The sequence below is a fragment of the Capsicum annuum genome, chromosome 8, assembly GCF_002878395.1.
Source record: "Capsicum annuum cultivar UCD-10X-F1 chromosome 8, UCD10Xv1.1, whole genome shotgun sequence".
Lineage (NCBI taxonomy): Eukaryota > Viridiplantae > Streptophyta > Magnoliopsida > Solanales > Solanaceae > Capsicum > Capsicum annuum.
The window spans coordinates 161,918,678-161,986,018 of record NC_061118.1 but is presented as its reverse complement, the minus strand read 5'-3'; the positions used below and the strand labels follow the sequence as shown (position 1 = coordinate 161,986,018).

The window sequence follows — 67,341 nt, the reverse complement described above, 5'->3', positions numbered from 1 at the left end:
TATAATACATCTAGACAAGTTTGTGAAGATTTAGTAAGCGCGTTAAATTGGGAAATACAAGGTTGTGAGAGAGATTTAGAAAATAATATTTCAGGAATAAAGTGGCTTAAAGAACGGATTAAGAGAAAATCTTATCAATTAGGATAATAAATGCCAATAAGATATATTGAGTGTATTAGAGAAATACAACGTCAATATTATAGAGAATTTGCTTATAAACATCAGCTTGTAAAAATTCGGAAACAATTTGTAGAAAGATTAGAATTGTTAAATAAAGAAATAAGAAACCTAGAAATAGATATTTTAAAATTTTAAAGAAACAGACGAAATAATTACCATAACATCTAACTATTATAAAAAAGCATTAATTAGCGAACAATCTAGGCTGATAGAAAATATACAAGAAGTAGAATTGGATATAACCTATACAAATAATAGATTGAAATATCAAACTAAGCTAAGCAAAAAATACCTTAACTTAAACCACTTAGGATAACAAGATAGCTTCGTTAAAACACCTCGATTACCTAGATCTTAGATTTCAACCAGAAAAGAAATATAGAGTATTAAAAGATAACTCAACCATAAGGTGTAATTTCAACCAGGGTGAACATATTTTATATTCAGAAGATAAACAATATAATACAATAATAGACTTTTTGATAAATTCAAGCGAAAAAATTCAGGAAAAGGATAATAAGAATTTTAGAAGAAATAGAAGTTACTCAGAATAAACATAAAAAGACACTAGATAAGATAGAACAAAATTTAGACTATTTAAAGTCACAAGAAGTAGAAATAGATAGAAAAATCCAGTATTTAAATCACAAGTTTAATTTAGAAAAAATACCCACAAAATTAGAAATTGAAAAACTAATAAAAACCATAATAGAAAGACCTAAAGAATTGGAAGTAAAACAACTCAACTAATATCTAAGCTTGTAGAACAAGTAGAAAATATAACAACAGAGATCAAAGATTTGCAAGAAATAACAAAAAGATTAGAAAAAATATCACTTTCATGAGTGAAGAAGATATAAATTATAGTAAAGCACTAGAAAAATCAAGAAATTATCATAGCGAACCAGAAGGATTATCTAAGTATATACCTTCAAGTCAAACAGATAAAATTTTACCAAAACAAAATAATACCATAATAGAGTTATTATTAGACTTACACAAAAAGATAGACATCTTAATTAAAGGCAAAGAAACTCAAAAACCCCTCCAGGAAGAACCAGAATTACCCAAACTACATAAGAAAATAGACATTTTAATAAAAAATAAAAAAGTCCAGCCAAAAAATAACTTTGAAATAGACGAACTTATTAACCAATTAAAACGAATTGAATTAACTCCTAAACAAGAACGAAAAAATATAATAAGAAACCCACAAAAATGGACTTTCTATCAAATAGACGGAGAACCATCGAAAATAATGAAAGACAAGGAGAAGAAAGACAAAGAATAAGTTTTTCGAAAAATAGAATAGGAAATAATAATATATTATCTAGAATATGCAGAAGACAACCTAATATGGAGCAGAACCAAGAACTTAACGAAATAATAAATGTAGACAAAGATTTACAAATCTTCCAACAACATCAACTAAAATTATTAAATCCTAAAACACTATATAACGCCGGATATTTTTCTACAGACAATCAGTTATATAGACATTATAGAGAAGAACAAATATCGGCTATAGGAGAAGACTTTAAAATACTAGATTTAGTAAATGCTAATTCCTTAAGACATCTAAAAAATAATAGAATGATATTGATGCATATGAGTTTAATTGTTATAGGAATAAAAGGTCTAACTAGAAAAAATCTAGGATCCAAAGTATTAATAACAAATATATGATGATCGATGGTCACACATTAAGAAGTCAATAATAGGATTAACTGAAGTAGATATGACAAATAATAGAGGAATATTCTATATAAGTCCAGACTTCCTAATGAACTTAAAAGAATTTGAAAAAAACATTAAAATAGGAATCCAAACTAAAGGATACGAAGAAATGAATAGTGGAAATAATTTATTAATGTGCATAGGTTTTATTGGAAAATTAACTTTAAGTAGTAATACAAAATTTAAACTAAAAGTAAATGATGTAGTTGAAATAATGGGAAATAAAGGCATAAGTTTAATAAAACCAATAAAAATAGACTCCGAAATATATGCAGGTGTAGAATGGAATTTAAACAAATTTACTAAACCAAAAAGTTTTACACCAGATTCTCATCTATTATATACTACAAGTAAAGGAGAAACTTCGGTCAGGTTTACGGATTATAATTACACTACTAAAAGAAATTTAGACGATAATGAAACAGAGAGTAATATCGAAACAGAAAGCGAGTTTATCAATATAGAAGTCCTACAAGAAGGATATGAAGTAGACATGGCCATAGAAAAGGCTGAAAACTTAGCAGAAGAATATAAATATATAACTTTTAAATGTAAAGGATGTCAAAAAGACGAAATGAAAATAAAAGAATGTATAGAACATTTTAAAAACTGCTTAGAGAGAAGTGATAATTTAGGATATAGAAATAACAAATCAGTTCTTGAAAGAAAAGATGAAGACACAATCTCTATATTAAGTTCTACCATCAGTTATAAAGAACTAGCAGAATTAGAACCAACTAGCTCCTCAAGTGCTAGCCCATTCCAACAAACAAACCCTAATCCTCAACCAATAGATTATAGTACAGGCAATGTACCTAGAAGACCAGCAATTAGGATAAACCCAGATACAGAGCTTAGAGGAGATAATATAAAACCAGCAGGTAAAAGAATGCCAATAGAAGAACCAATTAAACTACAAGAAGGAGGAAGCAAAGGTAAAATTCTGAATATAGCAGCACATGATCCCCAAATGTGGGATACAGTGATAGACTTATGGAAAGGAATAGTAGCTGCAGATTACTTAAGACATTATACAGAAACAGATACGGAAACAATGTATAAATATTTAGAAACCTTCTTAGAAGAATCTGCAAAAGCTACATGGGAAAGTTTTAAGACAAACTGCCCATATGATTTCCAGGTTTTATTAAGTATGGGACCAAATCCCTATAATTTCACAAACAAAATGCATATGTTATTAACTGGAAAAGATCCAAATAGTGGATTATTAGCAGTACAAAAGGAAGCATTAATCAAACTAGAACAATTAAGTATTTCGCATTGGGTATATATAAAAAAATTCCTACAAGACTATTTTTATTATTGCACCGTCAGCGGAAATACTTTTAATGAAGAATTAGGCAAAAAATTATTCAATAAATTACCTGGAGCCTTAGGAAGAGAAATAGAAGATAGATGGTATAAAAGAGATGGGGTAGTAGCCAACCCAAATTTAAAATGGACAATAGGACATAGAACACAACATATAATGGATATATTAACAGAAAAATGTACAAACATACAAATACAAAAACAATTAAAAAGAAATGAAATGAATTTCTGTAAATCTGTTATCTATACAACCCAGAATTACGATCAGAAACAATACAGAAAATATAAGAAGAAACATAATCAAAAACCATATAGTCGTAAACAATACTTCTTAAGAAAATCAAAAGCTAAAAAACCATGGTTAAATAGAGATAGACATGTTAGGAAATATAGAAATGATAGAAATTATAAAAACAAATTAGAATGCTATACTTGTGGAAGCATCGACCATTTAGCTAATGTATGTCCTAAAAGAAATAATAATAGAACTAGAAATTTTCAACTAATAGAAGATTTCCAAGAAACTTTACTAAACGTAGACGAATACATGTCAGATACAGAAAGTATATACTCAATAATAAGTATTGATATAAATGATAAAGATAATCCAAAATCTGATTCTTCAGATTCAGAAGAGGATAACTTAGTTAATGAGCTAGGACAAGAGATAGAGGATTTAGACTTAAACAACCTAGTAATCAATAATTTAATGAATATTACTCAAGAATGTATACATGAATTCCAAAGAAATAAAGGTCTAGACAGTAATAGATGTCGTATCTGTAATTGGTATCCAAGTAAAGACAATAGAGCTAAATGCAAAAAATGTTACTTAGAAGCATGTATAAATTGTATAGAAAACACCTTAAAAATACAAGTGGAACCCGAAGTAAATAACGGACAAAAATATACGAATAATCAAATCCTAAATCTAAGGGTGTCTGCTTTAGAAACCAGAGTAAATGATTTAGAACAAAGATTAACTATCCTAGAAAAAGGAAAAATCAAAATCGCCATAGAAGAAACAGATACACAAGAGGCGGTACATTTAGAAAAACTAGAAGCAGAACTAATGAATTTAGAAGAAAATGACACTAGTCTAATATGCAACGAAGATAAAGAATTCTCTACTATAAAAATTTTAGTAAAAATTAAAATAAAAGATGTAGAAATAGAAACTCTAGCATTAGTAGATCCCGGATGTACTAGCTGTTTAATCAATAAAGAAATAGTACCGGAACATTTACTAAAAGTACTCGAAAGACCTATAACAGCCACTCAAATGGATGGATCACAAAATATCTATAATTATTACATAGAAAAAGCACAACTAAGTTTTTTAAATACATGCAATAAATTCTATAACCCAGTTTACAATGTTAATAAAATATTAGCAAGAGATTTAAATATAGGATCAGATTTTGTTATCGGACTAAGATTTTGTATACAGAATAAAGGAGGATATCTCTTAACAAGAGATGGAATAATGCTCTTTAAAAATTTAACTTATACACCAGTACAAACGGTAACATTGCCAACAGTATATAGAACACTAAACACAAATAAAACAAGATTGCTTCCAGAACCATGTTGCGACAATTGCCAAAACAATCAATGCAAAAATAGCAACCTGTCAAAAGAAAACAAAAATATAAAAGAAAATCTAGAAGAAGTTAAAAATTATACTCTATTTAATGCAGAAGGACAAGAATGCTTAACAGATATAGAAAAAGACTATACCCTAATAAGTATAGAAACTCAGTTTTATAATTTTAGAAAAGGAATGGATAAAATAGGAATAATAAATAGTCCAAAAGATTTAGAAAATATAATATCTATATTAGATAGAATGGAAATAATAGGAGAAAGACCGTTAGTCCATTGGGACACTAACGGGATAATGTGTAAATTAGATATAATTAATTCGGAATACACTATAAAAACAGCACCTATAGAAGCAAATAATGAAGATACTAAAGAGTTTGATATACAAATAAAGGAACTTTTACAATTAGAAGTAATAAGAAGATCTACCTCTAGACACAGATCGGCTGCATTTATGGTAAGAAATTATAGTGAACAAATAAGAGGTAAAGCTCGTATGGTAATTAACTATAAAAGATTAAATGATAACACCCGAACAGATGCATATAAACTACCATATAAAAGTGAGTTAATTAATAGAATTCAAAATAAAAAGATATATAGTAAATTTGACTGTAAGTCAGGTTACTGGCAAGTCAAAATGCACCCAGACAGTATAGAATGGACAGCATTCACATGTCCAGGTGGACATTTTGAATGGTTAGTTATGTCATTTGGGTTAAAGACAGCTCCACCCATTTTTCAACGAAAGATGGATAACATATTTGGAGAATATAAACATTTCATATTAGTATATGTAGATGATATTTTGGTATTCAGTCAAAATATGCAAGAACACTTAGGACACTTACAATAATTTTCAGATTATTTGTTAGACATGGAATAATAATAAGTAAAAAGAAAATGGAATTATGTAAGACTTATATTAATTTTTTAGGAATAACTTTAGGAAATGGAAAAGTAAAACTCCAACCACACATTGCAAAGAAGGTATTAGAAATGCCAGATAAATTAGAAAAGACAAAAGATTTACAAAAATTTCTAGGATTAGTAAATTATGCAAGAAATTTTATTCAAGACTTAGGAAAAATAGTAGGACCATTATACGCAAAAACAGGTAGTAAAGAGCAGAAAAATTTCAATATAGAAACATCAAATTAATCCCAAAAATAAAAGAAAAAATTAAAAATATTCCAGATCTAAAAATTCCATTAGAATCAGATTATTTAATCATTCAAACAGATGGAAGTAATTTAGGATGGGGAGCTATCTTAAAAGCACGACCTAATAAATACAGTAATAAAAATGAAGAATAAATATGTGGATATCAAAGTGGGGCATATAAAGAAAAAGGAAACATAAGTGCTATAGACCTAGAAATATTAGCTATAATATACGGGTTAAATAGTTTCAAATTATATATTCTAAATAAAGAAGAAATTTTAGTTAGAACAAATTGTGAAGCTATAGTTAAATTTCATCAAAAAATAAATGATAAAACTAGTAGTAGAAGAAGATGGCTAAATTTTACAGACACCATATCCGTTTACAAGAATATAGTATTTGAACATATAAAAGGTAAAGAAAACGAATTAGCAGACCAGTTAAGTAGACTACAACTGGGAATAAATAAATAAGTTTAATCTCACTCATTTGTTTTCAGCATGAGACCAACAGGACAACCTCCTGCAGACAAAGGCAAAGGTGTAGCTTCGTCTTCAGAGTCGTATCAACAGACAATGTTAGGTAATTTAAATTTTAGACCATTAGAATCTTTAGAGACAATGGAAAGAATTCACTTCGGATCATTTAATTTAATTGCTTACCCTGAGAGTAATATATCTTTTAGAGTAAGACGAGATTACATTTTAGATAGACCCCAAAGATGTTTAGTAGATAACCTTTGGATCTCTTATAATAAACAAAACCGTAATCATTTATGGCATCCATGAACTCTTTATGTCATTGCATGGCAGAAAAGAGTAGGCCTAGGTTTAAATACTATGTAGTCATTCATGGAAAAACTAACGGAATTTTCCAAACATGGTTAGAAGTGTTAGATTCAATACAAGGTTTTAAAGCCCATCTTTTTAAAGGTTTTAATGATTTTACCGAAGCCACAAATCATGCTAGAGGATATCTAGGACCAAACTACTATATATCTCCTTCACTCATACAAAATTCAGATCAAATACCTCAGTATAATTTGCAAAAGGAGACTGAAAAGATTATTTTCTACAACCATTGTTTTTCAATGACGGAGAATTTCAAGAAACTAAATGCCCAGAAAGAATCACTCCTCGTGAAAAAATGCTAGATTAATAAAGCAGATACAATTATTAGAAGCAAGACTCAACTAGCAGGCAAATGTAAGCAAGACGGATGCAAAAACACAGACTCAGACTCAGAGTTCTCCATCTCCTCAAAAAATGGATGAGAAGAGTGTGCATTTCCCACTAAATGCTCAGAAATCCACTGTACCGGATGTTGGTACAGCTAGTCCGGTTCAAACGGTGACCGGTAAAGACAAATCAAACCCGTTAATGGCTGTCACTTTGCCAAAAAGTGAAGATGAAGGGTGTTCTTCATCAAAAAATAAGTTAACAAGATCAGGAAATAAGATTTTAAAGAAGACTTTAATATCTAAAAGAAAAAATGAAACAATAGAGACTATAATTAAACAGACTTTAGAGAGATTTTTCAGTAACCAGACACAAGATAAACATATGAATGGACAGCCAGACGGACAGCCCACTAATTTAGACAGAACTGTCCCAGAGATAAATAATACAGATAATAATTCAGCAAGATCAGACAAAGAAGATAGTATTGCACACTTCCAGGATGCTCAGGATCCATATGAAGACGATTACTCAGGAATGAGTTTCGACTCAAGTGCCCTGCACAACTTGGATACATAAGACAATATATAATTTGTATTATTAGCTGGTGTAGTCAGGTGGAGATGCCCACTTTATGTCTTGTAATAATCAGGGTTGTCAGAGTGCTTCCTTTATCACTACTTTCCAAAAGAAAGAAAAACTGTTGAAACACGCGTCAAAATAAGTCTTCAAGAAGAATTAATAATGCATGTGACGATGGGGCCCAAAAGAGTACCCGGCTTGCATTATTAAAGATTCTTTCTTATCTCTTATCATTAAGTGTCGGCCACATGTGTTTAGACCACGTAGTGATCCTTAGAACCACTACTTTATTTAGTTTTTGCCTATAAAAGGCGTACATTTCTTAGAAGGAAGGCAGAGTGAAATCAACCAACTTAAAAACCTACTTGAAATGTTTAAACCCTTCCTCCCAAAAAACTTATCCAAGCCAGTCTTTCTTGTATAAACTTTGTATCATTGTGATTTAAATAAAAGCTCCAAGTTTTCTATTCGATCTTAAGGGAGTTCCCGAAAGGGAAACCTCTCTCCTAGTTACTTCATGTAAGTTCTTATTTACATATTTTCCCCACAAAAATATTTATACTTATGTTCTTATATCCATATTTAAAATTATTCTACATATTTTTTGTAAATCATGTAAATTAAATTATCTATAAAATTCTTACCCTTAGTATATGGTTAGCCTTTTAATTTCTTAATAACAACGATGGATTAACCTGTAAATTCCTAGGAATTCTGGCCTTGATAGTCCAATATGTCTGCAAAATAGACAAAGGACGAGTGTTAGCTGCCAGACAAAAATTTTTCGGGGTGTGATTAAAGAAGTACGATGTTAAGAACATAGATTAAGAGGAAGAGATGAACAGGGTAAAGTAAAAAAAAAAAACTCTGGGGAAAATATAAACTATAAGAATGATAAACACGAAGAAACAGTATATATATATATATATTATAACTTGTTAATCAGTAATAGTTAATTATGAATCATTAATTGTTAATTATTAATATTAGAGGAGAAAAGCCCTCTCCTTTAACCAAATGTTATATCTACAAAATGGCAAGTGGCATTGTTAAAACAAAATAAATTAATTAGGTTAATTGCAACAATTTTTCTCAAGCATAAAAACCATACTGCAATTATAAAACAGATAAAAACATGATTTTATTTGGAGAAAGGGGTTAAAACACCCCTTGAACTATTTAAATAAGTTAAACTTATTCTTAAAATGCTCTTACAGTTACATTTTAAGCTCCCCAACTATTCAAATAGATTAAAAATGCCCTCTATTCTAATGATTGTTTCAAAACAAGAAAAAATAAATTAATTTTGCCCTTGAATTATTTGCAATAATATAATTTTGTCATTCATTTAAAGTTCACAAGTGCTCTTAGTTTTAAAGATTTAAATAAAAAAGTTGTTTCGACTAATATTGATGTTTCAACTAAATATTTGTTCTATTGATTCTTTTCAAAACTAATAATACTAGTCCTCAATTGAAAGTTCATTTGTGTAATTTTTACTAAAATTAATATAAGTAATAAAGTGTATCAAGGTATAATTAAATTTGATTTCTTTTATCATACTATCATTTTTAAAGTTAGTAAAAGAAGATACATGATATCATGATTAGAAATAATAACTCTACCTAACGTGCAAGAAATCAGAAGGAAAAAAAAAAATATCTGTCATCTTTTTTATTTGTAAAAAATGAAAAACGTTTATACAACTTATTTTCTTATTATGTTATTATTCTCATATTCAACTCCTCCCCACACAATTCCAAGTCTCCAATAAGAAAAAATTTAAAAGTAGAAGCTCAAAATTATCCCATTCGAATAATGGTGGAGAAAATGATCAAACGCACCTCAATCTATTATCAAATTCTCAACTACACATTTATACTTCACTGAAGGTCTATTACCTAGGGGTGTTCATGGTTTGATTTTTAACCAAACCGAATCGCAATCTAAACCAAATCGATTAAAAAAACCGATATTTGGTTAAATTTGGTTTGGTTTGGTTTTGAATTTTAAAAAACTGATACTAATTTGGTTTGGTTTGGTTTGGTTTTACTCTAAAATAACCGACAAAATAACCAAACCGAACCGATATATATATATATATATATATATATATATATATATATTATAATTATCTATGTATTATTCATAAATACAATATAAATATTTGTTACACTTTATATTTTAATCATTATTTAACTTTAGTCGTAACACATTAAGTCATTTCTTCATCTAGTTAATAGTACTTTATGAGATTCTAAGTGAATTTCGCACTTTGAATGACAAATGATACTAATTGTGAAAATAATATCTTGTTATATATTGAAATTTATAGCTGAGATTCATTTGACTATAGACAATCATTAATTTTAACTTTTTTTTTAACCTTGTTGAGTAAGAAGTCTATGTGTTCACCTTTTGTGTTCACCTTTTAGGGGTTTATCATATCATTTTGTTAAATGTAGTTTTAAAATATTTTTTTAGAAGTGTTCATATCTTTGTCGAATATAACACTCAGTTGACATCTTAGTTTCACGATTGAGATACAACACTCGGTTAACATCTCATATGTTAGATTGGATTTATTTTTAATTTTCAACTTTTATCATTAGTTAAAGTTATAAACCGAACCAAACCGAACTAAACCGACAAGAACCAAACCGACGGTTATTTTTTTGTTTGGTTTGGTTTGGTTTTAGAAATTTAAAAACCGACTAAGTTAGTTTGATTATGATTTTGACCAATAACCGACCCAAATTGATCCATGAACACCCCTACTATTACCCCATTGAATTATTTTAAAATGAAATATGTACGCCCTCAAAAGTCATACTCAGATCTGTATTAGATGGTGAATTGCACGCGTCTCGCCACATAATACTACTTTTTTTAAGAAAAAAATACTTTTTTTAATTATGCTATTATTTTTTTTTCTATTTCCCTTTCCTCCCTTTTTTTCCTTTACCCCTTGGATTAAAATAGGTTGAAACGAAAATCAATTTTAAGAAGATGGTAATGGAACTCAAAGATTTGTTGTGGGAGTTAGATGAACTAGGAAAGCGAACAAGAGAAAGAGGAAATAGGGGCAGCTCATCGTCGGAGTTGGATGAACCAGAGTGGTGTTTCTCTGCTAAGGGCGAAGCAAAACATCAATTTCGGAGTAATAATTGAGGGAAAAATTGACATTGGGGATGATTAAATTGAAGGAATAAGGAAAAATTATGAGAGTTTAGTTGGGGTTTATAAGGAGTAGGTATGATATTTGGGATAAAGTCATGAAAACTAGAGATATAAAATGAGTTTTTGAAAATTATAAATTGTACATTGATGAAGAAGAGAGAAGTCTCAAAAAATTAAGAACAATTCTTGATGATTGTTTGGTGATTTAAATGTTGGTTTATATAGTGTCAATAATTGTGGGTAATGGTGAACCAAATCGTGAAGAAATATTAGAAGATAGGAGAGGAGATGGGGCTGCTATGATGGCAGTTGTTCAGATGTGGCGGTAGAGATGTATATGTAGGTTGATTGTCTAGTAATGAAAAAAAGAGGGAGAAAAAAAAGCAGAGAGAAGAAAATTAAAGATAAATATTAAATATAATATATATTTAATAAAAAGTCAAAAATATTATAAAAATTATTTTTTTAATAGTATTTTTGACTTTCACACTCCTAGTGAACTCACTCTCCGTGTCATGTCAGCATTTAGGGGTGTATTACTTCCATTTTAAAATATGTTCGGAGGGTAATAGATCCCGTGAAATGTAGATGTGTAGTTAGGAATCTGATAATAGATTGGCGAGTTATTTGATCATTTTCTCAAAGGGTAAAATTGAACCCAAATTCATTTCTAAGGGTAACACTTCCAATACAAAAACTAAGGGCGGAGGGATTCCGAACATTATTCCACCACAACCCAATGTTGGTGCGCATTTTTATTAGTTGCTGGTTGATAATTTTGTTTCACATTCCCCTTGCACTTGCACCCGGCACCAGGAAGTCCTATACATACTATATAAGAATTAATTTCACTTCCGTCAAAATTCCACTACATACGTAGAGACTCCATCAGGATATCCAAACGTATATGGAGTTGCAGGATATCAAAATTGAAAAGGTGGAGGAAGAAGAACTGAATAGAGTTGTTTACTTGACATGGAGTGACCTGTGGGTGTCTGTTTCCACTAGTAAAAATAGCAGCAAAAACATACTTGAAGGTGTTACCGGCTATGCTTGTCCAAGTGAGCTATTGGTTGTAAAATGGGTCCTTCTGGCTCTGGCAAATCTACACTTCTCGACCCATTAGCTGGTAGATATGTTCATCAATCCCAACATTTATATATATATATATATATATATGTCTCTTTGTCAAATCATGCATGAATATTATTACAAACACTCTATATGACTCGATGGGAACTTCTGATCAGGGAGACTGGATTTCAGCACTAGGCAGACTGGGGATATTCTAATCAATGGTCACAAACAGAAACTTTCTTATGGAACTTCTATAAGGAAATCTTCTCTAATCCAAGTTGAAGTTCATGAGATAATTATAAAAGAAACGTGGATTTGCAAAAATATATATTGCCCCCCAAAGAAAACATGTCCAAACATTACTCAAATTCTTCCTTCATTGGATTGATATTTACCTTGTTATAAGGCCTTTGAAGCCTTTGTAAAGTTTCAATAAGGGGTAGATAACTTTTTGGAACTTGCCTCCGTTTCAATTTGTTCGTCTTACCTCCATTTTTAGGCCGTTACAAAAAGAATGTCTCTTTCTTTCTTTGGCAACATTTTAATTTCTACTTTCTGGATATTTAAGACCAAAAAAGTTAAGGCATATTGGTATGCAATACGTATATTTAGTTTAACACCACAAGGTTCGTCAAAAAGTCTTCTTTACTTTCTTAACATGTCAAGTCAAAATCAGGCAAACAAACTGAAAAAAGGGAGTAATTAACAAGTTATTGCTTGCAAGTTGCAACACATGCTAATTTTCTCCAGCCTACAAAATTCAGGCCTATGTAACTCAAGATGAAACTCTAATAGCAACATTAACTGTCAAAGAAGCCGTTTACTACTCTGCACAACTGCAACTCGCAGATTCCATGACAAAATCAGAGAAAATACAAATAGCAGAGCAAACTATAAAGGACATGGGGTTGCAAAATGCAATGAACACTAGAATTGGAGGATTTGGTAATAAAGGAATTAGCGGAGGAGAAAAGAGGAGACTTAGTGTTTGCATGGAGATTCTAACGCGGCCAAAACTTCTTTTCCTGGATGAACCAACCAGTGGCCTCGACAGTGCTGCATCTTATTATGTGATGAGCGGACAGGGCAGAACCATTATTGCATCTATTCATCAGCCTAGTGCTGATGTTTTCAATCTCTTTCACAGTTTGTACATCTTGTCTTCAGGTAGAACAGTATATTTTGGACCTGCTAGTGCAGCAATTGAGGTATTCATTATTGGACTATTAACTTGCCAATATAATACATGTGATAATTTGATTAGTTTCTATAACCGTTTAAGCAATGAATAGTTGTCTAAGTAATGGACTTATAATGCTTAGTATATGTAAAATCTTCATTAGTTTTCTCTTCTTTTTTTTTTTAACCCTTCTATTTGGTGTTGTAGTTTTTTGGGACAAATGGTTTCCCTTGCCCACTTCATCAGAATCCGTCTGATCACTTTCTTAAAACAATAAATAAGGATTTTGATGAGGTAAGTGAACAGTTAGTATCTCATACACTTCCCCTTTTCTTTTTCTTGGAGAGACCAAAGTTTGCATTTTTACTGAATGTAGTTTTGCCGTACAATTAATAGGATATCGAACATGGTTCACCTGGAAGAAAGTCGACAGAAGAGGTGGTAGACTTTCTCATAAATTCATATAAATCATCCAAGGAATACCATAAAGTTCAGAACCAGGTTGCAGAAATATGCCAACAGGTAAGGAAAAACTGCCAGAAAAAAGGAAAGGAAGGAAGAGGGGTTGTTTGCAGGCATCGACGAAGCTAGAATTTAGAATTTATGACTTCTGGATTCTAGAAAAGACAGCTTATGGATTGTGAATAAATATTAAGTGAAGTTCATTATTACACTATTTGCTTTAGGTCTTGGCACTATCTACTATAATGTCGACTTAAGCTATCGTTCAATTGAGGTATAAACAATAGGGATAAGAAATTTTAGTACTACTAAACGAACACAATATTTGATCATGACATGTACAAGTTTGAATACTAACATTTCAGGAAAGAGGTCTAATGGTGGCTTTCGTTGTTTCATTCATGACAGTTGGTGGATTTCCTTCATTTGTGGAGGACATGAAGGTATATATCCTCAGTTCATCATCACAATGCAACAAACTATTTCTCAGTTTTAATTTATCTATTCTGATCACGACTGATAAATTTAATTTCATAAAAAATGCAGGTATTTCAAAGAGAAAACATGAACGGACACTATGGTTGTGGTGCTTTTGTGATTGCCAACACTCTTTCCTCCATGCCCTACTTGCTACTGATTTCACTGGTTCCGGTTTCCATTGCCTATTTCCTCACTGGATTTCAAAGCGGATTCGAGCATTTCGTCTACTTTGCTCTGGTCCTCTTCATCGGTATGATGATAGTCGAGAGCCTAATGACTAATGTTGCAGCGATCGTTCCCAATTTCCTCATGGGCATTGTGGTAGGCGCAGGAATACAAGGACTAATGATATTAGGTGGCGGTTTTTTCCAAATACCTAACGAGTTGCCTAATATTATTTGGAAGTATCCATTATACTACGTTTCGTTCCACAGGTACGCTTACCAAGGCATGTTTAAGAACGAATTTGAAGGACTGCTATTTACTGATAACGTCGATGGAAACACTCATACAATCAGCGGAGAGGACGTGCTGAGAGAGAGATGGCAAGTAGAAATGGCCTACTCAAAGTGGATGGATCTTACTATTCTGGTAGGTACATTAATTTTGTACCGTCTGGTTTTCCTGTTGATTGTCAAGACGAATGAAAAATTTGTGAACGCAAGAAAAACATCCACATAAGTTTTATCAAACATGGCTAAGTCCCTACCTGCGTTGCCTTTCCATCGATTCAATGTTAATATTTGCACCAACAATGGTTGAATTAATTACTAGTTATTTCTCCGTGATCCGATCATCGTCTGTTCCGTCATTTACCACTTTGTACTGTATTGTATTTTAATTTGTTGTTTACATCTTATGGATTCTAATATATAGTTCATTTCTTGCAATATAAATGAAATAAATAATTTTCAAACTTTTTTAGTCCTGCGTTTGAAATCTAAGAAACTCATTTAACGCCCTTTTATAACTAGCTAAAATTTCAGTCGTTGGTTTAAAATTCCTTTTTGTCTCACAAAAATATAAACTTGAATCCACTCTTTTGGGAGATCATAACACGTGTTTAGCTCACACAACTAGCTAGTGTCAATTTTATAGGATATATAATACGTAAAGTTTTTTGGCCTTGAAAAGATATCTAAACAAAAATATTAATAAAACATTTATGTTTATTATGGGTCCAACGAATTGCTCGGAAGGTAAACACTCCTCACTTTCAAGAAGATTACGAATTCAAATTATCAACAAAAGGAGTGGCAAGGCCGGCTCAAGCCTAAAGCAACTAAAGTCGTTGCTTTAGGCCTAAAATTTTTTGAGGCACCTAAATTTTCTAATATGTGTATATATCTTTGTTTATAAATAAAGGGAAAAGACTCAAATATACCATTGAACTATCAGAAATAGTTTATTTGTGTCATCCGTTAAAAGTTCAGCTCATTCAAGTCATCACTGTTACAAAACCGGTCCATCCATGCTATTACTTTTTGACTTAGTTTTTTAAAAACAACTTTGTCGCGTGGCCTCTTAATAGAGGTTCATGTCATTAAATTGGACCCACTAAAAATTTGATCCATTAAAAAGAATCCATCCACACTCAACCTATCACCTTAAGCCACTTTAATATTACTCTTAGGGCTGGACATTCGGTTTGTTCAGTCTGATAGTTTAATATCGGTTTGGTTTTTCAATTTTTGGATTGACAAAAATGATAACCGTAACCAAATCGAAATAAATTCGGTTAGGTTCGATTTCTATAAATTCGGTTCGGTTATTTCGGATTTTTACTTTGGTTTTGAAGATTGAAGTAGTGAACCTCTCTTTGTTATGATTAGGGTTGCTTATCGGTTGGATAATTATGCTTAGCAGTTCGGCTTATTGATTTTCGGTTTTTAAATATACTAATCCGCTAGTCACCCAATAAGATAATGGTTGGTTCGGTATCGGATTAACAATTAACGGACGATTATCGGATGGTGTAACGGATAAATTTAAGAGATAATGAAATATCGAGCGATTATTGGTAGTTCCTCAGTTTCTTCACCAACTAAGTTGTTTGTATACTATGATTGATCTATTTATCAATCTTTTAGGCTTCTTGAGTTTTGTTCGTGTAGTTATTTAATAGGTTAACACATCGAATCAAATAAGAATTTTCTTCTAGACCTAAAACGTATGTAGAAATATTTTTAACTACTAGGATTGACAGAAAAAAAAAATAATATTATCTGAATTTTTATATTTTGTATCAAACTTTGTGAAGGACATATTTGAGTTGTTTCATTTTTATTGCGGTTCTTTGTGTTGTCGAGAATAATTTATGTTTTGGTTTAAGAATTAATTTCAGATTTTCTTTACATTTTAGGGAGTCTGACTACACTTTATGGTTAGATGTCACAAGAAATGACATGTTATTTTCTAAACTAAGAAGTGAATAGAATAATAAATGGAGTTTTATATGTTGGATTGACAAAAGATACTTATATATCTAGGGGTAAAAATATAATTATAATAACTATTAATGGGTTAACGGTTTACCCGATAAGAAAATTGAGTAATCCATCCCCGCACCAATAAGCCATTAATTATAAAAAAAATTTATGCGTTCTCCAACCATTAATCCAATAACTCATTACCAATTAGCTAATAAATTAATTTTGCGGTTGGATTAACTGTTACGATTCGGTTTTAAACAGCCCTAGTTATGATTGGACATTTAAAATTAATGATTTTAAAAAAAATAAATTCAAACCTATTTTTCATTTCCAAATACAAATAACTCAACATGGACGAGACTAAATGATATAACCATAAGTTTAACATAATATATAACTTCATTATGCATAAGTTTGCATAAACAGTCGGAACTCGAAAGAGTGGTCGCTGCCGGAAAGACCACAATCGGTACTGCGGGCTGCAGCCCACAATGGTCGTCTGGCCGCCAGCTCTGGTGTTATTGTACAGACGACAATCTTGCCGATAGTCTATGGTTCGATCGATTGTTCGACTATTATTGGACTGATGTATGCTGTTAGTTATATGTGATGTGCTATTACTTAATTAGTTATTAGGGTTGCAATTATATATTTATAGTATATTATTATATATATAATATATATATTATTAATTATTTATAGAATTTTGGTTAATCGGTTTATCTAAATTATTTTTTTTCAAAAATCGAAAACCAAACCGTTTAATCGAATTTCAAAAATTGATAATCGAAACCGATTCGAAAAATCAAAAAATCAAACCGAAATTTTAAATCGAAACCGATTCGAAAAATCAAAAAACCAAATCGAAATTAAAATTTTGGTTTGATTTTTTAATTTTTTCGGTTTAAACCAAAATATGCCCAACCCTAATTATTCTTCCAATGGATCTAAGTCCACATATTTCTGCAAAAAATTTCAGATATACACATAAATAGTGTTGCGTGAGTACCAAACACACTCAAAACTTCACAAGTTGAACCCAAATAAAGGGTACCAAACAATACTCATAAAACTTTTTTTACTCAGAGAGCCAAGAGTGAAGGCTACTTTGCAACTCTGCAACACCTTCTGAAAACCAAAGCGCAATTTTCTTCTTCACGTTCTCAATAGAATCACTTTCATGAATAATGTTCCTACACAATTACGAATGTCCTCAAACTCATGGTTACCAGACTGATGATAAATAATAGCAATACATAAGAGCGGAATCGAAAAGGATCCACATTTTTTACAAGATAACATGCAGATCGAAGAACTTAAAATGGAATATAACATTTTCCTAGATAAATTATGGACTAGTCCAACTTGTGGAACAACAAGATAACAGTTGAGGCTATCAAATAGAACTATTTCTTTGACAACTTGGACAACTTATAACGAGATGTTTGTCCCGCATATCACAAGGAAGATTGAGATAAAAGAAAACATGAACTTGGAGAAAAAGAACAAAGAGTTAATAATACAAATGAAATTTGGTAAGTCCACCTACAATCAATGTTCTACAATTTTGAGTTCATTTTACATTCTCTTTGAATTTGTGTTCCTTTTAAAGCCTCTGTAATCACTGAACAAGCAATCAATGTCATTGAAAGTATACCACAACAACATAAAATGGGATATGAAGAGGTAGAGTTTATGCAGACACAATTTATTCAACAACCCATTGAAGAAAGGCTTTGCAGACAAGTTCGCGTAGTGCTTTTCAGCGAAAGCACGATCCACATTGATGAGCGCGTGGTGATATTAAATGGGTGTGGGATGGATATTTAATAGATCGGGTATTAAATGGGTCTCATATTTTTTATTTTAATTAATATTGATTTATTTTATTTAATGACGTGGGACCTCTAATAAGAGGTCACGTAGCAAAGTTGTTTTTAAAAAACCACAGTTAAAAAGTAATGGCATGAATAGGCCGATTTTGTAACGGCGATGACATGAATGAACCAAACTTTTAACGGATGCATAAATGAGCCATTTCTGATCGCTCAGTGACATATTTATTTTCCCATAAATAAATGATGTTTCTAATTTGACAAAATCCATTAAAATAAATTATTCTTAAAAATAAAAGTATTTTTACTAACTTACTTCCAATTAATTATATGTCTTGAAGAAAAAAGTAATTCTTTTATGGTATAGAGTTTTATGTACCCCACCATATCATTTTACTTGGTGTCTTTCTAAATATATTTGTTTCACATTAATTGTTCATTTCACAAATCATGAGCGTTTAACTACTTCTTTTTCTATATTACCATCGGTATTAAATAACTGAAGGAAATAGTAATCATTAGATTTCGAGTTTCAAGACATCATTAATAAGTTAATTTTGTAAAATAAACTTCAAATTAATATTTTTTTATTTGGTGTGCCAAGTCAAAAGAAGCAAAGTAAAATGAAACGAAGGGAATATTAAAACAAGATTGATTTTGAAAGACTACACAAATTCTTTCCTTAATCTCCAAAACACACCAATTCACTATTTATCTCAATTTGTGTAGTTTAGAATTTTCAAAAAGCTAAAGAATTTATGTTTAAACACATTGTTAAAGTTAAAAAGATTGAATCTTAAAAAAAAAAAAAAAAAAAAAAATCATATAAATTGAAATAGAGGGAGAAACTAGAAAAATAGACTCCAAGTGATATTATATATAAAATACTAGGCCCCTCATTAAAGTTTTGCTTTAGGTCATCATAATATTTATGGAGGCTCCCCCAATGAGGAGTTAATTAAAACATTTTAAAAAATTACATTTTGAAGGACGAAAGGAAAATAAAAACGTCAAGGAATAATTACAGGGTCCGGGTAGAGCATTTGTAAGAAGTTCGAAGTGAAAGTGTCGGTTTTGCAGGCAAATACCCTAATTAAATTGCCGGGTATCGGTGAAGGGACATTTTCAACCATGCTCATATTAAATTAGAACTTAAAATTTTATGTTTTAGGAGAAAAGGAAATTTGTGTGTGTTCTTGTTCTTCATTGAACCAGTGGAGAAATATCTTTATAAATAGGGATTCTTCTAATTTGAAAATTCAATTTTGTTTTCTAATCAATATTGAGAGAGTTCAGGCGGACCTAAATTTAGACATTGAAATTTTGTGGACTATGTTCAATTTTGGTTAGAATTCTTGAGGGCTACTTTACTCTAAATCTAGCTTGATGGCTACTCAATTTAAATCCTAAATTATGGGGTCAAATATCCTTTAAAGAGACATCTCCAGTATCCCACAAATGCATGAGATGTCTGAAACATGGATCGTTACCCATATTAAAGATTGAGATCTATCATGAAATCAAAGTTCTTCGAGAAAAATGTTTCAAATTTATCCTTTAATTTTTACTATGAATCATAACTACCCTCATGAAAATAAGAAGCGGGAATATAATATCTATGTAGCATTTTGGATTCAAAATAACACTTGATTTATATAAATTATAGCATGTACTCTTTTAAAAAATGAAAATTCAAATAACACTATTATTCATGTTTAATAAATAAATATAACTCATACAACTAGCTAGTGTCAATTATGTGAGGTAAGAATATATATATATATATTTGCTCTTAAAAAAGAATGCTTAGATAATAAAATGATTAATAAAAGATTTCTGTTTATTTTCAACATTTTGAAAGACGAAAGAACAATAAAAATACTAAGGAATAATTGCAGAGCATGATTTATTTATATAAGAAGTTAGAACGATGAAAGTGTCGGTTGTGCAGGCAAACAATTAAATTGGCTGTACCATAGAGAGCACATTTTCACAAAAAGAAAAAAAGAGTTTAAAATGAAGTTTCCTACCTACTTTGTAACAAATTGGGCAATGTGCCTGACTAGCTACGAAATTGGAGAACTCGGAACTAAAATGAGCAACAAAATAAAAAAAATAATCAAAATAGGTCATTTATTTAAAAAGTTATCAAAATAGGTTAAATGTAATAATTTATTATATTTTTCAATTTTTTTTAACGATCAACTAACGGAGTTGACTTTTCAAAAAACGTAAGAAATTATTACGTTTTACATATAATAATTTCTTACATTTTTCACTTCTTTCTTAACGGTCAACTAACGGAGTTGACTTTTAAAAAAATGTAAAAAATTATTACGTTTTATAAATAAATATGTAAAACGTAATAATTTCTTATATTTTACACAAAATCCAAAATAAAAAAATAATGATTTATTTGATTAGTGTTTTGATTATGATATTACGGAGACTCACATGCATAAATATGTTTCTTATTATAATTAATGAAGTAAAAAATCACAATTTAATTTAGAGGTATACAAAAATCATACCGATAATAATATTATTGATTATTTATCGTTATTTTTTAATGATTTTATTAAAAAATTATGTTATTTATTTGATTTTAATTTTTTTATTGGTAAACCGAGAATCTAATAAGATTATACTAAATAATTATTTTACACCCTATATATATATATATATCAGTATTTTTTTTTGTTGTAGTTAAGATTCGGTTGCAACTATAAATTGATAACCAGTATAACTATATATAGCGTCAGAAAAATAAATAAAACATAACTATATACTCTCGCCGTACCAATTTACCCGTTCCAAATGTCTTAATTTAATTTTCTATTTACTTATCTTTTTTTATTAATCAAAACGAGATAATAAATTTTTTTATGTTTTACCTTTTGTATTAATTATTATTTTTAAATTAAAATATAAATACCATTTAATAGGGGCACTATGATAAATTAATTATATTATTAATTATTTTTCTTAATTGATGTATCATCTTAATTTGGAATAAATAATTTGAGAAGGAGAACGTATAAAGTATCAGGATATAAAAAAGAAAATGGGGGAGAGGGACCACATTGCTGTAAATTGGAAAAAGTGGGGGTGGTGCAAAAAGGACACAACGTAAGTTTTTGGATAAATTTTTGGAAAAAGCTTCTTTTTTTTTATAAGCAATGTAATAAATCACTGTTTTTTATATCGATTTTCGTGTATAACGTAATAATTTCTTACGTTTTATATATTTTTCCAATAAAACGTAAGAAATTATTGCATTTTATAAATAAATATGTAAAACGTAATAATTTCTTACATTTTTTAAAAAATCAATTCCGTTAGTTGACCATTAAAAAAAAAAGTGAAAAATGTAATAAATTATTACGATTAGCCTATTTTAGTAACTTTTTAAATAGGTGACCTATTTTGGTTACTTCTTTTATTTTGTGGCTCATTTTGGTTCCGAGTTCGAAATTGGAACTATATCATGGGCTACTTTTATATATATATATATATATATATGTATATGTATATCAAAAAGTATAAATAACATAAGCACCAATCCTTTTGGAAGTAATTACACTCTCTCTCATTTTTTTAATTAATTTACTCTCTCTCCCTATTAATATACATAACATAACCGACATATACATAGCATTCTGTGTATATGTTGGGATTTTTGTAATATGTTTATGGAGTTGAGATTTTTTGTAATATTGAAAACATAAGTTGTGTATTTGTGTAATTTTTAGTAACAAAAATACAATAGACATAATTAATGAGTACTCTATATCAATTTAAACCTTTTCTCCTCCTAAGTCCTACATATACGCATATATTATAAAGATATAGAGACAGATTAAGTAAAAGCCTATATGTCAACTTGTTTTTCTTTCCATTTTCTTCTCAACTTCACGTACCTCTCCTTGAAGTTATAACGTGCATTACCTAACGTATTTATAATAGTGCAGCAAACAACAAAAATATAGGAGTGTATATGTGAGTAGGTAACCACAAAAAAGAAAATAGTGAAACAAGGATATATGCATAAAAATACGGTCAAATAACACAAATTCATCTCATACCTAAAACATAATACATATATATTGTATATATAATCAATAGAGGGAAATATAGAAATACAAAGAATATATGTGAAACTATAAATTAAAATAGATCCCATATCGAAAATATCTACTAACCACTTTGTTATATGATTTTTCAGCGCTAAGCTTATATTAGCACCCCATCAATGATTGTGACGACGGCCTTCTGTAATAGCAGATAAAGAAGTACGGGAAATGTTGATTTAGATGGAAGGCATTTATTACAATATACACAAAAAATAGTTATATTTGGTAAGTATTTGAGAATATAATAACAAATACTACATAATATTGCCTAAAATAAATCAGTTGCACCATGTGCAATTCTCAATCAAAGATGGGCCTTCCCCTTTAATGGTCCAATCTGAATACGATAGCTTTTCTTCAAGCAAAAATCACATAAATATAAACTCTTAAAGAGTAAATATTATAAAATCTATCACTAATTTTTTTTATTTATAAAATTTATCAACTATTTAGTTTCTTTTTATTTATTTTAAAAAATTAATCCAAAAATCCTTACTCTTCTTCCTTGTTTCTCTCCCTCTTTCTCTATCATAATTTATGGCTTTTTAAATTTTTTCCATCGATGGAAAGAGAAATTGTCAAAATTAGTGGTGTACGTTCGTAAAAGGAAAAGCTCCAACGATCTTGTTTCCTCTATAATGTACTATAACATCTTGGAAAATTTTTGCAGTATTTTTTTTTCCCTTTTTTTTGGTTAAAATGTTGATAGTTTTCATTGATCATTTATGATTTTGAATTTTTTTTTTTTTGAGCGAAGATCTGTTTGTTCATCAGTCAGTATGATTTTTAATTTTGGGATTTTAGATATGGTGAAGGAAGCCGGTATGGCGGTGGCAGCGGTGGATATGATTTTCGGTGGAGTTTTTTTTTTTTTTTTTTATAATATTTGTTCTTGCTGTCTTCTGGTAATTGTCCATGACAATGGCGGAGGAAGGATATCAATGATTTTTATGGTGCATGAATTGTATAGAAATTGATGAATCTATAATTTTATGATGCATGAATTGTATAAAAGTTAGTGTATGTGTATCAATAATTTTATACTGTCTTGAAATACTTAGAAATTGATGTATGGATAATTTTATGTTGTTTGAATTATATAGAGATTGGTGTATCAATAATTTTATGGTATGTGAAATAGTTTGAAATTGGTATATCAATAATAATAATTTTATGGTGTCTGAAATATATAGAAATTGGTTATCAATAATAATAATTTTTTAGTGTTTGAAATATATGGAAATTGGTTTATCAATAATTTTATGGTGTCTAAAATGTATAAAAATAGGTGTATTAATAATTTTATGGTATCTGAAATATATAGAAATTGATGTAAAGATGGATAACTATATATTTTTCCCACATCTTTCTTCAAAAGAAATCCTAAAAATTCAATCTCTACATATGGGTAACTATATATTCTTCTTGTGATAATTAAGAACACACGAAGAAATAAAAAATAAATAAAAACGAGGTACATAATTAATAATAAGAAGAAAAAATAGAAAAGATAAAAATATAAATAAATCCAATATAAAATAGAAGGGAAAGAATAGGAAGAAGAAATTGTTGAATGAAAAGTAACAGTTCAAATTTCATGTGTTTTCATGTATGCTAATTTTATAGTAATGATTTTAAAAATTTTCCCAAAATAATTTTGTTATGGAGATTGGTATGAAATTGAAAAATACATTAGGAGAAATTATAGGAAAAATATTTTAAACTATTTTTTTTCTTCTTTTTATCTTATTTGATAAGTTTTGTCAATTTTTTAATGGTATATTTTGAAAAAATGAAACTAGTGATATATTTTGTAATATTTACTCTTAAATTGTATATTTATATGATTTGCCGAGCTTCAGTTTGTGAGATGATGATGGAATGGGGCCCATTATCATTGCCCAAGAACAACATCCAACTAATTGCCCTGTTAATTATGAGAAAAGAAATGTATCCCCTCCTATCTAACCAAACATGGGGACGTTTCCATTAATAATCCAATCCTACCATTTTACTTGTCATGATTATTGTAATATTTGGTCCAACATACTAGATCATTTTAGAAAATTAAATGGAAACATGCTTTTAAAAAATTGAAAGTGATTTTTTTGGCCACGTCTCTAAAGTTTAAATGGAATTTTCATCGTTTGTTTCTGGTTAGGTCTTGCAATCAAATATTAAGTGGGAGAGAACTCCCTTGTCATATAATAATAGTAATAAAGCTTAAGTCTATGAAAAGGAACGCCTTGCCTAATATTTGTTGAAAATAACAAGTGGCCAGGGAGTATAATATCTCAGCAAATTCCAGCTTATCTATCCCCTTAACATTTTGATTTGGAAAATGTCAAAACGACCTTTCATTAATATGAATTATAATAAACTTTTTCCCTTAAAAGGAATATCTAAACAAAAATTGTTTATGAAAGGTTTCTATTTATCTGTTCAACATTTCGAAAGACGAAAGAAGAATAAAATATAAAAGGAATAATTGGAGTATAGTTTATTTTATGTAGGTAAGAGGTCAGAATTTTATTATTATTATATTTTTATTATATAAAAAAGTGATTTGAAGGACAATTAAGGGTATATTTATCATATCACATCTAAATGATATAATTATTAGTCAATGGTCATATTAATAAAAAGTTCATTAGCCATTTTTTCTAAGTTATGTGCCTATATTTTTTAAGTGGATCCATTATATGTGTGGCTAACAATATTTTTACTCACAAATCTCAATTTATTTAACTACATTATTCATGAAGTAATATTTTAAATAAATTTAAATTTATAATCTGAATCTCCAATCACGAAATATTAGATTGCTTATACAGAACTAAAATTATTTTTTATTTTTACGTGGTAAATGTTGAGAATTTGTCTTCATATATTTATTTTCTTATATTTTAAATTTTTTAAGTGAAAATTCTTGTACCGTTAAAATGTTTAATACTCCAAACTTTTAATATTTTAAGTTTTTACCTAAAAAATAGCATCACGCATGAACTTGATTGGTTAAAATTTAAAGTTGTTAACTTATTTAATTTTTTTTTTTTGTTCATTATTAAATATTTTTACAAAAAGGATCACTAAATCAGTCTATAAATACTTTATTATAAAAGAAAAAGAAATACACACGTAATATTCATATAATTTTTGTATTCACATGAATTATAGATGTAATCACAATTGATATGCATGTCACCTTGTAAAACAGATATTTAAAAGATAATTTCTTAAGAAAAGATTGAAGTACATTTTAAATGATCAGTGTAAAGAACTTTTATTATATTATACAAATATATTTATATGTAAGTTTTCATAAAAATTGAAATTTGTACTTAAAAATGAGATATATAATACTCCACATTGATTCCTCTTTATTTGCTTCATTTGAGTTGTACTTATATTTCTAAATATTTGCTTCTTTAATCTTTCAAGAATAGTTTGAACAAAAATCTTCCTATTATGTCCTTATTCAATAAATGTAATCATTATTGATTTGAAAAGAGATATAAAATTTAATTAGTGGTATATTACTGAAATTTCTTTTAATTTTATAGGAACAAGAGATTTCAAAGAGACCAAATAAAAAGAAATAAAGAGAGTACGATATAATAGAGAAATTAACCTGTGCGTGTAAAATAACTTTAAACTAACACTAAATAACATATATTTTTTTATAGAAATTTCCAATCACCAATAAAGTATTTTTAATAATTTTATATTATTTTATTATGAAAATGAATGTATGATATATTTGTATGAATAAGCACAATCTCTTATCTTCTTAATAAAAGTACACTATTTACTTTTATTTATATAGTATATTAGGTAAAAGAGTCATATTTTAAGAAAATATTGCTCGTAAAATTTTATAAAAAATATTAATATATTGACACTTGTAATTTTAATTTATTCTCTTGTATAATTTTTAAATAAATTTTAAAAATTTAAATATTAAAATTAATTACTTAATTCAAGAAAGTGTGTTTATTAAAATAAGCATTGTAACATATTATATTTTAATTTTTAAAAAATAAAATAAAAATATAAGCAGTGAAGCATATTATATTATAAAATTAAAAAAATAACTTTTAAAAGTGTTATTTCTATTATTATTTTCTATCATATTTATATAAAAATATTAATTTAATTTTTGTACTAAATTAATAAAATATATCTAAAACTATAATATTGTAGGCATAAAATGAATCCTTCGTTATCTAGTAGAATTAATAAGTGAAGGTGTCGGTTGTGCAGGCAAACAAATAAATTGGCGGTACCATCCAAAGAACATTTTCACCCACAAAAAAGGGCATAGACTAAAGTTTCCTAATCTGTTAGTTCTGGCACATTACCGACCAATAATTAATTCAGCCATCATTCACTTACTTTCTCCATTTTAAAATAATTGATATGTTTATTATATTTTTATTTTAAAATAGTTAACGTGATTATTAAAATAATTTTATCTTAAAATAATTGACATATTTAAAAGATCAAGAGTAATTGATTATTTTTTCAAATATATCTTTATTAATTTATTTTCATATTAATTAAATAAAACTCATGTAATTAAAATTAAATTGATAATAAAGTCATATTTATCAATTTATATTCATTATTAAATTTTTTAAAAAATTTATAAAATTTATATATATCAATTATTTTGAAACGGAAAAAATTACATATATACACAAACTAAAGTTACCTTATTACATTAAATACCAATTTGGTAAATACTAATTTGATAAAGTATTTACACAAATTTCAAACTAATTACATAAATTCCTTTTTTTGTTACTTTCTCTCTCATAAACCTTATATATCTAAAACACTATATTTTTTTCGTATTTTGCTCCCCATCTGCTCCTATTACACCCGATTTTTTCTCCACATTTAAAAACTCTTTTTTCACGACAAAATTCTAGTAATCTACTTGGAGGTTATCAATTTGTAAGTTTTGAAGTTTAAATTGATTTTATTGATTTTTTTTTTTTAACTTTATCAATTTAGGATTTGTTTCGTTTATTCTCTGAATGCATGTTCGTTTCTATGAAATTACTGTATTTTGCAAGTATATTCAACTTTCGTAGTTTGATTTTTTCGTTTTTCTTCATCTACTACAAGTTAGATTTTTTATTTTCTTGGTTTGTACTTGCTTTTGCTTAATTGATATAGTGTAAAATTGGTTATGGATTCTCGTCCTAACTTTAATTTTGGACTTAGTCAGTTAGATTCTCAAAAACAAGATATTCTCGTTGGTACATTTGATTGCGAAGAACCCAATTTCGCAGAGAATCGTTCAAAGCATCGAAATGAACCGGCAACAATGCAGAAATTGAAGAAAGCGGCTAGTTCTAGATCGAAGAAGTCAGGTTCTAAAGCGGCAAGTAAGAAGAAGTTTGATGATTCCGGTCGATCACGTCTTCCGAAGATATTGATTATGAATTTATGTATAAGTTGACATATGTATAATAAGACATTATACATTAGATATTTCATCCCATTAATGTATAATGTAAGTATTCTGAAATATATTTCTATAGGTTATACATTGACAGTTATGAAAAAACAAAAAGTTATAAAGTATTAATTTTATATAAGGTGACATTATACATTACAACAGTTTGCTTTTTAAAATGTGTAAGCTACCCTCATACATGTATACATATTGCTTAATTAGGTTTGATATTAATTTTGAGATGTGTAAGTTACCCTCATACATGTGTAGTTGTTGTTTATTTAGGGTTTGATATAAATTGTTAGATGCATAAATAACTATCATATATTTGTATTTATTGTTTGAATATGGTCCTGATTTAAATTTTTAGATGTATAAGTTATCCTCATACAAGTTTAACTATTATTTTTAGATTGCAATGAGCAAAGTACATGAAAACTTGCTTCAAATTATCAACTTTCAAATATTGATGAGAATGGAAAGGAGTTGTGTTTGGATTATGATGCTTATTATTCTTCATCTAAAGTTTTGGTTAGGAAATGTGTTGGCTTAGACGAAAAAAGTATTGATAATTCTCAAACTCAATGGTTCAAGTTTGTGTCAACCAATATTTAGTAGAGTTCAAGAGATTTTTTCGATAGGAGCCCATATGTAGAATTGCATTGAGTATGCTGTTATATTGACATGAATAGAGTTGCAACTTATTATATTTTTTTACATGATTTTTAAATATATAATGTTAGTAATATTGAGTTGATCTTATCTGTTTAATTGCCTCTCGAGAAGCAAAAATATCACTTAACTTGAAGCCGATTAAGTAAATAATAGGTCGCAATTTGAAGCGATTTACATGATATACAAATATAGATTATATTCTTATCTATTACTATTCCATACCAATCTACTATCTGTTAACTAGGACTCTAAAAGAGAACGTGTATCTTGTGAACCAAGCCATACTACAAATTTAACAGGTTATAGTAAATCATCTATTTTATTTTTCAACCAACTTTACATATTATGAAAAATTGTGGATAATTTATCTTTTAAGTGACCTGATTGGATACAAATTAAGAGATGGTGTACATTTGATCCAAAACATACTACAAACTTTTCACGCTATAGTAAATTACCTACATTTTGTTTAAACTAGTTTTGACTTATTGTGATAAATTAAGTATAGTCTTTTACATAACCTGATAGGATACAAATTCTTTTAAGCTATTACCACTTATAATTCGAACAGAATTCTCCTCAATAGATCAGATAAGGATTATTTTTTTGAGATAAATTTTATTTTGTCCGATCACATCAACATTAACTACTGCTATAAATATACGAGATCAATCAATTCTTTGCGTTCAACATAATCAATTTTATTTCATAAGTGTAATCGCTATTTCTGATAGACCCTCGGCTTATGTTCTTTGATACTCTTCGGATAAAACATTGTGAAATTAGGCACAATATTTAATATTCTTTGCTCTTTTGCAACTTTTTTTCATTGTTTACCATTATCAACAAGTTCTAGATAGATAGCAGATGATGCAACTGGTGAAAGAGTAAAATTAGTTTGTGGCAATTGGCCTGCCCATATAGAGACCATGTTACTAGAAGACCTAGATCTGCAGTCCATTAGCCATATTACTAGGCATATTTCTGATTCATTCATAGAAGACGTCTTCAAGACCACTTGCAATCTTTGTTACAACAATTCAGTATTTAGCTTTATATAATTAGTTTCATTAATTAAAAAATTTATGTTGTTTACACTTAATCTTTCAACCCCTGCTAGTTTTCACCCTTGGAACAACATTCGGCCTCACTAGCTAGGAACCAGGGCCGGCTGACAAAGTTGAAATAGGCTGTTGCCTAAGGCCCTTAATTGTGGGGGCCCATTCTCTTGGTCGTTCAGTTTTAAAAAGAAAAAAAATATAGAGTTTTAAAAAATAAAATATATTTTTAAATTTTATGATTTTGAATTAAAGTTAAGTCAAATATATTATCTTTTTTAATCTTATGATCTTAAATATTAAAAATTAAAATTAAAATATTAATAAATTATTTTGAAACTGAATAAGTATTATTTTATAAAGAGAGCTTTTAAATATTAAAGGGAAGAAATCTTTTCAATGGGAGATAAGTGCGGTAGACTGTAGACTAGCTTAAAAACAGAACTAGACTTCTTTTCAAAAAGTGTTAAAAGGAAATCACATGAATATATAGAATATACTACTCTAATCAGATACTCAATCAAATAAAAAGAATTGATTTTTTTCTAAAAATATTTAAATTAATTGTAGAATAATTTTAACAATTCATATAGTAGTCGTCTCAGAAAGAAGTTTTTCAAAATATAAAATAATAAAATATTATTTAAAATTAATAATATCTCAAGAAAGATTTAATAAATTATCTATATTATCAATTGAAAAAAATATTATAAAAAATTTATTAACAATTTTACATCTCAAAAGTCAAATAGATTTCAAATAAAAACATATATAATTTTTTTTTTATTGAGTTCAAGCCTCTCATTTCACTTTGGATTTAGGTGACACATGTGCTTCAACCGCCATGCTAGGAAATTGGAGCTATATCGTGGTCTATTTTTACACACACATAATAAAATAGAAATAATTATTGAGTACAATATATTGCCTCCATCTCATTTTGTTATCATTTTTTGATTGAATACAAAATTTAAAAAATAAATAATAATTTTGTAAAGTTTATAATATTATTTCTTTTAAAGTTATTTTAATATTTATTTTTAAATTATTTTGTCTTATTAAATGGAAATTCAGTAAAAATAAAATAAAAATAATGTCATTAAATAATTATCAAATAATAAAAGATGACGACAGAACAGAGGGGATATCAATTTTGAGTTTAACTAGTATTCATCACTAGTGGAAACGATTCTTTATGCGGGCAAGTACTTTAAAGCCTATTATAGGAAAGTTTCAATTATTCTAACTTTTTAATCTTAAAATAATAAATAAAGAAAATTATTGTAGAAGGCAATTTTGAACTCTACATTCACTCTATCTTTTTTTTTTTTCATAGCACTATGACTTTGTTGTTAAAATCACAAAGAGTTATTGTGTTTTTTTATTGATCGTGAATTTTTATTTTATTGTTATTTAACACTATCTAATTTGGATCAATTAGTAGCATCAGCCTTTAAAGCAATCACCAAAATAAACATAAGCAATATATCACTATTCTATAATATAGTAGTTTTAATGTCTCAATTTTTATAAGACTTTCCACCTTTTGAGATTCAAATGTTTTAATATTGACCGTACAATTGGGACTATAAAAGTTATAAGGGAAAAGACTCAAATATGCAACCGAACTATCAGAAATGATTCATTTATGTCATCAGTTAAAAGTTGAGCTCATTTATGTCATCGCCGTTACAAAATCAGCTCATCCATGCCATTACTTTTTAACGGTGGTTTTCAAAAATAACTTTGCCATGTGGCCTTTTATTAGAGGTCCACGTTAGTAATTAAAATAAGCAAAAAGGCTCAAATATGTCATTGAACTATCAAAAATGACTCATTTATGCCATCAGTTAAAAGTTCGGCTTATTCATGCCATCACCGTTATAAAATCAACCCACCCATGTCATTACTTTTTAATGATGGATTTTTAAAAATAACTTTGCCACGTGGTCTTTTATTATAAGTTCATGCCATTAATTAAAAGAAATCAATATTAATTTCAAAATATTTGAAATTAGTTAGTATCGAGATTATTTATTCCAACATATATATCATAATGATGGGAAAAGTTATCACATATACTTGGCGGGATAATTGGAATAGCAGGCTTTTTTAAGCCGTTATTTGAAAATAATTTTTCAACAATGTATGCTCCACTAATTCGTGATGGGAGAAGTTATCCCATATACATGGAGGGATAGTTGGGATAACAGACTTCTTTTAAGCCGTTATTTAGAAATGATTTTTCAATAATAAATGCTCCCCTAATTCGTGATGGGAGAATATTGAAGAAGCTCTATTGATACGCCTATTTCTTTTTCTTGTTTGCCCTAATTGTTCATTGACTTATTTTCTTTCAACTTGGGAGTATATATTAGAGTCACTGGAATTAAAAAGTAGGATAGAATTTTTGAGATTTTTGTTAAGTGTAACATTTATAATGATTTAGAATCAACTAGAAATAGCCAAAGGATATACATTAATCACAATTTCTTCTGATCAAAAAAATAGTTGTTGTTGTAGGAAAAAAAATACTTTAATGGGTGTGAATTGGGTTATGTTAAATGAACCAATTGTTTTTAAAGGATCTAAGATATTTGAAATTAATATTGATTTATTTTAATTAATATCGCGGACCTCTAATAAAAGGTCACATAGAAAACAGTTTTTGAAAATCCACCATTAAAAAGTAATGACATGGGTGAGCTGATTTTATAACGACGATGGAATGAATGAGTTGAACTTTTAACTGATGACATAAATGATCCATTTCTGATAGTTCAATGGCATATTTAAGCCTTTTTTCTTATTTTAATTAATGACGTGGACCTTTAATAAAAGACCACGTGACAAAACTATTTTTGAAAATCACCGTTAAAAATTAATGGCACGGATGAGCCAATTTTATAACGGCAATGACATGGATGGGCCAAACTTTTAACTGATGGCATAAATGAGTCATTTTTGATAGTTTAATGACATATTTGAACCTTTTCCCAAGTTATAATATAAAGTAAACTAGTTTAATTTTAACATTAAAATATATCACTTTTTAACAGACTTGTAAAATAAATTATAATAAAAAGTTAACCCGTTGAACTCTCAAAATTCAAATATCAATAAATAAATTGGGACTAAAAAATTTTATAAGCATAATTTTAATTCATTATAAAATTATCGGTAGGAGAAATTTTTGAGATAAAAATAAGTACAATAATTATTTTTTTCGGATCAATAAAAATTTAAGAAGAAAACGTGTATAAGAGGAATTGGCAAATTCCAAAATTAAGGAATAAAGAAAGAAAAAATCAAGTAATTAAGGAAATGACTTTATGAAAATAATGTCTTGATAATCCATTACCTATTAAAATTACTGCTTGTGTAAAATAAAATTTTCACTGACGATGAAAATAAGTTAAAACTCATAATACAATAGTATCTTCAATGAACATAGAAAATAAAATTATTTACTTTTGGTCTTAGATCATTCTTTATTATTTGTTTTAAAATTATTTTTTACGTCAAAAAATATTTTTGTAATATTTAATTTACTTTGAGGTGCATTGATTTTGTAGGTATCGTGAAGATGGACGACGATGATAATATATATAGACAGTTGATGATCCAAATTTCGAAAGGTGATTAATTTCACATGATAATTTTTAGCTTTGAATGATATAAATTATTATAGCTATTCATTCTAATTATTCTTTTCATGTGAAATACATTGACATCTCCTTATAACAATGCGATAAAGAGACACATCTAGAGACAAAGAAGAGAACGAGGGAACATTTCTTCAAAAGTATTCAGAACGAGTTGATAAGCGTTTCTTCAAAAGTATTTATAAACTAAGTAAAAATTCAACGTACAATATCATTCTTGGATCTATTTGGATAGTGAAATACCATTATAATATAGAGAGGTCTGACCGTATATATATATCTATTTTCTTTTGACTTCAAGTACCTCATTAAAGTTATAACGTGCACTAGATAACTCATTTATAATAGTTGGACTGGTTATGATTTGTCCCATGCACCCCCTGAAGGCATGTATAAAAGGAGTTAGCCATTTCCGTCAAAATTCATCATCTAGCTACAACTTCATTAATTCAGCTACGTCCAATCTATAATATATTTTTATATGGAGTTGCAGGATATCGGAATTGGTAAGGTGGAGGTAGAAGAATTGAATGGAGGTGTTTACTTGACATGGAATGATTTGTGGGTGTCTGTTTCCACTAGTAAACATGGCAGCAAAGACATACTTGAAGGTGTTACTGGCTATGCTCGACCAAGTGAGCTATTGGCTGTGATGGGTCCTTCTGGTTCAGGCAAATCTACACTTCTCGACGCATTAGCTGGTATATATATATATATATTCATCAATCCCAACTTTTATATATATATCTCTTGGCAAATCATGCATATATATACACCTAATTATTACTATAAGTGCACACTATATGACTTAAATGGACACCTCTGATCAGGGCGACTGAATTTCAGCACGAAGCAGACTGGGGATATTCTAATCAATGGTCACAAACAGAAACTTTCTTATGGAACTTCTGTAAGATCGAAAATCCTATGTACCTTTTTTATTCTTCAATTCTACTACTTTTTTCAATCTCAAATTCTCTGTTTCAAGTTGAAGTGAAGACATATGTTATATCAAAGAAATGCTGATTTGCAAAAACATATATGTACAAACGTCCACTAAAATAATTATATTGCCTAGGAAAATATAAACATTTCTCATATTTTTTTTAATTTGTAAAGTGTCCAATGAACGGTAGAACACTAATTCCAACTAATGCTACTTTATGTCGTTTCAAAATAAAAATAAAAATCGTTTTTTATTTTTGTAAACTACGTGTCAATTCAAAATCAAACAAACAAATTGAAACGGAGGGAGCAGTAACTAACATGCTATTGCTTGCAACACATGCTAATTTTCTTTCATCCTACAAAATTCAGGCCTATGTGACTCAAGATGAAACTCTGATAGCAACACTAACAGTCAAAGAAGCTGTTTACTACTCTGCACAACTGCAACTCGCAGATTCCATGACAAAATCAGAGAAAATACAAATAGCAGAGCAAACTATAAAGGACATGGGGTTGCAAAATGCAATGAACACTAGAATTGGAGGATTTGGTAATAAAGGAATTAGCGGAGGAGAAAAGAGGAGACTTAGTGTTTGCATGGAGATTCTAACGCGGCCAAAACTTCTTTTCCTGGATGAACCAACCAGTGGCCTCGACAGTGCTGCATCTTATTATGTGATGAGCGGAATCTCACGCCAAAGACAGGGAAGAACCATTATTTCATCTATTCATCAGCCTAGTGCTGATGTTTTCAACCTCTTTCACAGTTTGTGCATCTTGTCTTCAGGAAGAACTGTGTATTTTGGACCGGCTAGTGAGGCAATTGAGGTATGCATATCTTGTTATTTTACTCAAAGGGTGTTTGGTACGATGGAAAATGTTTTACTATTTTTCCCCTGTTTGGTGCAATAAAATGTTAGCAAGACATTTTTCACAATAACTCATTTTCCTCAATTTGAGGGAAAATGACTTTACTCATGCGTCAAGAAAAGTCATTTTTCAGAAAAATGACAAATGTAACTTATGACTCCACCTCCACCCCTCTTCCCCACCCCAACAAATTTTTCAAAAATTTACATTACTCGAAAATATTTTTTACTATACTTTGCTTTAATTTTTCACGGCTTGAAATAAAAAATAATGAAATCCGAATTTTTCCGATTTCCAATATTCATTGAATGTATTGTTATTTTCATATGCATAGAAGAAAACTTACCTATGTTACTTTTGCTAATTGCATATTTCATTTTGTCATCGATATAATTTGTTTCACGAGGTTGAATAAGCTTGTCGTTCCGTTATATTTCTATTGATTGAAGTATCTTGAGATTGTCGAGACAAAATATTGAAAAGTCTCTTCTATATTTACTAATTAATAGTTTTTTAAATTTAGTGATTGTAATATTTTAGTATTCGATATTGATATTATTTGTTATGCTTAAATTAGTTTTTACAAATTATTGAGTTGTTAGAGGCACTGATATACTAGTTAACAGTTAGTAGTATTTTCTAAAAAAATGTTTTTTTACTCATCAATCAAACACTAGAAAATATTTTTCTAAAAAATAGTCTCTACTCACCAACCAAACACCATAAAATATTTTTCGAAAAATATTTTTCATTCACCAACCAAACATGAAAAAATAAGTAGAGAAAACAACATATTTTTCAGGAAAACATTTTCCAAGAAAACATTTTCCACGAAAAATATTTTCCATCATACCAAACACAACTCTCTTTTGTATCAGATATTTTCGTTTTGAAAAATCAGGTGTCACATTTAGCCAAAAGAACGTGAGAAAAGAGGAGAACATTTTCTGTTTTCCTCCGTACCGAACACACCCCTAATCACTGGCAGATCTACGTGAAATTCAGGGGTTCATCTAAATTTTTTTCGTAAAAAAAATTACACTATTTATATACAATCAAAATTTTAATTTATCGTATAAGTACTGAACCCCCTTGATCAATGGCGGAGCCACCTTGTGGTTAGGGGTTCATCCAAATCCCCTTCGATGAAAAATTATGCTATTTATATATGGTTAAAATTATTTTTTATGTATATATGGTTGATGTTGAACCCCTTCGATTAATTCGTGTGTTTTCTTTTTTAAATTTTGAATCGCCTTAAAAATTCTGGCTCCGACACTATCCTTGACACAAGGCTAAAGCTTGATTCAGTGGTGAAGGGGTGCATAATTTCTCAATCAGCATACGTTCAAGTCTAGATAACACCATTTTTTTTTTCAATCTTTTATACTATCAGCTTTAAAATTAAATCCCTAATTACGTACTTTCTTTCTCTCCTACGTTGTGTCCCCCTTTTGGTTTCTCTTCTCTGTTATTTTCATGTTTACAAATTTGATAGTTGACTTTTATTTTTAATTATTTCACAAAATTATAATATATACTTTTGTTGGTTGTTTATCTATTTTGATTGATTTAAAATATTTTACATCTTTCTTTTTAAAATTAAGAAAAATTTAGTATTAGTTTTATTATGTTAATGTATAAACAACATAACCGTAAAGTATAATTTTGGTAATTTAATTTTATTTTTTATGTAGTTTTTAAATATGTAAATTATTTTTAAAAAAGTTTAAAGATTATATGTTGAACACACGATCAAAATAAAGAAGTTCAACGTCTTCCGTTTTATTGCTCATGTTGAGGTAGAGTTGAATTTTGTCTAGCTTGTTCAAATCAAATTCGATCCGACCTAATTATTTTTAACATCCTATTAACGTGTTTAATTTATTTTTTGAACTCCTTAATAGAAATTTTGGCTCTGTCACTGCTGCTAATGCAAATGGCAAAGTATATGTAAAATCTTCATTAGTTCGCTCTGTTTTTTTTTTTAACTCTTCTGTTTGGTGTTGTAGTTTTTCGGGTCAAATGGTTTCCCTTGCCCACTTCATCAGAATCCGTCAGATCATTTTCTTAAAACAATAAATAAGGATTTTGATGAGGTAAGTGAATAGTTAGTATCTCATACACTTTCCTCTTTTTTAAAGAGACCAATGCATTTTTACTGAATTTAATCTCACTCTATAATTAATAGGATATCGAACATGGTTCTGCTGGAAGAAAGCCGACAGAAGAAGTGGTAGATTTTCTCGTAAACTCATACAAATCATCCAAGGAATACCATAAAGTTCAGAACCAGGTTGCAGAAATATGCCAACAGGTAAGATAAAACTCGCAAAAAAAGACAGGAAGGAAGAGGGTTTGTCGGGAGAGATGTGTTATTTTCAAGTATGAATAAGAATACAACGAAGTTGAACAAATACCCTTAACACAAGATCAAAATGATCTTTACAAAAGGCGTATTTTATATTTCAGAAATATAGATGAAACAGAAATTGTTAAGGCTAAGTCGTTCGAATTTACGGACTTTCCTTAAGGAATAATTCCCCTCACCTCCCAGAATAAAATGACCTTCAATTTAAGTATAGCGGTACCTCAAATACTTGAATTTTTCAAACGCACTCTTGGTTTGATTGGTCACAAAGAGTATTTAGAGAATAAGAAGATTTATGTGTAATCTGAAATTTTCATACTCTAACCTATGGAAGAAAACAGGTTATTTATAGCCACAACATCCCTTTCTGAGGTGTGTCTTTTCCTGAAAATGCATGTTTATTTATTTAAAAACAATGCAGTAATTTTCTGAATATACTATTTTGAAAATCTGCATCTGCTCAGTCGAAACAACGCATTACACTACACTACACTACAGCATTTCGTTACACCAGTTCAAATAGACCTCATTGATCGAGCGACGACAACAACGCAAGGCATTTCTATTTCCTTACCTCACTTATCATATGAAGTAAGTGTTTCACTTTATAAACACTTTAAAGTTCTCCTCTTCCACCAATGTGGGAGAAGAGTAAACTTTTCAATTTAAAGAACACACTTTCCAATTTGGGTGTCTCTTTTCCTTCGCTTGATTTCTCCATTTTTCATTCAACACATATATATAGAACCCAACAAGATGAAGCTAGAATTTTGAATTTATGAGTTCTGAATTCTATAAGAGACAGCTTAATGTATTGCGAATTCATATGAAGGGAACTTTTTGACAGAAATACAGGATTTGAGTCCGCAGAAGTATAACTCTGCCCCTATTTGGAAGGTGATGAAAAATAAATCACTCTTATAACCGTTGTATATTTTTCAGGGAGGTGAAATATTGGAAAAAAGAAATCATGCAAACTTTACTACACAAACCCTTATTTTGACAAGGAGATCATCTGTGAACATGTTTCGTGATCTTGGCTACTACTGGATGCGATCCGTGTCGTATGTCATCCTTGCTTTAGGTCTTGGCACCATCTACTACAATGTCGACTTAAGCTATCGTTCAATCGAGGTATAAACAATATAGATAGGAAATTAGAAGAAATTGTAGTACTACTTAACGAACACATTATTTGATCAGGACATGTACAATTTTGAATATTGAACATTTCAGGAAAGAGGTCTAATGGTGGCTTTCGTTGTTTCATTCATGACGTTCATGACAGTTGGTGGATTCCCTTCATTTGTGGAGGACATGAAGGTATATATCCTCGGTTCATCATCACCATGCAACAAACTGTTTCTCAGTTTTAATTTATCTATTCTGATCACCACTGATAAATTTAATTTCATAAAAAATGCAGGTATTTCAAAGAGAAAACATGAACGGACACTATGGTTGTGGTGCTTTTGTGATTGCCAACACTCTTTCCTCCATGCCCTACTTGCTACTGATTTCACTGGTTCCGGGTTCAATTGCCTATTTCCTCACTGGATTTCAAAGCGGATTCGAGCATTTCATCTACTTTGCTCTGGTCCTCTTCATCGGTATGATGATAGTCGAGAGCCTAATGACTAATGTTGCAGCGATCGTTCCCAATTTCCTCATGGGCATTGTGGTAGGCGCAGGAATACAAGGACTAATGATATTAAGTGGCGGTTTTTTCCAAATACCTAACGAGTTGCCTAATATTATTTGGAAGTATCCATTATACTACGTTTCGTTCCACAGGTATGCTTACCAAGGCATGTTTAAGAACGAATTTGAAGGACTGCTATTTACAGATAACGTCGATGGAAACACTCATACAATCAGCGGAGAGGACGTGTTGAGAGAGAGATGGCAAGTAGAAATGGCCTACTCAAAATGGATGGATCTTATCATTCTGGTAGGTATACTAATTTTGTACCGTCTGGTGTTCTTGTTGATTGTCAAGACGAATGAAAAATTTGTGCACGCAAGAAAAACATCCACATCTGTTTTATCAAACAGAAGTAGGCAAATCATGGCCAAGTCCCTACCTGCCTCACCTTTCCAAGACAAATAATGGTTGAATTAGTAGTTAGTTCTTCGCGATCCAATGCCATGGATCGTTGTTTCATTTCATAATGTATCATTTGGTACTGTATTGTATTTTGCTGTATACAACTCCTGAACTTTTAGTAGTTTGTTAATTTCTTGCTAATTAAATGTTTTTAGATATTAATAATTTTCAAACTTCTTAAGTAAGTTGTTTATTGTACGTAATAACTTAAAGAAGCAAATGAAATGGTTAATATTAATTAAATATGATCGTATTTGGTTCGTTTTTAATCGTAGTACAATAGTAGCTAGTGATAATAATATTTTCGGTATTACAAAAATGAAAACTCTTACTTTTCCTCGTGAACTCTTCAATTATGCTCAACTGTAATACCCCAACACTCAAGTTTATAGGTCTACTGAATATGAACTTATTATTGTAATTTGTTACATGAAATTTTATTTTGAGAGTTGGATTATTAGAGAAAGTTAGTAGTAGTATTTTCGAAAACTTTAAATTTATATTTTATTCTTAATTAATAGAGTACTTATTTTTATTGTATTAAAATGTCATGACACATTCAAACGTGAAAGATTTAAGTGTTTTTTTTGCCGAAATATTCTTTACTCAAATTTAATTTTCAGTTAATCATAGTAATGTGAAATAGAATAAAGGACCATAGATAACTAAAAGAAAAAATGGACGATTAATAAGACAATAATCTACGGTCTATCTTGTTCGTCTGAGCAAATTCAGGTGTCCGTCTATCTTGTTCACCGATCCATTTTACTATTATTCTCCTTGTCCACCCCCACCCGCCCAACCACTCCACAAGAATGGCTGCGACAGCCACCACCTCCGGCGGCAGAAGGGGTGGCTCAGCCCTCCCCAATTCATGGCTACAAGCACCAAAGTCATCACCTTTACATCAACCCAGCTTCATCTCCTCCAAAATGAAGCCAAGAATGAAACCCATCTCAGCCGTTCAATCTCCACCATCATCAACAACAAAAGCTGGTCAAAACCCAGATGGAAAATGGAGTCTTGAGAGCTGGAAATCGAAGCCAGCTTTTCAGCTCCCTGAATATCCTGATAAGTTAGAACTGGAATCGGTTCTTGAAACCCTCTCGACTTATCCACCAATTGTATTTGCTGGGGAAGCTAGGAATCTTGAAGAGAAATTGGGTGAAGCTGCTCTTGGTAATGCTTTCTTGTTACAGGGTGGTGATTGTGCTGAGAGCTTTAAGGAGTTTAGTGCTAATAATATCAGGGACACTTTTAGAGTCATCTTGCAGATGGGGGTTGTCCTTATGTTTGGTGGTCAAATGCCTGTCATCAAGGTGATTTTGAGTTTACTTCTTTTGTTTTAGGCTGGCAGGCACCATAGCCGTGAATTTGACTTGATACACTGTTTAAGAAAGTAACAAATACTTCTGAATTTCGTAAATATATATTGAATGTACCAAAATGTCAGCTAATCTTGTATTATTAAATATGTCATGGACAAGCCAAAACGAAAGAGTTGCCGCCGAAACTTGAAGAGAGATTCTTTTTTAAATAGACTAAAAAGGAAAGTAATACAAATAAATTGAAATGGAGAGATTTGATAAGTAGTTGCAAAAAGTCACTACTTTTAAGAATGTGTAGAAACATTGCTGTTAAAGAAACATGTATGGCTCTCCAAATAGTAATTTGCAATATAAAACGGAACAAAGAGTAATAATTTTGGAAAAGAAAGATGGTTAGGACGTACAGCCCTCAAAGATCGGTTATTATTATTTTCATCAGAGTAAATAATCACAATGCCATGGTAGAAGATTACTGATTCACTCCATTTCCTCTCGAAGAAGGTGCAATGATTTGGAAATGTAGGAGATGAATAATTTTTTGCAGATGATAGGAGTCCTCCAAGTATAACAGGTAACTCCAGATAGGATTGTATGGAAGGAACATAGGTATTTTTTTTTCTCAGTAAGTCTTCGTATAGATTTTTGTCCCAAACTAGACAAACAAGAACAGGTATGGTTATGGAAGTTGATATGGAGAAACAAAGCACCTTCCAGAGTAGTGTGTTTTCAGGGCTAGTGGCCACAATGGCTGGCTTGACTTAACACAATCTACAAAGAAGAGGTAGTATTACTATTTGCAACGGATGTGTGATGTGTGAAGAAGATCATGAAGACGCAAAACACTTATTCATCCATTGCAGAATCACAGACCAGATCTAGTTCCTGTTACTAAAGTTGCTTGAAATTAAATGGTGCATGCCAGAATCCCCTTAAGACCTGCTACATTGCTGGGATAGAGGAGGGCTATTAAAAAAAATCGACTAAAATCTACACCATTGGCTATATGGTGGACCGAGTCAAAGGAAAGAAACTAGAGATACTTTGAAGTCAAAAACGAAAAGATTGTAACTTAAAGCACAGATGTTTAGCTCTCTTAGCCTTTTGGTGTAATAGTGAAAATGTTGAGGAACCTGATAGGATGGTTAATTTCCATTGTTCTCTTCACATGTAGCTATTGTACTAAACTGCATTTCGCCAATGGTGCTATCCTTTAATAAAAATTTCATGACATTTTCAAAAGAAAAAGGCGGTAATGATTTTTGGTGATTCTCCTGATCACATGGCATATGGGGTATTGTCCTGCAGGTGGTCTTTGCCTGCAATATAATACAATTTTACAGAACTTGGTCTTAAGCTGTTTGTGCCCTTCTGGTGGTTTAGTAGGGAGAGGAAAAGATTGTTATGTTTTGCACGAACCGACACTAAAATGATTAAATTTGACCTTGATTATAGCATCTGTTAAGTGAAGTCTTTATTCCTTTTGATTGCTCTGGAACAACTTTAGATGGTTAGCCTAATACATAGAACAGATGTGGATGCGCTTGAAATAAATCAAATGATGCTTGTTCCGTCGTGGTGAAAATTATATTTCAAACTTATTTTTAGTCTGATGCTTAGGTCTTGGTTCGAAGTATAATTAAGAAATTCTCTCTTTTGACTAATTATCTGAAATTTCATATGCATATCAAGCAGACAAATCAGCAACTGCATCTCAAAGTTTAGAATCACGAGCTATGTATTCGTTTTAGCAGTTTCTGTGGTTGTAACAAAGACAGTTTTACTTTTGATTGTTGATTGATTCTGTATGCTGTGGACCAAGATTTGGTTGTTTATACTTGTACTTTACTGGTTAGGTGGGTAGAATGGCAGGTCAATTTGCAAAGCCAAGATCTGATCCATTTGAAGAGAAGGATGGCGTGAAGCTGCCAAGTTACAGGGGAGACAATGTGAATGGTGATGCTTTTGATGAGAAATCCAGAATTCCTGATCCCCAGAGAATGATTAGGGCCTATACTCAGTCTGTAGCTACATTGAACCTCCTCAGGGCATTTGCTACTGGAGGTTATGCTGCCATGCAGAGGGTTAACCAGTGGAATCTCGACTTTACTGATCACAGTGAGCAAGGTGACAGGTATTTCTTCTGCTATGTTAGTTTTGTCATTTATCGAAAGGAATTGTTAGTCTATTAGTATTACTTATCCAAAGAAATTGTTTTGTCTATTTTTGGTTTTGTAGTCATGAATGTCTTTTTATTATAACTTCTATGACTAACAATTTTGTGAGTGTTATGTTTCCTGAAGGTACCGCGAACTGGCTCACCGAGTTGATGAAGCCATGGGCTTCATGGCTGCTGCTGGGCTTACAGTTGACCACCCAATCATGACTACAACAGACTTCTGGACATCACATGAGTGCCTTCTCTTGCCTTATGAACAAGCACTTACTAGAGAGGATTCAACTTCTGGCCTTTATTATGACTGTTCTGCTCATATGATTTGGGTTGGGGAACGAACAAGGCAATTGGATGGCGCTCACGTTGAGTTTCTGAGAGGAATTGCCAATCCACTTGGAATCAAGGTACAGTTTACTGCACTTCTATTTTCTTAGAAAGAAGTAGCGTGGTAAGATATACTGATTATGAAGGATTTTGAAGAGTATCTTGAAAGATGGTACAATAAACCTAAGGCTGCCATCTTCATGTGATAAGGAGTTGTAGGAAAAGACGGAGACTGTAAATTGTATGTCATGCCTTACAGATGCATTTGACTGTGCCTGGACTTTCGTCTATTCTTTAACCATTCACATGCTGAGATTCAACTTTTAGCTTGTGATTAGAGGTAAAAAGTCTAGAATGTTTGAAAACTGATTAGCAAAAAGATAACATAAGATTTGGATTAATATTTTCTGAAGTTTTAGGTCTTGTTCTATATGAAGTGTGAATAGCGATGGAGTTTGTTCTATTTAACTTAGGGAACTTATATCATATCAAAAGATAAAATTAAAATTATACATGTATTTGAATTCTTGAAGTCTTATCAATGATAATATTAGAAGAATGGTGTCAAGCATTTGAGATGTCCCAAAACGTTTGGCTGTCATATAAATTGGGATGTAGATTGTGAATACTGACCAGAATTAAAATGCCAATGCACTGTATAATTTTAGTATCCACCCTTTCTTTTGCATGTAGAAAAAACATAGTATCCACGTTTTAAGCTCCCTTAATTTCCATGAGTTTAAGCGTGGAATTGAGACATAGTTTGTCTTCTGATTGATGGATACATGCTAAATAAGCTAACTTTGTTTCCACATTGCAGGTGAGTCACAAAATGGATCCAGATGACCTAGTCAAGCTTATTGACATTCTTAACCCTCAAAATAGACCAGGAAGGATTACAGTGATTGCCAGGATGGGAGCTGATAACATGAGAGTAAAGCTTCCCCATCTGATCAGGGCTGTTCGTGGAGCTGGTCAAATCGTCACTTGGGTGAGTGATCCTATGCACGGAAATACCACTAAAGCCCCCTGTGGACTCAAAACACGCTCATTTGACTCTATCCGGGTACGATGCTATTCTACTTATTGTATTTACATATATAAGAATGTTGAGTTTATGTTCTCATTGTATGTGGATTCTGCTGTATTTTTTTTCAGAAAGGATTATCTGCCACCCTGTCAATATTGATAACGTATTTTGAAATTCTCAGTTAGGAGAAGGTTTCTTGCCATTAAACATTGATAACAGGTTTGATGGTTCCATGCTATCATATCTACCTCTCGGAATTAGTGCGAGGGCAAGAGATTAATCGCTGATAATATCTGCTGAGCGTTAACTTGAAAATTTGGTTACCTTTTGCTTTTTATACTGTCCTAGTGAATTTCTTTTTACCTTTAGCTTATATTGCGATTGTATATATCTCTGTAGAATGAGTTAAGAGCATTCTTTGATGTACACGATCAAGAAGGTAGCTATCCTGGTGGTGTTCATCTGGAGATGACAGGTCAGAATGTGACTGAATGCGTGGGAGGCTCTCGGACAATTACTTACAATGATCTGAGCTCGCGCTACCATACACATTGTGATCCAAGACTCAACGCTTCTCAAGCACTTGAACTTGCTTTTATCATCGCTGAGCGCCTCAGGAAAAGAAGATTGACACCTAAGTTTGGGTTCTAGAAAACCATCTTACTACCCTTTCCCTTGTTTTCGCAGGCAAGATCCAATGTTATATTATAGTAGTAATATGTTTTAGTGTCTTGTGTGAACATCCAGTTGTGTGTAGACTGTTACTCTGTTAGCATATAGTTATATGTTACAAGTTTGTATACATAACATCTGTGAGGTACATTGGTCCTATGTACTAAAGTGAACTGGCTCTGTGTGGTTTGATTAAGGGGTCGCCTTTTCTTTTCTTTTTCTATTTCTGTTGACGAAACCACTATTTTTCTTTGTAGTCAGTTTAAACCAATAAACCAGCGGTGTCTGCTATGGCGCCACGCAATTGAAATTTTTACTGAGAAGATTTAAAATATAATTGGTAAATGCATAAAGAAGCTAAAGAAAAATTAATATTATTACTAATCTCTCTCTCTATATATATATGAGGGAGGATCTCTAACTTTGGTAGTCCTCATATGATTTTTTTTTATCCATTTTATCCTTAAATAAAGGTCTAATGACTTTTCAAATTCTCAATCATTTTAGTAAATTTGATTAATTATATGGGTTTTCTAAATGTTATAGAAGTGATGAGTCATAAAAAAAGTGATAGTGACACCACAAAAGATCTATTTATCCAATCAAATTTAAAATTTTGTAGTATTCTTTTATGTGGAAATGCCTAATTTTTAATCCCCACAAGAAACTCTATTTTGTCTTCTTACCCTAATTGAAGTTTTAATAACCTCATGAGCTTTCACCAATTGAAGAAACATCTACAAAAGTATTTTGTTGAATTAGATCTATAAATAATTTAATTTAAATAATATATTTATTTATAATTAAATTTACTGACATGATCATACAATAATTTTTTACATCGGGTATTTTTTACATTATTTAAATACAATACTATTTTATTAAAAAATGTGCTAGCCAATTTAAATTTAATTGAGAAAAAAAAATAAACTTAATTCAACATAAGACAAAACTCAATTTAGATCGTTAAAAGACTTTCATTAAAAAAAATTCAATAAAATAAAAATGAAAAGGGTTTTAATGCATGTATTTGTTCGAAAAAGTTTTTCTTTAACTTACAAAAAATTTTTACTCCCTCTATTTTATTTATTTGTCTGATTTTGATTTAGCATGAAATTTTAAAAAGAAATAATATTTTTAAATTTTGTAATTTTAAACTCAAGAAATGTAATCAAAATATCTTTTAATCTTGTAGTCTTAAACAGTTTCAAGAATGAAAAACACATTCTTTCTTAAATAAAATGAACCAAGGAAAATAGGACAAAAAATTGAAACGAATATGTAATTTAATATTCTAAAAATATTGAGAAATTATTGAACTACTCTTAACTAATATAATATTTTACAAAAACAAACAAAAAGAAGATTAATAATAATAATAATAAAAAATTATAAATATATTAATGTAGTCCAAATGAGACTAGTCTACTATATGTATATTAAAATAATTTTGATCAATTACTTTTTTATAATAATAATAAATTTAATATAATTTTAAAAATTAAAATTAAAAAGAATAGAGTGTATAGGGACTTTCTTTACCCCTACGTTGATGAGGTAGAGGCTGTTTTGAAAAATTCCTCCCGACTCTTTTAAGTACCCAACATTGGAGCATGTAACAGAACAACACATAAGTACATTTACTTCTTTAAATAATATTATTTGTGGATAATAGAAGATCAGAAGAATATCTATCCATCAGCAATTGTGGAATGTGCTTTGATCCTTCACACAAGCCCATCCTCAAAATACTAAAATAATATTCTCTCAAGGATCGAGGTCTTTCCTAATAAAAAATTATGGAAGAGATAAAGACCACTCTAGCAATTGCCATATAGAATGTATTATATTAACAAAATGATGTTCTGAACTCTTGTATTATGTCAGTTTTGTAAGTTAGATATTTTTACTTATGTGTTTGTTATTTGAAGATCTGAATCTATTAAAAAACAACTTTTTAAACTCTTTATCGCTCTATTCAGTTGTGCGTGTTGCACAATCACGATCACGTCATTAATTATGTGTAAAATAATTTTCACATATGAAATAACGTGTGTAGAGTATAAATACTAAATTTTGACCTAAAATTTAGGTCATTTGAACCCTTCTTCTCTCTCATCTAAAACTCAAAATTACCACAATTTTAGATTAATTTAGGCCGATAGTTGTTGAAGGTTCTTACAATCCTTATAGTATTTAATATGTCGGTTTAGTTGTAGTATGTGGTAATTATTTTGAAATTTCTAGTCGATGTAATGGATGTTCGTTCTACTGATTTTAGGATTTTCGAGATTAAGAACTTTTTTCTTCAAATTTTTATCTAATTTTACTCTGTTTCATCTGTAGTGTTATTGTAGGTAGTATTTCTAGTGATGATAAGCCTTCAATGGCATATATCGAATTTTGATTAGAATTTAGAGTTTTGCCTTTTTCGTAAAATGAAAAATTGGGTCCAAAAAATTTGGGGCTTTTGATTTGTTTGTTGTCTAATGCTCGTATTATGGCTATATATTGCAGTTTTATGATTTCAATTGCATTTTTTGTTATTTCAATTAAATTTTAGAATTTTTTTGGTAAAGTCATAATTGGGTCCGAAAATTTTGGGGCTTTTGATTTTGTTGTTGTTTAATGCTACTATTAAACGTGTGTATAGTAGTTTTGTGTCTTCAATGACATGTTTTGTTATTTCAATTACACTTTACAATTTTTTTGGTAAAATCAGAATTGATTTTTTTATTTCTTTGTTTTTTCTTTAAAAAACAGGGCTTTCTGAATAATTGCCTAATCTATATGTTATCTTGTCATTGTACAGATTTTTTAAATAAATGGACATAATTGTAACACTTCAATTCACCTATGGGGGTGTCTTTTTGTCAGACTCTGATTAAAGGTATGCAAATGGAGTTCGTGTTCCTGATAAAATTAGAGTAGATGTTGATGAGCTTAATGTTATGTTGTTTCATAACTTAGCAGCAGATTTTGATGTGAAAAAAATTGAAACCTTTTGGTGTTGAGTAAACAAAAAAGGCTATTATTACAAGTTAGAAAATGATGTTGATGTTTTAAGCCTTATAAGTAGTTTAAAAAATGAAGATTTGGTTGATGTATATGTGGTTCACCAAATTAGTGAACCTATAGTTGTTAATGATGATGTGGCAGTCACTCCACCATTACTACTACTTAGTAATGGTGATGTGGCATCCCCTTTCAAACCTGATAGGGCTGATGTGTCTTCATCTCATCCATTGAATATAAATGAAGATGAATATATAAATGAAAATCAGTCTCCTAGGGCAGAAAAAAGAAAAAGCTAAGGTTTCTCGTGAAGACTTAGGTGAAGGTCAATTTAATGATTTCTCCACATACCATCTTTAAACCTCTCATTCTGAATTAGATTTTGATTTCACTGATTCTGATGGTGATTCACTTTTTGTTGATGAAAACATTGAAGAGTTGAGTGATGTTGATGAAGATTCATTTCAAATAAGAAAGGCTAACATCGATAAACAAGCAAAAGAAAAGGTTGATAGGGTGAATCTAGATGAGATACCATCTGAACTAGTAGGTATAGATGCTGGTTTTAAGGATATTTGTAAGAACAAGGGGGTTAGATATGAAGGTAAATTGGGCGGGAATGACCCTTATTTTTATAGTACAGATTTGGGTATTGACATTAATGATAAAGAGGAAGAAGATCTTGTTGATGATGATGGAGTGGTAGATTCACTACCTAAAACTTCATCTATTAAGATCTACTTTGATAAAACTGCAAAGAAGGTATGTTTTCAGTTGTATATGATTTTTTTGAATGCTATTGAGTTTAGATAGGCACTGCAGAGTTACTCTATTCAAAAAGGTGTGAACCTTAAATTGAAACCTAATGAGAAGGAAATGATAAGGGCTAAGTGTAAACATAAGGGTTGTCCTTGAGTTATTCTTGAAAGTGTTGATAACACAGAATTTTTTACAGTGAAAACTTATTTTTCGGTACACAAGTGTTCTAAATGGACAAGAAAGAAGATGTGCAACCCGTTGTGGATTAGTAAGCATTACAAGGATAGAATTATGAGTGATCCATCAATAAAATTGCATCTGATTCAAGCATTTTTAAGAAAGAACTATGGGTTGTATGTTAGTACAACAACATGTAGAAAGGGAAAAATCAGACTATCGAATGAAAATTTTGGTGATTTTGTTGAAGAGTTTTCTAGGTTGTATGACTATGTTGAACAGTTGAGGACCACTAATCCTGAAACCACTGTATCTATTAGGACATCCAAGAATGTATTTTCAGAAGAAAAAAAGGTGTTTATGGGCATTTACATTTGTCTTGGAGCCTTAAAAAGTGCATAGAAAGAGGGCTGCAGAAAAATAATTAATTTAGATGGTGCCTTTCTCAAGGGTGTATGTAAAGGTATCTTGTTGTCTTGCATTTTCAAAGATGGAAATAATCAAATGTACCCTGTAGCATGGCCTGAGGTTGATAAAGAAACCAAGGACACAAGGTATTGGTTTCTTAGGTGCATCAGTCATAATTTGAAACTTGAAGAAAATGGGGGTGAAGACCTGATAGTAATGACTGCTATGCAGAAGGTATAACTGTTCATATGTTCATATTTTTCAGTTATTTATTTTTTAGTTTGCTGCAGTGATGCCTTTAATGTTTAACTATTGTTTTATATGTTTTGATAGGGTCTTCATTTAGAACTTACTAATTTATTGTCGAATACTAAGCATAGATGATGTGCTAGACATAGATGGGCCAACTGAAAGCAGGTTTGGAGTGGTGAGGAAAGGAGAAAAAAGTTCTGACAGGTTGCAAGGGCCCCATTTGAACTGTACTTACAAAAGAAACTTAATAAAATGAGTGATTTGGGTGATGAAATTGTGGAAGATTTGCTCAAACACAACAAAGAAGCATGGTGTAAGGCCTTTTTTAAGGAACATAGCAGGTGTGATGTGGTTGAGAACAACATGTGTGAGACTTTGAATATTTAAATTTTAGTTGCTAGGTTCAAGACAATTATCACTATGTTGAAGAAAATAAGAAGCAAAGTCATGGAAAGAATGAATCAAATGAGCGACTTTTCTGAAAAATGAATCACTAATGTATCACCAATGGCTATGGAAGTTCTTGCAGAGAATGGTGAATATGCAGCCAAGTATAAGGTGAGGTTTAATGGTGATATGGGCTTTGAGATTGGTGATCCACTTTATACACATGCTGTTAATGTGAAGAGGAAGTAATGTAGTTGTAGGTCATGACAACTAAAGGGAATTCCTTGTGCACATGCAATTGCTGCAATGCATTACAAGGGATAGAATGTGGAGTCATTTGTTGATCACTGGTATCAAAGGAAAATATACCTGAAGGCATATGATAAGTATATTCAATCAATGACAAATATTAACATGTGGCCAAGAAGCACAAAATCACCAATTGAGCCACATGAGATTACTCCCATGTCAGGAAAGCCAGGTAAAAATAGAAAGAAAGCTACGAATGAAGTTGTTAAGAAGAAGTTTGAAAAGGCTACAAGAATGGGAAGAAAAATGACATGTTCTGTGTGCAAGTGTATTGGACACAACAAGAAAGGATGTCCAACTTTGATAAATTTTCTTATTGATGAATTTAACTCTTTCTGAATGTGTTTTTGACCTTCTCATATTTTTTTATAGAAAAAAAATTTCAATAGTAGTTGTGGCAGTCAACCAAGTGTGCAAGTTAGCATTAGTATTGCAGTTATTGCTGCTGAGAGAGATACAAATGCTTTAACAGCTGAAGAGATGCCTGTAAATGTTAAATCAAGCAACAGAAGGCCTGTAGGAAGGCCTTCAAATGCTCACAGTGCACCAAGATGTTCAGGAAGGCCTGCAAATGCTCACAGTGTACCAACAACTACAGGAAGACTTGCAAATGCTGCATCAGTTGGTGGTGTGAGGCCTAAAGCTATTGTGATACCCACTACCACTTCAGGAGTGGGTGCTACTGCTACACAATCTACAACTCAGCAATCTACTAGTGGTGTTGGTGTCCAAAAGAGGAAGACTAGTACAGCTTTGAGAGGTGGTTCAAATCTGGCATAAAAAGACCAAGGTAAAAGAAGCAGATTTTGGTGTGTTATTTGGACCAAGTGGCAGCCTGGTAGAGAGGGTAAGTTTCATATAATATACTTTACATTTAACTGGTTTTAATTAGTGCATGAATAACTGATTTTTTTTATTTTTACAGTCTGAAAATACTGAAAGGGTATTACATAGTCCAACACTTATTAGTTCAGTTCCAACTAATATTGACTTTGGTTTCAAACTAATGGACGAAGGTGGAAATGTGAAGCTGCAGTAACTCAAAGACAGCTGCAACAACAGAGAAACAAAAAATCAAAGGCAAAATCATTTCCAACTACTCAACCCACATCAAGCACTCAAGCCAGCAAGAATCAGTTCACAACAAGCATTCAAGGAACACATTAGTATAATTCTCTGTCTGTATTGATCCCAAAGTATTGTTAAGATAATTTTTTAATACTTCTGATTCATTTCTTATTTTAGATGTTGTTAAGACAAGCATTTTGATGCCAACTCTTGTTAAGATATTATATATTGCAGATTTATATGTTGACAACGGTGTTTGTCATTAAATTTTAATTTTATTTCATTGTACATACCAACTACATAGATCAAGCCATCTTAAATAATACAATAGATAGAAACCAGATGACAACAATAATGATAACAGTGATATCAATACTAATGCTTGGTCTTTCATGTCTTTCGTGCCTTTCATATCTTGCCAGTCATTGTTGTCTTCATTGCCTTCGATGTCTACCATTATATTGTTCATTTTCATCAGCCCATCAAAAGAATCCACAACCAGTACAAACCTGATATTTTTGACAGCACTAAAACATTCTTCCCTCATTGGTTGGTGTTCTTGACATTTTAAGTTCCGCGTAAAGTACACAATAATAAATTCGAACTGTCATGGTGTTGTAAAAAATGACATAAAAAATTAATTTTCCAATATTACAAGCATAGCAGGAAAAAAAATTAAAGAACAAGAACTTGGAGAGAAAAAAAATGGAGAAGACGGGATGAAAAAAAGCTCAAATTGCTCCAACAATGACGTTGGAAGCAAATGAGGAAGAAGGAGCATTTATAATGGGTGTTGTAACCCTTTTTGATCGTTGGGGGCCTTTATTTTATGACTGACGCGCGGCTGCAGACTAAAACAAATGCTCCTATGTGGTCCCAGCCACATAGGATGCCAAATCAGAAATTGTGTTTAAAAAGTTATTTTTTAGTGGATTCAGGAATTCAGATGACAAACATGTAAGTAGAAGTATCCAACTTACAAAACCGATATAGTACAAGGATTCAGAAGGTCATTTTATCGTATTATATATTTATATTTAATGCAAGTCAGATTAAGTACTGCCTTGGTGTTTTTTTTCTAAAAAAAAATCTGCCTACCTAAACAAGAATATCTCATTTATACAGTTTAAAATATTTTTAATAAGTAAGATTTGAAAAGGATATTATGTGACCTCAAAAACATTCGATAAAAACTATGCTAAATTAAAACAACCATATTTTTGTAATTTAGCTTCACAATCTTATCCTTATGACCAAATAGTACTAATAATAAAGTAAGTACTGTAGTATTTTGTAGTTTTGCTTCACAACTTTCTTATCAAATGACACACGTGATGACTGTAGTCTTGGTAGACTTACAGCCTATTACCGCATCCTCAATATTTTGCCAAGTTTATAAAATATTGGGTGCTATTAAGTAAATTTGATCTCGAAAAAGTTATTGTAAAAAAAAATTATAATAATATATTAAATTTATTTAATAGTAATATAAAATATTTTGTAAATTAACTGTAGATAAAATTTAATTTTTATGCCTGCGTTCCTTTCCGGCAAACTAACCAGACGTTCCAGTATTCACCGCATTTATAAGTAAAGATTATTCACAGACTTATATTACGTCATATTCAATATATAAATACATCATAGAATATTTTTTTAAAAAAATAATTAAATATAAGTTTTAAAAAGGCTTTTTGTGCGACTCAGATATCTGTTACATATATAAAATATTACTTCCTTTTATTATACGCATAAATTTTAATTAAAACAAAAAAAAAGTTTTAGAGCTTATTATCACATAAAGTGATATATTTTCAATCAACTTATCTATTTAATGAGCGCTTCAAACAAAATCTAAATATTAATTAAAAACACTTTATCACGTAGATAGTCGTGTGCTCAATCAAAGCAAATTTTAACTTTTCATCTAAATAAAATTTATTAATAAATTTTAGAATTGAAGATTTATTAATCCACTAATAAATCCATGACATGGAATTTTCATAATTTGAATTAAAAAATTCAATATTTATTTCTCTACTATAAATATTCAAAAATTATCCCTTATTATATTGCAATATTATTAGTAAATCAATTTGTATTGATTTTCATTTGGGTTTACATGGTCCATATAATGATTGTGAAAAATTGTAAAACTTAGGTAAATTTCAATAAGTTCACACCTAATTATTTTTTATTTTTTATTTAAATAAAATTATATAAAAAAATTATTTTAATTTTATAAATTCGTAATTTGACAATCGATACATCATAATAGATACATTCTAACAAGAATTCGATCTATTACCCCGCGATTTATACTTAATTCGTTGCAAATATATTATTTTTCGCTGAATTTCAGTCACAACAAAGAGAGTGAATAACGCACCAATCAGGTGCTACCACATGTTAAATATATTTAATTTTATATTCTATTATTTTTTTTAATAAATTATTTCATTTTATTTAATTTATCACCTCACCCCATCCAATAACTCCCCACCCCCACCCCCTCCCGGTTGCTCCCTCCCGGCGTCCAGCAGCTCTCCTCGACCCTCCACTCCTATTCAGCACCCCCACCCATTAGCATCTCCCCCTAACCCGCCAAATCTCTCCACTCCGACAGCATCTCCCCATTCAGTTTTTTTTTTCTTCAAACCACTTCAAAATAGTTTCATAATTGAATTGAGTTTTAAAGATAGTTAAATGATATGGTTTAACTGCAAAATAGAGCTTTAATGATATGATTTTAAACAAAAAACTTCAATGGAGCTTTAATGGTGTTGAAGAAGAAATAGTGGGTATTAAATGATATGATTTAGAGATAATGAATCAAAACCGCCCCGAACTTGTCTCGACAACTTACTTTAGCACTTAAACTTTACGAATAATTATTTACCCTCTTAACATCTTTAAAGTGAATTAATTTCCCCCCTTATGCTGATGTGGCATTTTAGAATTTTTTTTTTTAAAAAAAAAATGTCACGTCAGCATAAATAGAAGCTTAGTTTAATGCTAAAGTTAGTTGTCGGGACAAGTTCCGGGGGGTTTTGATGCATTATAAAATGGAGCTTTAATGATATGATTTTTTTTTAAAAAAAAAAAACTTCAATGGAGCTTTAATGGTGACATTGTATTAAAGAAGAAGTGGTGGGGGTGGGGGGGAGAGAGGGTACAGGGTAATTTTAAAAAGAAAATAAATATTAATTTTTTTAAAATATATATATAAATTATATATCAATTATTTATATGTGACAACTTTTAATTGATTTAAAAAGTCAAATTTGATTTCTTTCACGCGCCTGTGGTGCGTGTATACATGCAGAGGGTTAAAATGATGTATATGCAATGAAATAAAGAAGAATCGTGAAATGATAGGTCGAAGTTAAAGTTTGAAACCGCAACAGCTTCAAAATTGTCGCGAGCTCTAACCCGTCAAATCCTTCATTACTGACCATTGTTCCAGTTGAATCTCACACCCAAAATCAATAATTTCCTCTAGTTGTTGAAAAGCGATAACCGTCACCATCACCACCGCTCCGACCAACAAACCGATGAAATACCACCATCCTCCAATTTCTTCATAAAATCACTTCATTTGATATATAATTTTTATGTATCAGAAACACAAATCTTATTTCGATACATAAGTCTTATGTACCATTAACAAAAAGAAAAAAAGATTGATCCATTAAATTTTGATATATCTCAACCTCGTTATCGTTATCATTAGTCGTGCATCCAGCAAATGTCGCCTCCTCAATTCGTCTTGCGACATCGAAAGTTATTTTTGTGAAAGAGTTCCGTAACACTTTGAGACCACCGTCTAATTTGATTCCATTTATTTTATTAAAACAAATCGGGTGAAATTTCAAAATATTGGAGTTTAACTTGACAAAAATTTCAGAAGGACAACAGAAAATGTTAAATTTTGTTATAAATGTACCATATATTGTGAATGTCTAATTTACCATATATAGTGAATACCTATTTTATCATATATTGTGTATGTGTATTTATGAAAAAGTTACAAACCCAAAGGTTAGTTTTCTCTAATAAATTAAGGGGTTTTCCTTCATTGTAATTCATCCCTCAAAAGAAGAAATAAAAATTACTTTCTCTATTCTCTCTACTCTTCTTATTTATTCTTTCTTATTTTATAACACTTTATCAGCACGAAACTCTGACAAACAATGTGAGATTATAAATCTAAAGATAATTTCAAGGTTAGTAATTTCTTATGTTATCTGTTTTTTGCTACTAATAATATAATTAATGGTGAATTTGAGAAAAAATAATTGGTTTGAATTATTTATGTTTTAAATCTATTCCTCAATAATAATATAATCAAAAAGGGATGATAATATGTTGGGTTCAAGTCTCATTGATTTATGCCTAAGACGCCTTTATATGGGTGAGATGTTGAATTTGAATCTCAATGCGCCATATTGATGATATTATGATGGCTAAGGCAAAATAATGTGTTTTATATGAAAAGTCATGAAAGTTGTTCATTGAATATGCTTCAATCCATGAAGTGAATGTGGTAGCAATATATGATAAATGTCTCGATTTGCTCCTGAAGTAGAATATCATAAAAGATGTTACAAGTTATCAGAATTTGATAGGCTTAAGACACGATTATATTTCATTCCTGGGGAATAAGAAACTTATTAATGCAAACTTGCACTTGATTGTGATGGTATCACAACTCACCTCCGAATAAGTCTACTTCTAAAGTAGTAAATCTGAAATTTATTCATGTAATAGTAAATCTGAAATTTACTAAAGAAAAAAAAATACATGTCCTGGTAAACTTGAAGTTTACTACTATAAATAAGTTCATAAGTTGACATGAACGATTATGACATCTCGAAGATGTGCATATTGAATATTAGACATGTATTGAAGAAATAGAAGATTCTTCGAGAATTATTTATTCGTTTGTTCTCATGATAAGTTGGTTGGACCAACTAATGTTGGGATTGGATCTCTTAAATCTGAAAAGTATAAAAGGTGAATATAGGCGCGTTCACCAGTCGTGTGATCTATTAAGATGATCACATGTGTGTTTATTGTCAACCTGCTGTTTGACATTCATAGAATTGCTTGCTCAATAAAATTGAGTTAAGAGTATAACTTTCAGTTTGTGCAATCAAGAAAATTCATCTTGATGATCTTGGTTCAACATTGAATGTCTTCAATAAATAGTTAAACCATTGAGAACAAAAGCTTCATATGTTGGTTTGAAATATTATATACAAAAATACTTGTATGCATCAAAACAATAAATTCTGATTAATTTCCCCTCAGAGTTGGTTCTAAGTCAGGAATCACACGTTGTCCATCTAGTTAAGGCGTCGTATACAATTAATAAATATATCATGATGCATAAAGATGGATTCCTCAAAGAAGAAAGAGGATGTATGTTAGTTTTCCTAATATAAGGGGGAGATTATAAACATCTATGAAATATGTTAGGAATTATCATCAAATCCCCATTCAAAAGATAATTCAAGTCAAATGCCAAAAGCATCTCATATTTAAGCTACAAGTGCTCCTATTTTGTGTCTCTAAAGGACAAAATCTATGTATGCGTGAAGCGTAGTAGATCAATCGGTTCTAAATAAAATCATCTTTGAAAAGGATAAGGAGCAAATAATCATAATAAGAAGGCAATGTGTTTTTGAAGAGCCTACGACATAACACTTCATGAAACCTATGAAAGGTTCAGGTACCTGAAAAAAATGAAGTGATGAAATCTCAAAATGTTATGTCACACTATGAACTGATACAAAATAATGTATCATCAGTAATTATCTGAATTCTACGTTAATTTAAGCATGTTGACGTAGAAATATTTATTAAGTAACACGAAATGATGCATTTTGGTAAGTATAAAACTTATGTGATTTGCAGTCGAGACACTTGAAGATGTCGCACTTGACATGTTGAATATTATCACTTGACAAAAATCTATATGAAAATCTCTAAAAGATTTAAAATGTCTTAAGCATATAAAGTTTTTGAGAAACTTTTTATTATCCTCATAAGAGATAATTTGATGATTTGAGTATCATTGGAACTCTTGGAGAGTTTTCAAAAACAATAGAATTTCGGCTTCAATGAGAAATATGCAAAATTGAATAAGGATTCATTCCAACCTCAAGAAAAAGAACGAGGAACTCCTTGGTTATGAAGTATCATATCTTAGTGCAATTGATGCACTAATGTATCTTGCAAGTACTATAAGCCCTGATATAGCCTTTTTCAGTTAATTTGTTACAAAGTTTGCAGTCCCGATCTTATTGGTCATGTTGATGTTGGGTACTTATCTGACCTACATAAAGCTCGGTCTCAAATAGGCTATGTGTTCATATGTGGTGGTACTGCAATATCTTGGAGATATACAAAGCAATCTATCGTAGCCACTTCATGGAATCATACTGAGATAATAGTTATTCATGATGCGAACTGAGAATGTGTGTGGTTGAGGTCCATGATATATCTCATTCGAGAACAATATGGTTTAAAATGTTACAATGTACTAATGGTTTTATACAGAAATAATGCAGTATGCATAGCACATCATAAGGGAGGATTCATAAAAGGAGATGGAACGAAGCACACTTCATCAAAGTTTTTTATACACATGAGCTACAAAAAATAGTGATATTAATGTGCAATAAATTCGTTCAAGTGACAATGTGACAGATTTATTCACCAAATCTCCTTCAATTGTAACTTTCAAGAAGATGGTGCACAAGACTGAGATTCAAAGGTTCAAGAATGTTCTCATTATGTGGAGTTAATACGTGCTGTACTTTTTTTTCCTTATGAGGTTTTGTCCACTAGATTTTCCTTATAAGGTTTTTAATGACGCAACTTATATGTGAATTGTTAGAGATGAATACTCTTTTTCCCTCATTAGATTTTTTTTTCATTAAATTTTTTTTAATAAGATTTTAACGAGGTACATTATTTATCAATTAGACATTCAAGGGCGAATGTTATAAATGTACCATATATATAGTGAATGTCTACTTTACCATGTATAGTGAATACCTACTTTACCATATATTGTATATGTCTATTTATGAAAAAATTACAAACCCAAATGTTAATTTTTTCCAAATTTTTCATCTTTATAATTCATCCCTTGAGAAAAGAAATAACAATTACTCTCTCTATTCTCTTTAGTCTCTATTCTTTAGTTATTTCATAACAAATTTCTCCTTTAACCAAGAAACTGAAAATTCATTTAGAAAAGGTGCTAATATGTTTTCGACGTTGTTCTGTTGATGTTGTATTGATTAAAATTAGCTGGCAGTACTACCAAACTACTAAAAGAAGGCCCGTCACACAACTTGCCTTAGTTGACCGCAACCCCCTTATAAAACTTGAAAAAAGTACAAGAAAAAAAGATTGTCTTGGATAATAACAACAATTGATAGAAGCATGATCATGATCATACACCACCTATCTATAATCTATTTTTTCCGTCTCAAATTATGTCTAGCTATTTTTTTTTTAATTCATCCCAAAAAGAATATTACATTTTCTTTTTTGGTAAGTTTTTAAAAATACAATCATAAATTTATTATTAATAGTTTCACTTGATTTTAAATATTATTACTTCTTTTTTTATTTATCTTTTCAATTAAAAGTGATCTCACTTAATTTGAAATATTATTACTTCTTTTTTAAGGAGTAATTTTGTAAGTTTAACAAAATCAATACTTATTTCTTAAATATCGTATCCGGTTAAATGACGACACATAATTTGAGACGGAGAGAGTATGTTATACTCCCTCCGTTTCATAATAAATGAATTGTTGAATTTTGACATACAGATTAAAGAAAAAGCATTAAAGACATAAATTTAACACAACTTTTCATTTTTACCCCTAAAAAAGAAAAAAGATGACCTTGTAATACCTTCTCAAAAGTTAATTAGTTATCAAATCATAAGGATAAATTTGGAAAAAAATTCAATGATTCACTTATTTTGAAACACCAATAAATACTCCAACAATTCACTTATTTGAAATGGAGAGAGTATTAAAAGTATGAATATCCTTAAAAGAAAAAGTGATTTGAATTTTTTACCCTTTATTAAAAGAACCTTTTTGAGATAAAATTATTTTTTTACTATTTATTTAATTTATTATTTAATTATTTTTTTATTATATTAAGTAGATTTCATAAATATATGAGACTCCTTAAATATATGGTAAGAAAATTAATTAATATTTTTCTTTCTACTTTCAGTTAGAAAAATACTACTAAAATAGATAAAACTCTATTAACAAAATACTTCTATAAATATTGAGATGTACGTTAAACTAGAGAACAAACCGATTTGCCTATTGGGAGAATATGATTGATGCTAATCTAACTTTGATTCGATTGCATGTCTAGATGGTAGATGTTTGATTTTCTAACCCACAACTTCTTCAATATTTTTTATCAGCATAATAAAATTCAACATATATATATAATATTCTTTGTTTTCATTCAAAAATATTTTTATGGGTCAAAATTTTTGCTCAGACAACAATTAGTTGGATTAAAATCAAAACTTTGTGATCATTATTATATAGTATTTTTTTATTGTTTACAAGTCGTAAATAAATGTCGATTGTCTTCGAAAATTTTTTTAACTAAAAAATTAAGTTTAATTGTATTATTTTTATATCATTATTACCCTATTATTTTATTTTAATTTACAAATGCTAGATAAAAATATGGATCGACTTTAAAAAAAAAATTTAGATAAAAGTTAAGTTTAGCTGAATTATCATAATATATCTATTAATTTATTATTTTGTGGTAGTTTATTGTGCGTATATAAATCTCCATTAATTTTGAAAAAAAATCTTGTGTAAATTTTAAATTTAATTGTATTATTTTGATATCAATTTTTATCATATTACTTTATTACAATTCATAAAGTTATAGATAAATATAGGTTGACTTCAAAAAATTTTCTTACGTAAAAATTAAATTTAATTATATTATTTTAACATCTCTATTATCTTATTCTCTTATTTTTTTTTATTTACACGTGATAGATGAGTTTTAGAAAAATTATATGTAAAGACTAAATTTAATTTTATCATTTATGTTGATTTATAAAAATATTTTCAATAAATATTAAATTTAATAAATAAATTATCATTTTAACATACTCAAAAAATATTAAATTTAATTATTATATTCATTTTATTATTTAAATAAATATCTAATTTAATATAATATTTAAACTTATTAAATGAGTACAGCTAAACTAATTAATTAGAAAACTATCGAAGTAGGTTCGGCGAAGAATATTATTTGAGAAATTTTTTGTAGTAAACTGTAATTTATCAAACCTGAAACGTCTTAATTGGAACAGTTAACTACAATCTATTCAACCATGTGTTATCCGAAGATTTAGATATATAGAGAACCCCTACAATACACACTATGTTCTGCGCCCCCCTAAGAGAAATTAATTTTTAGGTATTTTAATCAATTACCATAAAGGGTCGCCTTCTCAAAAGCACCAATTATTCCAGGCCCTTTCATTTTTTTTAGGCACAGAGGAAAAGAAGGAACAACTCTATTCATATTTTTTTATACGACAATAATATTATTACTTATACTGGATAGAACTTTATTTTATTATAGTCCTCCTATAGGCATTGCATTTTACACATTTTTTAAAAACTTAAAAGCAAAGGAATTTACAGTCATACAAAACGACAAGCAGCCACCACCCTCATCTTCCTGCGGTAGTTTGTACATACATAGACTCGTCCACACCCAATCCCAGCCCATCTCCTTCTGATTGTTCCCCTCTATCAAACGAGTGTCGAACATGCAGATTTAGTTGGGTCCCACATAGCAGGGAGTAAAAACCTACGCCCATGAACCCCATGCGCATTATAGCTAGCACCCGTACTCTTATCAACCAGTACTTGACCCGGATAACCCGGGTACGAACCCGACCCAAACATCCCCGTACAAGCCGAAACAGCCTCCAACGGCGCCGTAGCCGGGCCCTGAAAATACCCATTGTTAAACGGGTTCGTTATAGTTCCCGCCAAAACCGTCGCCACGTTGATGATCATCCCGTCAACGCCAACGTCGCCGTTGGGCGCCACCAACGGCGGAGCTTGTGGGCCGTAAATCGGCTGATGAAACGGCCAAGCACACTGACCCGGACACTGAGTTTCCGAGTTGCCCACCCAAGCATAGGCGAACCGGATTTTACCCCGGGATGACCCATGGGTCCCACATCTACTCATGCAAAATCCTTCCACAAAAACATCCTTCGCCGTCAACACTAAGTTCACCGACCTACCCGTGTACCCACCCTTGGCGGCCAAATACACAATATGTGAATTCTTCAGTGATTTCCCTAAAGAGTAGTTCTCATCAAGGATTTGTTTCCCTAATATGAGAGTGGATGCCCCAGTTTCGTATTTCTCAGTTGTTTTCCACCAGGAAGCAGCAGAAGGACTTGGTGCTTTTGGGGAGCTTAGAGATTGAAGAAAATCAACGATTATGGAGCGTTGGATAGGTGTAAACTTGCCATACCAGATAAGATTAACGGTTACAGTACCTTTAAGAAGAGCACCGTTGTGGTATTTGAGAACAAGGGGTTGTTCTTGAACCAGCGCAGCCATAGAAGCTCCAAAGAAAGAAAATGAACACAACAGGAACAATAGGGTGTCAGAACTGTAATTTGAAGCCATTTTGAAGAAGTAAAAAGTCTTCGTTTTCTGTACTTGGTAAGGGAGAAATGAGGAGGAGGAGGAGAGGTGGTGAGTAAAGTTGAAGGAAAGTGTAGTGCTATTTATAGTAGGGGCTTAAAGAGTTAGGGAAGAAGAGGAGGGAGACAGCTGTAGGAAGGGAGATGTCAACATCAAGTAGTGACACGTGGAATATAGTAATAGGGGGCTGGTGGAGACTAACATTGCCAGCCTGGAAGACTCATAGAGTGACGTGGTGGTCTACAAAGAAGATTTTAATGAAGGAGAGCCATGGCCCGGAGCATGACGTGGAGTCATGGCACTGCATGCACACATGTTGACGTGTTAGCTTCCTTTTGGGTATTTCTTCCCTTAAAACAAATAATTTACTTTATTTTTTGTAATCCATTTTTAAAAAAATGACTTTTTTTTAACAATACTTTTAATTTTAATTTGCCACATTACATGTTTATGAGCACAAAATTAAAGAATATTTTAATATATTTGACATAACTTTAATTTAATACTACAAAATTAAAAAAAATTCTTTATTCTTTTAAATTTCGTGTCAAATTAAATTTAATCTTTTCTTTTGAAAGAGTATAAGATTTTTCACTAGTCTAATTTCGAGTTTTAATTTCACATTAACGTGTATTCCGTTAATTAAGTTACCAAAAAATATGACTTGGCACTTTAAATTGTAATTTTAATATATTTTAGAATGCAGTTTGATATATATAACTTATATATTTCATGCAAAAAATAGGTTTGAATTTTGAAATTTTGCAAGAAAGGATTTATGATTAGCATGAAGAGATTGTTGGCATCATATGCAGAAATTAATCAATAATTTTGTTCTCCATCCGTTTTAACTTGTCATGTCATGAGCACATAATTTCATGACATGTGCTCCATCTGATTAAAAATGGAACGACTCATTATTTTTTAAATAAAAAAAAATAAGTCAAATAAAGTAAAATTAAATAAGTAAAAAAATTATAAATAATGTACTATATTAAATTAATTATACTAGTAAACTAAAAAAATTCTAAACTATCGTTGCATATAACCTTAAATCCTACGGACCAAAATTAGGGAAACAGAGAAAGACCACACACTAAAATTTGAACTTGTTAATTCGCTAATCATGACATTCAAATTTTGCAAGTTGTTGAAATATAAAATAATCTAATTTCTCCCAATAGGTAGTCTTAACTTTATCTCTTTTTGATGGTATTCGCTAGATATATTTGGTTGTAACATCTAGCTTTTCCTAAGCGTTTATATATGAAAGGCAAATGAGTCATTATTTTACTTTACTACTATTCATAAGAGTTATCCCTTCGTTAACATGTCTGCTTCTTTATCTAATTTAATTATTTTTAATTATTTATTTTAAGTTATTTATTTATTAAAAAAATTAATAATATTTAATTAAAAAAATTACTACTATTCATAAGAGTAAAGAAGCAGGTAGCTCTTCGACAACATGTCTGCTTCTTCACCTGCTTCATCTGGTCCATAATTTTACTATATTATTTCTAATTAATTATTTTAAGTCATTTATAAATAAGAAAATTAATAATATTTAATTTAAAAAAGATAAAATAGACATTTATCACATGTCTGTTTCAGCTTATTCAATCGTAGTTTTATTATATCACCTCAAATTAATTATTATAAGTCATCTAAATATTAAAAAATTGATAATATTTAATAAATAATAAAATAGATATAAATGATAAATCAATTCTTGATGTTTTAAATTAATAGAACATCTTATATGAGACTTATTTAAAAAATTTCACAAGTATATTTGCTCCATGATTTTACTATATTATCCCTAATTAATTATTGTAAGACATTTACATATAAGAAAATTAATAATATTTAATAAAAAAGATAAAATAGACATTTATGACATCTATTTCAGCTATTTCAACCGTAGTTTTACTATATCAACCCTAATTAATTATTATAAATCATTTAGGTATTAAAAGTTTAATAATATTTAATAAAACTAATATTGACATAAAATGATAAATTGATTATTGATGTTTTAGATTAACATGACATCTTATGAGACTCATTTAATTTTTTTTCACAAATTTTTTCTCATAGTAATTTTGCTATATCGCTTTTAATTAGATATTATAAGTCATTTAGGACATATCCACTTCACTGCTTCAATCATAAAATTTGGTTGATTTGGTTGAGTATCGAATTTATTCCAGTGCTACTTAAATTGTAATAGAAGAAAAGGTATTATAAATTATAATAATTAAAAAAATTTAATTATTTTAAGAATAAAAATGGAATATCAATGCCACAAAAATTTGGATAAGGAAAGTAACAAATATTATTTGAAAATTACATAAAAATAAAATATTATAAATTACAATAGCTAATAATTTAAAATATTTAAAACATATTAAGATTCAGATTGATTATCTAAATTATATTTGTGTCACATAAATTCGGGATAGTTTTGACATTTTATAATTTGTATGTTTTATTGTTTTAATTTAGTAATTTATTGATCCAAATGATGTTTTCGAATTTAACATGCTTTAAAAATTTAGTACTTTGTTTATTTTGATTTATTTACTTTATTTTGGAAAAAATATTATATATTTGAAAATTATGCAAACAATTAATTATAAGTCATAACTATTAATATGTTATAATATTTTTAAAACATATAGTAAAAAATATGATTGACTTTTGAAATTCTAATAATGTCACATAAGTTGTGATAAAGCAAGTAACATAAATTATTCGAAATTACATTAAAAGATACTAAATTCACAAAGATTAACAACTTACAATACAACAACAATAACAACAACAACAACAGACCCAGTGAATCCCACCAAGTGGGGTCTGGAGTAACAACTTAAAATAATTTAAAAAATATATTACTTAGTAACATATATTTGATTGACTCACTAAATTCTAAAATTGGGACAAAGCGAGTTACATAAATTATTAACAACTTAAATTATTTAATAATTTATATTAATAAAAATTTGATTGACACTTCGAATGCTATTTATGCTATATAAATTGAGATAACGTAAATAACATATGTTGGACTCATGCTGGCAACGGACTACGATATCTAAGTATCTATCATAAATATCATCTTGGCGTCAAATTTATTTCTTGAAATGTTTTCAAACTTTATAAAAAAAGAAAAATCTGACTTGTGTGTGAAATGTTTTAGGCAATCATTATATTTTGAAGCAAAGCAAAGCCGGGGACAATGGGGCAGTGAAAGTAATGTGAAAAAGTTCAAAAATGGGCAAATTATACGACACTTTGGGGGATGTTGGAACTATTCATGGACCACGCAGCATATATTAGGCTATGGGAGCTAGTAGAGGACCACTTCTGTCGATATGCTCAACATTAATCTTACAATAGGGGTCTAAACTGGTGGACGATACACTAATTTTACTTATATATTAAGATTAAAAAAATTATTTTTGATAGAACCTCAACTCGAGCAAATTGAACGGTGTTGTCATTAACAAAAAGAAATTGTACTAATTTTATGTTTGTTATGACTGAAATTGCTTTATATAATTAAACCGTCTTCTAATTGTATGATCTTTACATTGTAAAGAGATTTACTTTCTTATGAAAACAGAAATATTTTACTAAATTTAATTTCATACACATATTTTAACCAATATTTAGAAAACACCCATCTTGATTCTTCACGGATTATAAATTAATAACTTTTATATATTTTATAGTCGAGCGATCATCAAAAATAATTTTTCTATTTTATAAAAATAGACTAAGATGCAATAAATTAAACATGGATAGATAGACGGAGGAAGAATATATGATATTCTAGAAAATAAGTTGCCTAATTAAGATAATATACACTATAAATAGGCGGAATCTGATCCTGAAGAAAAGGGTTAGGTGGAAGTATTTTGAGTAAAAGAAATGTGGTGAAATGGAAGAGAAAGTTGTGTTGCATTATTTGAGGATGGCATTGCCCCATTACATCACTTAATGGTGCACTATTTCAGATTCCAACGCCACTACATATACATACTCTGCTTCTCTTCTTTATTATGTATCTTTCCCAATTTTCAATACGAGAAAATAAATCGAATCACTTCTAAACTTGTGATGAAAACATACTTTAAATTTTAAATTTGTATGATAATTATTTATCTCTTTAATAACTTTTAACTTAATTTATTTCACTTTTTAAAAGCTGAAATGAGGTCGTGTGTTGCTGGATACGTCGAAATGCTATGTTTGCCTTTTATATTTTTTTTTAAATAAAAATATTCTTTTAAAATTAAATAAGGGCTATAAATTCCAAATCAAATAAACCCAATTTCATCTTCAAAATCCTAATTTATTTTTCTTCTTCCTCAATTTCTCAAAATCTCTTTCCTCTTCAAAATTTAAGCATAATTTTGAGATTAACTTCTCTTCCATTTCAAACGTAATCTATTTTTCTAGCATACAATGTGGTCGGTTAATTTGACTAAACTTAGTATGAACGAAAATGATAATATTTTGTACAAAGAAGTTCGTTGTAATCATGAATTTTTGTTGAAAATAAAGACATCTTGGACTTCAAAGAATTCCGGCAGAAAATTTTAGGCATGTCCTTATTATGGGGAAGATATCAATTTTTTGCTTTTACTATTCCGATAGACTTATTAAAGACCAATTCATTCGTAACTTTTCATCATTGAAGGGTCCAAGATCTTGCGACTTTTGATGTTGGAGGGAGAGAGAATATATTGATTCGAGGTTTAAATATATGATTCCTAAACTAATAGAGAAATTAGGTGAGCTTGAGAATTTAGTTGAGTCTTTTCAATATATTGACAATAATGCATTGATTAATGAAGTTGAAAAAGTTGAGTTGAACGTATTTGTTGAGAAACCTTCTCATGAAGTAGACAAGCCTAAAGAATTCAAAGATGATAATCGTGTTGATATAA

At 29.9% G+C, this 67,341-nt stretch overlaps 3 protein-coding genes and 1 pseudogene across 3 annotated transcripts; 3 read left to right on the top strand and 1 right to left on the bottom strand.

Annotated features, from left to right (window-relative positions):
• Window positions 1-11,865: 11,865 nt before the first annotated feature.
• On the top strand, window positions 11,866-14,865 carry LOC107879430 (annotated as a pseudogene).
• An 18,925-nt stretch (window positions 14,866-33,790) lies between these two features.
• Window positions 33,791-39,899, top strand: LOC107879897 (ABC transporter G family member 1-like). Its single transcript, XM_016726826.2, has 8 exons — window positions 33,791-34,123; window positions 34,253-34,332; window positions 34,740-35,198; window positions 37,253-37,339; window positions 37,432-37,557; window positions 38,554-38,745; window positions 38,848-38,934; window positions 39,038-39,899. Exons 1-8 carry the CDS (start codon window positions 33,904-33,906, stop codon window positions 39,719-39,721), a joined length of 1,935 nt encoding a protein of 644 aa, XP_016582312.2. The 5' UTR covers window positions 33,791-33,903; the 3' UTR covers window positions 39,722-39,899.
• Window positions 39,900-40,280: 381 nt separating this feature from the next.
• LOC107840059 (phospho-2-dehydro-3-deoxyheptonate aldolase 2, chloroplastic) lies at window positions 40,281-45,466 on the top strand. Its single transcript, XM_016683777.2, has 5 exons — window positions 40,281-41,037; window positions 42,900-43,177; window positions 43,347-43,623; window positions 44,364-44,609; window positions 44,973-45,466. Exons 1-5 carry the CDS (start codon window positions 40,534-40,536, stop codon window positions 45,222-45,224), a joined length of 1,557 nt encoding a protein of 518 aa, XP_016539263.2. The 5' UTR covers window positions 40,281-40,533; the 3' UTR covers window positions 45,225-45,466.
• Window positions 45,467-61,267: 15,801 nt separating this feature from the next.
• LOC107840058 (protein EXORDIUM-like 2) lies at window positions 61,268-62,477 on the bottom strand. The gene has a single exon (XM_016683776.2). It carries the CDS (start codon window positions 62,360-62,362, stop codon window positions 61,466-61,468), a length of 897 nt encoding a protein of 298 aa, XP_016539262.2. The 5' UTR covers window positions 62,363-62,477; the 3' UTR covers window positions 61,268-61,465.
• Window positions 62,478-67,341: the final 4,864 nt, after the last annotated feature.

What these genes read in the sequence shown, in the direction of transcription:
- LOC107879897 (XM_016726826.2), top strand. Translation starts at nt 33,904, where the DNA reads ATGGAGTTGCAGGATATCGGAATTGGTAAGGTGGAGGTAGAAGAATTG. An exon ending in AACTTTCTTATGGAACTTCT is followed by an intron (nt 34,333 to 34,739) that starts GTAAGATCGAAA and finishes TACAAAATTCAG; the next exon opens with GCCTATGTGACTCAAGATGA. An exon ending in TTGCAGAAATATGCCAACAG is followed by an intron (nt 37,558 to 38,553) that starts GTAAGATAAAAC and finishes TATATTTTTCAG; the next exon opens with GGAGGTGAAATATTGGAAAA.
- LOC107840059 (XM_016683777.2), top strand. Translation starts at nt 40,534, where the DNA reads ATGGCTGCGACAGCCACCACCTCCGGCGGCAGAAGGGGTGGCTCAGCC. An exon ending in CACAGTGAGCAAGGTGACAG is followed by an intron (nt 43,178 to 43,346) that starts GTATTTCTTCTG and finishes TGTTTCCTGAAG; the next exon opens with GTACCGCGAACTGGCTCACC. An exon ending in CCAATCCACTTGGAATCAAG is followed by an intron (nt 43,624 to 44,363) that starts GTACAGTTTACT and finishes TCCACATTGCAG; the next exon opens with GTGAGTCACAAAATGGATCC.
- LOC107840058 (XM_016683776.2), bottom strand. Translation starts at nt 62,362, where the DNA reads ATGGCTTCAAATTACAGTTCTGACACCCTATTGTTCCTGTTGTGTTCA.